General features: G+C 29.3%; 1 protein-coding gene and 1 pseudogene across 2 annotated transcripts; both read left to right on the forward strand.

Moving 5' to 3' along the window:
* Window positions 1-37,631: 37,631 nt before the first annotated feature.
* On the forward strand, window positions 37,632-39,066 carry LOC149516527 (uncharacterized; annotated as a pseudogene). Its single transcript, XR_016345475.1, has 4 exons — window positions 37,632-37,864; window positions 37,953-38,090; window positions 38,244-38,322; window positions 38,882-39,066. The product of XR_016345475.1 is annotated as an uncharacterized LOC149516527 (transcript).
* Window positions 39,067-64,983: 25,917 nt separating this feature from the next.
* Window positions 64,984-66,853, forward strand: LOC149516528 (senescence-specific cysteine protease SAG39-like). The gene is made up of 3 exons (XM_089766886.1): window positions 64,984-65,257; window positions 65,351-65,793; window positions 65,883-66,853. Exons 2-3 carry the CDS (start codon window positions 65,361-65,363, stop codon window positions 66,473-66,475), a joined length of 1,026 nt encoding a protein of 341 aa, XP_089623012.1. The 5' UTR covers window positions 64,984-65,257; window positions 65,351-65,360; the 3' UTR covers window positions 66,476-66,853.
* The last annotated feature ends 5,236 nt before the right edge of the window (window positions 66,854-72,089 follow it).

The raw sequence follows: 72,089 nt of genomic DNA on the forward strand, positions 1-72,089 counted from the left end.
TTTATCTCATTCAGATTGGAGATTTGGATGGGTTCAACTACCTTTTCAGTGAAGATGAGATTAGTGTAATCTGAACATTCCCTTAACTAGGTGCACAAGGCATTCTCAAGTAACTATAACTTGGCAACGTGGTCTATTATGGCTGAAGATTTGAAGTGATTTAGGTTTGATGCAAATCAAACCCTGGAGGATACAATGACTTAGTAATTTCATGCGAAATATCTCTTTACACTACTTTCCCTTTGTTTATCTTTTCTAGAGCTTTAAAGATCCTACTTAGCTTCCCCTTAATTATCTCTTGAGCTTTTTCCAACCTTTCAAAATGGTTTAGGTTATCCTGTTCCATCTTTTTGGCTATAGCCTAGGGTAATATTAGTGTTGAGCTATGCTTAAACCTTGATTTCTCAGAATGTGTAAATTTACAATGATGTCTATGGAACCCTCAGATTGTGAATGAACATAAATGCAAAAATAAAATGCATGAATGCAATAAGGAGAATTTACCACATAACCCTCAGATGGTGCATGAAAATGAATGTAAAAACAAAATGTATGAATGTAATAAGGAGAATTTACCACATAACAATTGTTATCAAAGAAAATCTTTATTGAATTACAAATCATTTTTAACCAAATCCAACATTACATCCATGAAAAGTCTAACTACTCGAAAAAAAAACCCATAATTCGTCGATATTGGCTTCGCACTTCATTAAAGAAATCTATCAATTTTTGACCATGTGCTCCCATTGGTGGCACCCTTGCCTTCCATTTTTCAATCTTTTCTATCATGTCTTTGGCTTTGTAAATAGCCACAGTGATTCGATCAAATAGAGACTTCAACTGGTTATGTTTTTTTACATATGCTTCATACATTTGCTCACATTTTTTAGTCACAGCCCTTATTTGTCCTCTAATTCCCACCATTACTCCATTTAGCATCTGGATGTGCTTTTCTGCTTTAAAAAGCATTTTATCCCTTTCTTGTAGCTTTGCTTGCAATTATTTGTTTTGTGTAAAAATTGGGCCAATTCTAAATTAGTGGATGATCATGTTGTGTTAAGGTTAGTGAACAAACTCTTCCATGCATCGTTTCTTTGTTCAAATGCTAAACTTCCCCTTTTAGCCTCTTGTTTGCAAGTTTCAACTCTTTAGACTCCCTTTTTAGAATAGTAAAAGACTTTGCTAGGTTGTCCATAGATGCAACTGAGATTTTCCTTGTTAAAATTATTTTATGGCAAATATTCCTTATGATAAATCTAATGATATGAATGCATGATAAAAGAAAAAGGTTAGTAAAAAATAATATTCAAAAACCATTATATAGGATACAAAATGCTTACAAGTAAAATAAACTTCTAATCATATGTCCTATTCAGGATTTTCTAACACAAGGGAAGGCATGGTTCTATCTATTATTAGGCTTTTAAAGTTAACTATATGCGGTTCGGATTACTTTTAAAAGGTTCTCAAATTGTTCATTACATCATTGTCCATCATAGACTAGTAAGGCACCCTAATCTTCACCCATCATAAGCTACAAATGAAAATGGTTCAATTTCAATGAGAGTATTTTGTAGGCCTAAGTGGAGACATGAAATCTCACAACGACATAGGTAGTTGACTCCCTCCTAAAGGTAAAGCTCAGGTGGAGAGCTTATGTTATGCACCATGCAAGTGAGTGATATATATATATATAAATGAATAACTAAATAAAATATAAGTAATGAAAAGACATAAATAAGAAAATAATTTCAATTTTTTAAGCAAGGCTTGAATAATAAGAAATCATTTACTAGCTTGACTTTTGATGTCCCTAGTGGAATCGTCAAACTGTCATAATATATAAATTTGTGGACCTATCGCTAGACATGGTTTTCAGGAGTTGCCATTAATCTTTTTTGTTTAGGTGTGATTAGCCACCTGATCGAATCTATCCCATTTAAAAATGAGTCCCAATATTGACTTAGTTATCTTTAAATAGTAGATTCTGATCTATGAAACTAGATTTTAGGTTTGGGAATACGATTACATGTGAGGAAGATTATAGCACCCCTTAACACCTATCCAAAAGATGGTACCAATTTGATTTCAAATTATCTAAGCCTTAAATATGTTTATAGTTTACCAAAATATTTATATATTGAAAATTAATCTTAAAATTACCCCAATAGTTTGGCAGCAATTTAAGATAATTCTCTCACCTCATGAGTATTCATGGAAACTAGTGTCCCACTTTAAAAAGGCTCCACTGTCAAATTTATTAATGTATTTTATTCATTAAAATTAGTAAAGTCCTCCAACAGCTTGGTAGGATTTACTTTGAGGCAGATTTACTAATAGTTTGGTGAGATTTTATTTGAAAATGGTTATAAAAATTTTATTCTTTCAAGAAAACTCATTAAATCTCTTAATAATTTGTTAAGATTTAACTTGAAATACAATCCTCCAATAGTTTGATAAGATAAAAAAATTATTATTTTTCATTTCTTTTAATTTTATTTATGGAATTTTCCAATAGTTTGGTGGATTCTATAAAATTTAAATCCATGTAAATTTTCTAATAGTTTGGTACGATTCATGAATTTATTTAAAATATTTTTTCCTTTATTTTTTTATTTATTATTTATTTTTTTAAATAAAAATAAAATTTTATAAAATATTTAACAAATAATAAATTGCTGAGTAAAAATAAATAAATAATAAAAGTCAATAAAATAAATATAAAATTGAATATAAAATAATATAAATTTTTTAAAATATAAAATAAATATAAATATAAATATAAATAAAATGAAAAAAAAAATCAGTGATTGAGTTGGGTTGAAGTGCGGGTCAGCACATGGGTCAACGGGTCATGTGTGAATCTGGGACCTTCAAAACGTTGTCATTTTGGATTACTATAAAAACCAAGTTCCCTATTTTCTCTTCAGAAGCCTCAGTCTCCTCTCTCTCTCTCTAGCCTTAAATGCTCTGACCTCTCTTTAGAAAAACCAAGAATGTTTAATTGAAAATTGGAAATTTTTACCAATTTCTAGAAAAATAGCCGGAATCCCATCGAAAAACTTAAACATTGCCAAAAAATTCAACTAAAAAATTCAAAATTTCATTCCAAACCTAGAGTTTTCCAAATCTTTCCCAAAATTTTCCATAAATCTAATCTTCAATCAAGAAACTCATAATCTTAACCCCCACACTCCAAAATAGAATTTTAAAATCCAAACCCTTCCTAGAACCTCTAATTCTAAACTTCCAAAACCAAAATCTCAAAACCTGACCACCCAAAAAACTTTCTACAATTTTAAACACCAAACCTGTTATCCTCTCAAAAATCAATCGTCTTGTTCCTTTAGTCCTTTATTCAATTTATAGCCATACTTAGTAGAGATTTTAGGGATCGGTTAGAACCAATCCAGGCTTGAATCCTGGGATTGGCTTTTGCCCAAACCTAATTTTAAAACTAATTCTTTGCTGATTTGTCTGGACTAAATAAAAATCCTTTAATTTGGTTCTGATTGACTCTTTGATCGGGTAGATTGAATCCTTTGATTTGATCAATTCCAAAATTTAGTTTCCTAATTCTACAATCGAAATTGAAAGAAAGAAAGGAAAGAAAAATGATAAAATAATAATAATAATAATACTATAATATAATAATAAGATACTATAATATAATATAATAATATAATAATATAATAATAACAATAATAATATAATATATACAATATGATATAATATAATATAATACGATAATAATATAATATGATAATATAATAATAATAATAAAATATACCACACTATTCTATACTAGTAACAATAATAAAATAATACTAATACTAATAGTATTAACCCCGACACAGATGGGTGTCTACAGACACCTATAGACACCTATCTAAAGAATGGTTCCTTCCATAATTATCATAAGAAACAAAAGGACTTTGAATGGCATTAATAGGACTACAGAAAGGTTAGATCCTAAGTTTTCAATCTTTTTGGCTAAGGTTGAAATTTGTTAAGTGAAAGTATTAAGTGCATCAAGTTCATATACCTTAGTCGGTTTCTTAGGCACAAACCTGTCATTGGCTCATTCATACTTATTCATGGCCATTTCTCTATTCAAATCATAAGTTTCATTAATGAACTTACCCATTAAAGTGCCACTAGTAGCAGCATTATGGTGGTCCTAGTTGGACCTACTAACCCATTATAAAAAATTTGAACTTACAACCATTTAGGTAGGCCATGGTGATGACACCTCCTTAATAGCTTTTTGTACCTCTCCTATGCATCAAAAAGAGATTCGGCCTCAAATTGCTTAAAAGTTGTAATGTCATCACACATCTTAGCTATCTTAAATGGAGGAAAGAAACGGGTCAAGAATTTTTTAACTAAGCCATCCAAGTAATAATTGAACCAAGAGGTAGAGATATGAGCCTACTTTTTGCTTTATTCTTGAAAGAAAATGGAAAAAGTCTCAGTTTAGTGGCATCATTAGTAACATTTTGTTTAAAAGTATCACAAATCTCAAGAAAATTAGTAAGATGAATATTGGGGTCATCACTAGGTAACCCACAAAACCAAATAGAGTTTGGAACCATATTGATAATAGATGGTTTTAATTCAAAATTGTTAGCCTAAATGACTAGCCTACTAATGCTCGACTGAAAACCATCTAGCTGAGGGATAGCATAGTCCTTAACTATTTTATGATTTTCTTGTATTTAATCAATCATAGATGAAACGAGAGTTGTTTGCTTCTTACCTTTTTTATCTTTCCAAGTGTTTTCTCAATTTCTTTATCTAAGGGTACTAAACTAGCGCTCTTAATCCTTGGCATACAAAATAAGAATAACCAAATAGATTAAAAACAAGAAAAATAAAATTTGAGCTACAAATAGAGAAATTAGTATTGATATTGCACATACTCCTTCAACAATCCCTGACAATGGTACCAAAAACTTGATAGGTAATTTGTAAGTGCACTAAATCGTTCAAGTAATATAATGATAAGAATAAGAGTACCATCCCACAGATATTGTGTATATGAGATCATAAGTACCAAAATTGTATATTTCACATTTATACTTAGATATATCAAATCGAAGATAATATAAACTAATGAAATAAAACCTAAAACATGCACTGCTAATATAAACCATACTAAATCAAACTAAAAAAATAACTAAAAATAGATTAAATCGAAACCGAATAAACAAGTATAACAAAACCCAAACTAACTAAGCAATAACAAACCAACTAACATACAATAAACCATAAACTGAAATCAACTAATCAACTAAACATGCAATATAAATCAAAAGCAGTGAAAACTGAAACTATAAAGATCCAATAAGCAAAACTAAATATAAACCCTAAAACAATTAACATGCAATTTCAATAAAATCAACTTAAACCAAAACCTTACTTATCTTTAAAATCATGCAATAAACGTAAATTAATCTTTAAACATGCAATTAAACCAAATTAAATCAAAATAGAAATCAAATTAAGCCAATATATGAAAACCGAAAATAACAAAATTGTAATCTCAGGCAATTTCCTAAAACCCTAATATAAAAATCCTAAACAAATTAAATGAACCCTAAATATGCAATAATAAATTAAAATCAATTAAAATATCTAAAACAGAACTTAATTAAATTCAAAAACTCTTAAACCAAATAGAATAAGCAAGAACTTAAACAAATAAATCAAGATTTCATCCTAAACATGCAATCTAAACAAATTAAGCTAAAATAGAATTAAATCCAACCTTAAACTTGATAACCAAAACCTTTAGTATAAATTAAAGTTGCAATTCAATAAATTGAATTGGAACAAAAAATTAACCAAAAAGATTAAACCAAAAAAAAAAACTTGTAAACATAAAGAACCAAAATCAAAAAGAAAGATTCAATCTTTAAACTAATAACACTAAACCATTTGAAAAAAAACTTTAAACCAGAATTTGATTGCTTGAAAATTTAAAAACAATATGTATAAATAATATTGAATACCAGAAAAGCAAAAGACCATAAAATCTTTAAAATAAAAACTTGAAAACTAAAGACAACTTAAAGAAAACTTAGAAACAAGAACCCTAAAAATCACTAATAAGTTGGTTTGTCACCCCAACCCCTTACACCCTTTATTCTCAAACTTAATGATGTATATATAGGCTAAAAAAACCCTAGATAGGTTTGACCAAGAGATCTTGAAAAGAGCTTACACAATTTCTGTTGGAATTGAACTTTTAAATCCAAGAATGCCTCTTGTAGTTGAATCCAACAAGAACTCTTTAAAAAGAAAGCTTATAAATCAATCTTGACTTTTAAATCATATTCATCCTCATTCTAATCATGTAGCAACTCATATCATGCATAAAACAATACTATAGCTGAATCTTGAATACCCAAAGAATTGCATCCGAACAAAATACATAATCTTCTTAAATGTTGCTTCAAATTGCCTTGATCTTATATTTATCACGTAGTCCATGCTTGCTTGACTTCTTGCTTGAAAAATTAGAGTTTTAAACCATGTAGAATATTTCGTTAATGTCGCCCATAAAGAATGGAATTAAATACTTCATGCAATACTACTCCAAGTAGGAATAAGAATACCAACTCATAATCCATATAGGAAATCCAAATCCAAGTAGGATAAGCAATTAGAATTGCCATCTCATTATGCCACATCATCTTTCTTAACCAATAAGGAAACTCTTTATACCATATCATCCAATAGTAATCCTATGCATGTGCACCTATATAAACTACCATAGACTTGTATTCACTTGAAATTACAATTCTAACCTTCTTTATAGCCTAAATTACCAACTTGAATCTTGCATGAATTTTTTTCCTTTTTCTTCAAGATTGCATCATTCTAACTCCATTAAACTTCACAAAATAAATCTTGAACTTCTTTCCTGTTCTTTAGCTTCAAGATTTTCAAGAAAATTAAGAACTTCTAAGAACATCACAAGATTCCTTCTTATACATAAAAATCATCAAGATTGATCAAGAATTATCAAGAATCTCTCAAATTTACCCTTTTCTTCCAAAAAACCTACAAAACAGAAAATTATGCCATTTAGGAGTAAAAAGGATATTATTTGCTAAGAATCAAGCAAAAACCAATCATTTAAGCACTAAAAACAAGCCTAAATAAATCTATTTTACAGAGTTATTAGTGGGAATGTTTTACTAGCCATTACGGATGTTTACATTTCATGAGAGCATAGCTATTTTACTTATTTTTAGAAAGGATTAGAGCCCACATATAGAGCTCATGCATGTAATACAGATGTGAGTGTGTGCGAAAGAACATACAAAGCTTTCACATTTTCCTAAAATACCCTTATCCTAAATACCTCACAATTATTAAAAGTAAAATAAACAACAACAATTTAAAATAAAGGACATGATTAAAATATGCGTGAAATGTAAAACACACATATAGTTTCTTTTGGATTTTATGCTCTTTAAAGACAAAAAATTAAAGTTAAAACATTTTTTGATTTTTTTACTTTTTTGGAAAATAAGAAAATTAAAATTAAGAAATTAAGATTAAATATTAACTAAGACCATTAATCCAAAATTTAGGATAAATTGTAATCATTCTTTGGCTTGACTATCAAAAAATGCATTCCCTAAAGAAGTCTCAAGCTATCGTAACATACGGGTCCAAGAACCAAGTCATTGGACATAGGGAAAAAGGCAAGCAAAAAGTATTTTCAATAAAATCAAAATCAATGAGTCACCACTAATTTTTTTTAAGATGTGATTGGTCACCTAAAAAAACTTATCCTTTTAATCAAACATTTAAAATAAGTTTAAAGTTTATTAAAATAATATTTGTGGTCTGCAAAATCAAAGTTGGGTCATGGAGTTGGTTACGCATAAGGAAGGATTAGCACCCCACAGTGCTCATTGAAAATGATACCAATTAATTGCATGTCATCCTTGAATTTTGGTAAAAAGGATCTTATTAAATGTTTAAAAATTAATTCCTTTCTTTTACTTGTTTATTCAAAAAATTGAATCTTTTTTTTTAATTTTCTTTTGAAGGGAAATATTTTTTTAATCTTTTTTTGAAAAATAAAACAATTTATTTTTGGATCAAGATAAAAAATCACAAGTATCAAGATACTTTCTTCACTTCCCTATATTGTGATAGAGTTTGAAAAGTGCCTCTAACTTTAGGAGTTTTTAAATTGTTCTATGAAAACTAATGTAACACTTCGCATGAGTGATAACCGTTGAAAATCCATCTATCTTTAGCCCTGATCTCGAAGGTTATTTTTACATGAAATATTACTTTATTTTAAAACACTTTACTTAAAAAGACTTTTTTTTTATAAAATATATGCATGCTATGCATGAATACAACAATGCATAATATATGCATGATAGTTGAAAATGAATGATAAAATGTAAATGTATGACAATTCAAGAATGCATTAACAATAAAGTAAAATGATATGCAAATTAGGGGTGGCTTGTAATGCAAAGCCCCCCAAAAATTTTGAAACCCTTTTAATATATATATATATATTTGTCTTCGATACATTTAAACTGGTCCTCCAATAAAAAATGTTATTTTTATTGTTTTTGTATTTTATTAATTAAATTTATGTATTGTAATTTAAGAGATGTTTAAATTATATTTATATTTGTTTATTTATTATATCTAACAATTATTACTTGTAAATTCTCACATTTATATTTGTTAACAACTTTTTTCCTTCGTATATTTTTTACTTTTATTTTTACTTTAGATCTCTTTTACATGTTGTAATTCTTTTTTTAACAAAAAGATCATATTTGAACTACTTTATAAAAGGATAGAAAAATACCAAACTTCTACTCTTAAGTTTTCATTTTTATTCTTTTAAAAGTATATATTAGTTTTCTTGTTTTGATGAAATGTTTAATGATTGATTTATTGATACTTTTTTATTTCACTTTTATATAGTAAAAAAAACTATTTTTTCTAATTAGTAATTCAACAGTTAATTATAAATCATGTTATTATTAAAAGTATAATATTGTCATAGTAATATTTTTTATTTCATAATTTTATATTTTTGTCATGTTTTTATTAGTATATTGTTTGCCTATATATTTATTAATAAGTATAATAAAATATGCCTTAGAAAAAAATATTATATATTATTAGTTAGCCCTTCTAAATTATATGTCAAGATCTGTCATTGATGCAAATGCATGAATGGGATCAAGTGTTGGTTTAAGGGTTTGGGAATTGGTTTGGTTTTTAGGGTAAGTTTGATTCAATTTTTGGGTTGGTTTGGTTCGGTTTTGGGGTTGGTTCTATTCGATTTAAAGTTTAGGGTTTCTTTAAGGTTTGGTTTAGGGTTTAGAATTGGTTGAGGGTCATGGTTATAGTTTAGGCTTTAGTATAGGTTTAGAGTTTTGGTTTAGGGTACAAGGTTTAGGATTTAGGGTTTTAGGGTTTAAGGTAAGAGTTTTGGTTTAGGATTTGGGATTTAGGATTTTAGTTTAGGATTCAAGGTTTTGGTTTAGTGTTTGGGGTTTAGGTTTGATTAAAGGTTTTAGATTTTGGTTTAGAGTTTAGGGTTTAAGGTTTTGGCTTAGGGTTTTGGCTTAGGGTGTAGGGTTTAGAGTTTGGTTTTAGGGTTTAGGTTTAGGGTTTAGGGTTTGCATGTAAAAAAATTCAACAAAAATGCAGCTTTTAATGCATGAAAAATGGATGAATGTGAAGACCAAGACCTTGGCATATTTACAAACATACCACAAACTAAACATGCATGTAACAACATAGTAAAAATGGATCAAACACCAAGGATTTAAAGATAAGAGAGGTTTGACCAAACTATGATTAAAGGCATAATTGAAACTTTAAGGCCATTTTTCATGCTCCATTATTGGCTAAAAAAAATAGAAATGGCTCTACCATTTTTGTTTTAAACCAACCACATGCAAACAAAATAAAATCTCCAAAAAAGTTTACTAATTCAACATTTTTATTCATTAAGGATTTCATCTAACACATAGCTAACATAGAGGAATAACTAAAGATATAATAAAACAAGCATGGAAAGAGCAACATTTAGCCATCAAACATATGTGGCAGGTTTGGCCAAGCATTAGGAAATACTTGGCCAAAACATGGCCGTTCCCAAACACACATCTTTCATTTAGCTTGAACCACTAAAACAATCAACAATCATGCAAATAACATATAGTAGAACATTCAAATCATCCAAATTCATTATTCAAAGCAAGAAAAACATGAAATAAACCAATAAAAGGTTCGACCATATCATAATGGTTTTAGAGCCACCCGACGAATTTGAAAACGAAAATCAAAAAATGGAAAACGAAGTCACCATCAATCTTTTTTTGGCTAGGTTTAATTGGCCACCTATTAGAATTTATCTTTTTAAGAAAATCTTAAAATTAATTAAAAAGATGATTTTAGGGTCGGCAAAATAGTCTAGGTCTGGAAGTCGATTATATATAAAGAAGGATTAGTACCCCCATAGCACCTATTTAAAACAATTCTAATTAATTGCATGTTATCCATTAATCCTGACAAAAACAGTCTTAGTTTCAGTGTTTAAAAAGTAATTTCTTAACTTTTTTTATTAAAATTTTGATTTTTGTTATTTTTTTCAATATTTATTGTTCCATTTTTATTTGAGAAAAATAAATTAGAACCCTTTTATTGAAATAATTCTTAAAGTGTTCCAGTACATTAGTAACATTAAAAGAATTGTTTCTTACCTAGAGATTTCTTAGAAATAGCTTCTCAAAATACCTTAGAATCCTATCTGCAAAGATTCATATTTACTTTTCATAAAATTAATATCAAGCATGCAATGCGAATGACAATATATTGAAGCACACATTTTATTTTACTTTTAGAAATTTTATTTGGTTTTTTATTAAAATTTTTGAAGAAAAGAATTTTTATCATATTAAAGATTTTCTATAAATACTCTAATACATTGGTAATATTTAAAAAAAAAACCTTTATCACCTAAGGATTTCATAAAGCATTACTACTCGAAATACTTTTAGAATCCCATCATCAAATAAAATTTCCTTTTTCCTCATTTTTTATTATTTTTAACAAATTAGTTATTCTTATTTACTATTTTATAGCAAAAAATTTTTTTTAATTGTATTCAAAACGTTTTTTAAATACTCTAATACGTTGGCTGTATTTTAAAAAAATATTTTTTCCTAAAAATTTCATAGGTATCGCTACTCAAAGTACTTTTAAATCTTATCGTTGGATAAACATTTCCTTTTCTTACATTTTTACTAATTTTTTATTATTTTTATTGTTCTAATTAATAATTTTTACTATTTTTTATTTTTAATTTTAAAAATTTATCAAAAGTTTGAAACCATTTTTTATTATTGGTATCATTGTCATAAATTATTAATTATTATTTTTATCATTATTTTATAAGGTTTATTCCAAATTTTAACAAAATTATCAAAAAATTTAACTATATATTTTATTATTTATTTATTTTTATTTATTTATTTATATTACTATAAAAATAACAAAAAATTATTCTAGCAAATTTAAACAGTTTAGCATCCATAAATATTAATAATACAATTTTAAATAATAATAATAATATTTAAAAATTAATTCAAAAATTTTTAAAAATTTTATCTAAATCGGATCGATCAATGCCAGTCTGATTGGGCTAGTCAATGGTGATTCAATGGTTCAAAACTGGTTCAATTGGATCGGTGGGTGTTGAGGGGTGTCGGGTCACTGGGTTAGGTGCATGGACCCCGAGTAGGGTCGCGGGTCCACACGTTGATCCTAGGGGTTCAAAATGATATCGTTTTGACCCCTAACTGCCTATATAAAAGCTTAATTTTTTTTTTTGCTCATTCTCTCCTTTATTTCAAAAAATATATATATTTCCCTTTCTCTATACCAAAATCCTAGAAGGGGCTAGTTCATCGCTGTTGTCGTCATGCCATCGATCATTAGCTACAGTCGTTGGTGACTGAAAAACTTCAAAAACCCACCAAAAAAATCCTCCTGGCCTCTTAAATCTCAATCTGACCTCTTTTTTGAAAGAAAATGGCATGAATAGTCTAGATCAAGGCTAAAAGTTTTGACCAAAACTTTTTATTTTATTATGGATCTTGATTTTTGAATCTAGCATTGAGGTTTCCTCATCGAAAAGACTATTTTTTTGTGTTTCTGTGTTTGATTTTTTTTTAGTTTTTTTATTTAATCTGGAAGAACCTTTTTTTTTTTAATTTGAGTTTTTTCATTTTCAACAAGGTTTTCCTTTTTTATTTTAGAATTTCAAAGGTTCTTTTAAGTAGAGACTTAACAACTTCTTTTTTTTTTGCTAAATTTGACAAGCTCCCCTAAGTAGAGGTTTAACAACTTTTTAAAATTTAAAAAAACTCCTCTAAACAGAGGCTCAACAACTTTTTAAAAATTTAAAAAGCCCTTCTGAATAGAGGCTTCACAACTTTAAAATTCTTCTCTAAAAAACTGCTCCACAACTTTTTGTCAATATAAAATATTCTACCCTCAAGACTTATGAATCTTGATAATGAAAGCTCCTCAATACAAAGGCTCAACAACTTTAAAAATTTCATCTTGGAAAAGCTCCTCTAAGTAAAGGTTCAACAACTTTCATTGACATTAAAAATTTCATCTAAAAAAAGGTCTTTTAAGTAGAGGCTTAACAACTTTAAAAAATTTATCATGCAAAAGGCTCATTTAAGTAAAGGCTCAATGACTTTAAAAATTTTATCTTGAAAAGTTTCCTCTAAGCAGAGGTTCAACAACTTTAAAAATTTTATTTTAAAAAACTCTTCAAGTAGAGGCTTAACAATTTTAAAAAATTCATCTTGAAAAAGGCTTATCTAAGCAAAGACTTAACAGCTTTAAAAATTTCATCTCAAAAAGGTTCCTCTAAACAGAGGCTTAACAACTTAAAAAAAAAATTCATCTTTTCTCGAAACTAAGATCTCATCTTTGAAAAAGCAAATTTCTTTTTTTTTTTTTAGGATTGAACTCTTATATTGGATTGTTATCCTTTTACAAAGGCCAAAAATCTGGTTTTTCATTAGGGAATAAAAAATCTTTACAACTTGTGATATTAACCTTTGATGAATGCATGTACCAAATGCATTAAATGCAATGCATGTAATGCAATCAAATTATTCACTTCCAATTATGGTAAAAGGTTCTTAGAATCTCTTACCTTTTATGCTTCAATCATAAAAATTCTCAACAATTGTCATATAACCAACTTATCCTTGACATATGATCATTTTATTTTCTTCAACAATATCCTTTCCTCTTTTTGCAACATCAATGTCTTGTCATGCTTTTCTTGTCATTTTTTACCTGCTTTTATCAACTTTTAAAAAGTAATGCTAGGATATTCCATGTTATTGGTTAGTTTTTCATCATTTTAAGTTCAAGACAAATAAAATGCATCATACATTTCTCTTATTCATTTATAGGATGGGATAGGGAATGAGATAAAAGAATGGATATATTATCTTTATTTCAATGAGAAGAGGGAACACATTTCATCAAACAGATAACAAAATCTTAAAATGTTTGGGTGGGAACAAAAGCATCTAAATAATGATTATAAGATAATCACGAACAAGTTATTCCTAGATTCTTTTTCTAAAACTCAACTAGATGACATCCTTGATCTTTTAGAACTCATCAAACCACATTTGCCCTTGTATTTTAAGGTCATCTCATGATGCTACCTCTCTTTTATATCTAAGCCACATTTCATGTTTGCAATTAAGATATATCTTTTTTTTTTCTTTTTCTCTCTTTTTTTTTGTTTTCAAGTAAAGTATTTTTTTACAACATCTGAGTTTATCGAATTAGGTAAATCATTTTCGTCCATTTTTTCCTAAATCAATGCTCCACTAGAAAAAAGCTTTTTTCACCTCAAATGAACCTTTTCAATTTCATATTGATTTATAAACATCCTTTTTAGCACTAAATCCCCTTCTCGAAAGTGATGAAGGTGAATTTTCTTATCATGTGCTCTCATCATCTTTTTCTGATACAGTTGGCCATGGAAAGTGCTATAAGTCTTTTCTATTTAATGAGGTTTAACTATTTGTACTAATTTTAAACCCTTTCCTCTAGCTCTACTTCCATTAAAATTCTCAATGAGAAAATTTTCACTTCAACTGGCAATACAACTTTCATTCTGTAAACCAACAAAAATAGAGTGGCCCCAATAGAGATTTTGATTAATGTTATGTAAGCATGCAAAGCAAAAAGTAATTTCTTATGCCAATCTTTGTAAGTATCAGTCATATTTTCTAGGAACTCTTAATATTTTTATTTACAACTTTTACTACTCCATTCATCTTCAAACAATATGGTGCTGAATTATGATGATGAATCTTGAACTAAGTGCACACTTCTTTCATCACTTTTCTATTCAAGTTTTTGGCATTATCAAAAATAATCATCTTTAAAAGCCTATGTCTACATATTGTCTCTTTTTTTATGAACTTGTATACCATCAATTGGGTCATGCTAGCATACAATGTAGCTTTTACCCATTTTGTGAAATAATCAATTATCACAAAGATAATTCTATACCTATTCGAAGCTTTCAGGGTCATGGGACCAATGACATCTATGCCCTACATAGAAAATAGCCATAAAGGTGCTAAAACATGTAAAGCTAATGGAGGAGCATAAATCTCATCAACATAAATCTAACACTTATGACATCTTTTGGTATAATCAATACAATCACTTTTCATTGTCAAGCAATATAGCCAACCCTTATAATTTGTCTAGCCATTATGTGACAATTTGCATGTGCCCTCACAAACCCCATCATGTATTTTTTCAGTAACTTTTTTTTACTTCAATTGCATCTACACATCTTAGAAGTACCTAATCTTGACTTCTTTTGTAAAAAAATCTCCATCAAGAAATAAACTCATAGCCAACCTTTTGATGATCTTTTTATCATTTTCTATTGCATGCTCTAAGTATTGTTGACTTTTGATAAATTGAAGAATATTATGATATCATAGCTTCCCATCCTTTTCTTCTTTCATACCTGAGCAATGTGTTGGTACATCTTTGACGTCTAACTTGATGGGTTGGATCTTAGTATTTGCATCTATTTTGATCATTGCAACCTAAGTAGATAGTGCATCAACAATTTGGTTCTCTTTTTTAAACAGATGTTCGAATTGAACTTCATTAAATTACTTGACTAACTTGAAGATGTATTTATGGTATCATATCAATTTTGAATCTCTTATTTCCTATTCACTTCGTAACTAATAGATGACTAGTGCTGAATCTCCAAACACATCCAACTTTTTGATTTTTCTTTCAGTTGCTGCTTGCAAATCCATAACACAAGCCTCGTATTTAGTCACATTATTTATAATAGTATTCATTGGGAGATGTTAAAATTGCTCCAATACCATGAGCTAAAGCATTAATAGCTCCATTAAAATACATCATCCAAGACTTCTTGACAAGTTCATTTTCTTCAATGACTATCATATCTTCATCAGAAAAATCAAGCTTCATTGGTTTATAATCTTCAGCCGCACGATCAGTAAAGAACTCGACTATTGTACTCCTTTTACTAACCTTTTAAGTTATATAGACAATATCATACTCTGAAAGTATACCTTGCTATCATGCTATTCTCCCTATTAATGAAGGCTTTTTAAAGATATACTTGATAGGATCTAACTTTGCTATAAGCTATATAGTGTGATAAAGTATATATTGCTTGAGCCTTTGAGCTATCCAAGCTAGTGTATAACATAGCTTCTCTACTGGCAAATACTTAGACTCATAATTAGTGAACATTTTGCTCAAGTAGTAGATTGCTCATTCTTTCCTGTTGGTTTCATCTTTTTGCCCCAATACACATCTTATTGAATTTTAATGAACGGTTAAGTATAAAATCAAAGGTTTTTCTAGAACTAATGGCACCAACACGAATGGATTTGACAAGTATTCCTTGACTTTGTCAAAAGCTTTTTGGCATTCATCATTCCATTCGCTTGGATCATGTTTTCTAAGAAGCTTGAAAATAGGATCACACTTGTCGGTGGGTTGAAAGATGAAACAAGCAATATAGTTCAATCTTCCCATAAAGCCTCACATTTTTTTTAAGTTAAGAGGAGGGGATAAGCTTTGAATAGCACATATTTTACTTGAATCCACTTGTATTCCCTTTTCACTAACCATAAAGGCCAACAATTTTTTTGATTTAGCATCAAATGTAGATTTTACAAGATTTAACTTCAGTTGGAATCTCCTCAATCTATCAAACAACTTTTTGAGATTGACTACATGATCTTCTCCTTTATGAAATTTTGCAATCATATCATCCACATACACTTTTATCACTTTATGCATCATGTCATAAAAGAGAGTCACCATCATTTTTTGATAAGTAGCACTAATATTTTTCAATCCAAAAGGCATGACTTTGTAACAGAATGTCCCTCACAAGGTCATAAATGTTATTTTCCCCATATCCTTTTGAACTAGCTTAATCTGATTATAGCCCGAGAAGCCACCCATAAAGGAAAATGTAGAATGCCCAGCAGTGTTATCCACTAGGGTATCGATATAGGGTAGAGAAAAATTATCCTTAGGACTTGCCCTATTTAGATCACGATAATCGACACACATTCTAACCTTTTCATACTTCCTGGGAATAGGCACTATATCGACTACCCATTCAGATTTAGGATAATTTTCCACCTCCAAAAATCCAGCATCATAGCATTTTTTCACCTTTTTTTTAATCTTCAATAGTATCTCTAGCTTCATTCACCTTAACTTTTGTTGTACTAGCTTACAATCTAATTTCAAAGGTAATTTATGCTATACAATATCAGTACTGAGTCTTAGCATATCCTGGTAAGACCATATGAACACATCTACATATTCTCAGAATAGTTCTTCTAGCTTTTGCTTATCAGTTGGTGAAAAAGACATACCAATTTTAACCTCTCTTCTATTTTTATCATCCCCTAAATTCAATAATTTGGTAGTTTTTTGGTAGGGCTCAATTGGCTTATCTTCATATTCTATTAATTTCAACAAATCAAGAGGTAATGTGTAATTATCTGATTTTTTTTCATTATCAAGTTCATCAACATGAATTGTGTTTTCAAAATTGAATCTGAGATTATTATAATGGTTATTTTCATGTTCATTATTCGAGACACTACAAGGGGTGAATGAAGAGAATATTGGCATACAAAAGTGGAATGGTAAGAAAATGATTAAGGCAAAATGAAAAGAGAAATGGATCAAATAAATGAAAATAAAAACAAATAGAAAAAATGCAAAATGCATCTTCTAAGTCTTTTATTAAAACGACAAACATAAATACACCACAAAAGATCTCATAATGCTCATAGAGAGCAATTAAGGATTTAAAGTTTCACAATAAATTACCTTTTAAAAGTTTTAAAGACAATAGGCAGCTCCATGACTTTCCAATTATCTAGTTCAAAATTCAAAGGGCAAAGACGCACAAATAGCTTTTCAACCTAACTCTTCTTTTTTTCCCCATCTATCATCTAAATGGCTAGCTTAGTAAAAGTTTCAATCAACTCCACATTCGGGGTTTCAAATGAATCTAGGTAAATACAACCTCATAAATAAAAAGAATCATAAAGATAAAGAATGACCATCAACTTCGACTTTGGCTCATATCCCCTAAGATTAGCCATTGTTTTTTTTTTCTCATTCATGATTTTCATTTTGTTTCCTTTTGTCAATTTATAACCCAAGCTGAGTCTATCTTTCTTATCATGTATTGTTGAAAGCTTTGTGATTTCTTTCAGATTCTTCCTAAGTTTGGCTCCAGATTGCCATTCCATCTTGATAAGCTGCTTAACAATCATTTTAGTAGTCATAGATAGGTGTGATAAATATAATTTAGATCTTTCAGCTACATATGTTGCTTTGGCGAACTCAAAAAATCTATAAAAGCATTTTGGGGCTTCATCTACCCTTTCTACATAAAAAGTATTTACTGATTAGGTTACCAATAATTTTTTTTTGCCACACATATAAGCTTTTCATTAATAATGAATATGACTTTTGATGCAATGAAGATGAAACAACACCTACCATATGAATCCATGGCCTACCCAACAAGTAACTGTATGAGGGAGAGATATCCATAACTTGGAATTTCATATTGAAAATGCAAGAGCCAATTTGCAACAGCATTTCTATATCCCTTAGCACCTCTCTTTAGGTCCTATCAAAGGCTAAAATTATTATATAACTAGGCTTTATGTAAGATTCATCAACAAGTAATTTTGCCAAAGTAGTCATGGGCATAACATTGATTGATGTGCCATTATTGATTAGAACCTTAGTCATTATATAACTCTTACATTTTACAATAATGTAGAGAGCCTTGGTACTTTTTTGACCTTCAAAAGGAATCTCTTCATCACTGAAAGAGATGTAGTTTGAAATTGCTAGATTACCAACAAGCTATTCCATATACTCAATAGATACATTATAAGACACATATACTTGATTGAACACCTTCAATAGAGTGTTAAAGTGCGACTTTGAGCTTAGTAACAATGACAATAGCAAAATTCTAACTAGCAACTCGTTCAACTATTCTACCATGCTATACTCACTATGTTTTATTAGTTTTAAAAATTCACAAGCTTCATTTTCAAAGATTGGCTTCTGACAATCTTTATCAGGGATTATCACAAGATTCTTTTATTTCCTTTTCTTCCTCAACCTTTGTTTTTTCTTTCCTAGCTTTTTCTAGTGTTTCTAGGGAATAACATCACCCATTTCGGGTCATACCTCCTATACCTGTTATGTTTGCAACATCTAGATTGACTACAATGTCATAATTGTACTTTTATGGTACTGCTTTGTCATTTTGGTATGAAAAAAGGTCAAAAATTTTAATTGTCACTACTAGTCGAGAGATGAGCTTTTTTGGCTTTAAGATCGGCTTCTCATCATAATAGATAGTTATCGATTTACATATAAACTTATTCTTCGAATCAATAGTAGACACTTCAACTTTTATCAAATCTTTTTTTTCTTCATAAAACCCATATCTATCAATGTTTGTAGCTCTTGACAAAACTGGTCAGAATTCTCAAAAGAATGCCCCAAAGCACCTTTGTGATAGTCACGGCTCTTGGTTGAGTTAATCACTCTAGAACAATTTTGAGGCTTTATTGACTTTAACATATCAACCTTAACTAAAGCTTTAAACATCTTAGTCATCAGAGTTTTAACTTCATCTATCCCTTTATTCATGTAACTCACTTATCCATTAATCAAAGCATTTATTGATGGTCTAGTATAGTTCAATAGAGGGTTCTAATTAACATTTGGAGTCCCCATTGGTTGGTATCAAAGTTTAACACCTTTTCATTGATTAACGTTTGCATTTTATGCTTCAAAGTAGTGTAGTTTTTCGTAGAATGGCTTGGGTTTCCCTAATGATAATCACAACGCACATTGTGATCATACCATTTGAAAAATGGAGGTTTCAAAAGTTTAACAATAACAAAGGCTCGTAAATGTTTTCAATAAGTTAAGGGTCCAAATTTGTATATCTCACGGGCATAGGGTTGAAAGTGATTTTTTTCTTAGGTATTTCTTGAGGCTCTCAAACCACTACTTAGATTGGGTTTCCATTCTGGACTAGTAGGTGTAGCAGGATGATTGTGAAAATAGATGGGTGTTTGAAAGGATGGCTAAAAGTGGGGGAGATAAGTTGGTTATTGTAGCAACTGAAACAATTAATACGGATGAGGGATTGATGTAACATTGTTAATGGGAGGGTAATGGATTTGGTACACTAGTGTGGGGTATGGCATGAAACTTCTGAACTATTACCTTATATAGTTCACTATTTAAACTTCATTTTCTTTCTTCTTGAGAGCTCTACATTTCATTGCTTCGCTTGTCTCTTTTACATTAAGCTTGCTATTTTTATGACGTTTTCAATAATCTCACTTGATATCACCATATCTGCAAAGTTCTTAGTTGCATTGCCTATTAGTCTTTTATAATAAGGTGCTTTTCAAGGTGTTTACAAATAGGATAATTGTCTCTTTCTCAGTGAAAGAAGGTTATACTTGTACGACCACATCTCTCTATCTCTATACGTACTCTTTAAAGTTTTATGTTGCTTTCTTTTCAATGCTCTATAAAGATAGATGATCTAGTGCTAGATTTATAACATGTCGATATTGTGTAAAGAATGCTTTCATGAGTTTTTTCCAGAAATGAATATGAGTCCTGTCTAGTTAAACATACCAGCTGGTTGCAGAACCCATAAGGTTATCTTGAAATACATGCAGCAATAGCTTTTCGTCATGAGCATGTGCCATCATTTTATGAAAATACATGGTGACATGAGTCATTGGGTATTTTGTACCATTATATTTTTTAAATTTAGGTGAAATGACCACGTTTGGAACCAAACAAAGCTTGACTTTGTCTGTGGGGCCATAAAAATCAATTCCCTCTACAGCCCTAAGTCTTTCTTCTAATAATTTCATCTTCTACGTGGCACTAGTATCTTTCACTTTCTTAAATGTCTCATCCCTAGCTTTTCTCTCTCTTTGGGATCATCCAAGTTACGAATCAAGATTGGCTCAAGTGGTTTTTCTACCATGATGAGATTAGTGAAATTTTAAAACTATCTTAGAATAGGTATAGATGTCATTCTTAGATAAGGATAGAAATATCCTCCAAGAGTAAGGATTTGCATTCTAGCTCCTTGATATGGTTAGGTTAGTCGTGGATCAAATCTTGAAGGGTATACAGGACCCACTATGTCTGGCATTTGCTCTTGAAAGCTGGGATTTTTTTCCATTACTTTTCCTTTGTCAAGATTCTTGAGCATGTCCGTTATTTTACTAAGATCCTCTTTTAGTTCCTTTTAAACCGTCTCAATCATCTCAAATCGACTGGCTTGTTCTTGTTCTATGATTTTTGTTTAAGCCCTAGTGTTATATGAATGATGAGTAGGTTGAGTTAAAATTTTTGATGTACGAGCTATTCTTGAACATTTTTTATCATAAATTTTCAAAAATAAGAATGTCATGTGTTGAAAATTTTATTTTTCACTTTTTTTGTGATTTTTAAAAAATATGGTAATTAAAATAAAAATAATGCACATGATACATGAATGCAAGTGATAGATATTTGCTCTTGGACGAATTTCATCACTAGAAATTTTTATTGATTCCATACAACTTTTGTTACATGAGATTTATCATCTCAGAATTATACCTATAAAAGCATTTGACTTGCTCATAATTATCCTTGGCTTTGTCTAGAAAGTTTACTAGGCTATCTATATTCTTTTACTAGATTGACTTCTCTTTTTAATGCATCTACCTTTTAAACCATTTCTCATGCCTTTTTCACTACCTTGCAAACCTGAATGGTCAGGTGCTATATTTACAGTTGCCTCCTTAAGCTTTATGCTCTCCATCTTATGCAAACAACTATTTCCAAATCACATGTGCAGATCTAATCTTTTTCCCTTCTCTACCATTCATTTATTATTGCTGAAATATGGTTTTCATGGTCTTACAATTGTAGCTCCAACCCTTAGATCACCTAGTAAAGTGATTTTTTTTCATTTAGTATTTCATAGTGCTTTTTACTTTCTTTGGCAAGCATAGCCTTTAACCTTTTCTTTTTGGCATTCAACCAATCTTGTTGAAACTATAGAGTATAATCTTTCCCAATTCTGACATTCTTAAGAAATTTTAGTGACCTTTTTCTTGCTTTTCTTGAGCTTTGCCTTTTTATTGGTTTATTTCATCTCAGAGCTTATCCATTTCATGTTGCTAACTAAGATAAGTCTTTATGACTTTTTCAGTCTTGAATTGGACTTGTAATCTCTTATTTTCTTGGTATAGATCTTTTAAATCATTGTTGGCCACATGCCATTCTTTTATGACTTTATCTAATCTATTCCCTTGTACTTTTATTTTGTACTTAATTGTCCCATCTTCTCACAAAATTTCAAATTTTCTCATTTTATTTCCTCTGTTTTAGCTTTTAATTCTTTCCTGACAAGCTCAACTTCTGATAATTGCTTTTTTGTCAAAATGTTAGCTGATTGATGTGAGTCATCATTAGGAAGGAGCACTATGTATTTGAGTCGCTTCGCTTTCCAAACCTGGTAATCAAGAGTGAGTTTGTTGATTAAAGGCTCTAATTTCATTCTTTGCATTTTCTTCCATGCTTAGATTAACCACTCCTAATGTTCTTGGTGGATTGGACTCCCCATAAGTGAACTCTACTTGAACCAGGTCATAAGTGATAAGAACAAACTGCTTTGCACTGAATTGCCTCAATACCATCAATAAAGCATAACTTACCACACCCCATAATCCTAACAGTGCTATCCATGATTCATTTCCTTCTTAATACAACATGGGCACATAGGGCATCCATGGTCCTATCCATTTTATTTCATCCCTGATAAGGCTTTGCAAGAATAGAACCCATTCTTCTTTAGTCTTTAATGTCAACCATTAGCTTTTATAGAATTCTTTGATTGGTGCCTTGTTTTAAAGATATGGCTTTGAGAATGCATTCTTTCTACACTTGAAATGACTTTTAATCCACATATGTAATAGTAGTGCAAACCCTATGAATCTTCCTTTTTCATTCTGTCGACAAAAATTCAATGACCTGATGGTTTCAACTAGGACCACTAGTGAAGGATTAATTGCTTGGGTTTCAATTTGCTCAAAAAAGTTCACCACCATTATCTCAATGTAGCCCAAGATCTTTGGAAAGATCATCATGCCATACAATGCTAAAGCAAACATAGCCATGCCTTGATCATCATCTAAATGCTCTTAAACAAAATTATAGAGAAAGTTCCAATGAATACCGAGATGTTCACCTTTAGGCTTTACGAAAGAATCTATGGTATTCCTTAATGGTTGGTGTAGACATCGAATTTTGTTCAAGTCTTTTTTTTCAACATGATTGACACAGGGCTTATTTATAGACATGGGCCAAGGCCATTTAGGAGGACCATTTATGACCCATAAAGAGCTCACAAATTCACCTATTTAGAAACCCAAAGTCAACTTGGATCAAATCCGATCAAACAAAGTCAAAATTGCACAAAACTTGATCAAAATGGATGAGAGCCCAGATCAGTTCTAAAAATTTAAAATCTAATTGAAATCAATATGGTTTAAAATTGAATCTAAGATTTTTTTCAAAACACTCAAATTTTCATAGTGCCCCGAAAAAGACAAAATTACCAAAATACCCTTGTGGGGGTATTTTCAAAATTTGACTTTATCAAGCTTGAATTTTTGTGAAACTTCTCAAATCTTAATTTTATAATATTTCATAAATTTTGGTGTATTTAAAATCATGATGGTACCCCGAAAAGGATGAAATTACCAAAATACCCTTATTAAGGTATTTTCATAAATTTACTTTTTTGAACTCAAATTTTTGTGAAACTTTTCAAATTTCAAATTTATAATATTTCATGATTTTTGGTGAGTTCAAAGCCACAGTAGTACCCGAAAAGTGTGATATTACGAAAATACCCTTATAAGGGTATTTTCGTAATTTGGCTTTATCGAGCTTGGAATTTTACAAAAATTTTCAGAACTTAATTCCATAATATTTTATGATTTTTGGTGCTTGAAAATCCCAAAAATGACCATGGGAACATTGATTTCTAAGAAAATGATCATAATACCAAAAATTTATACTATGGGTGAAATGGTCTTTTTCATATGTTTGGGAGCATAAAAATTCAACCTTTGCAGTGTTCAATGTAGGCCATTGGATCTTTTGCTACCTCTTGATCCAAGGGCCAAAGGTGGTTCCTTGAAAAAATAGAAAAGGAAAAACTTTGGCCCTTTGATGAGATTCATCTAAGGGCCCTCATTGATCAAGATTAGGATCTTGATCTTGGAGGCTTGGCCGATTATGTATTGGCTAAAGGGAAACAGATAGAACGGGGGGATGGAAAGAGAGGCATCTAAAAAAAAGAAGAGGAAACATCTGAAAAAATAAAAAGAAAAAGAGAGAGCATAAAAAAAAGAAAGTTGTAAACAAAAAAATTCAAGAGGTGAGACAGCCCATACCAAGGTTCAGTTTTGCCAATTATATCATGTGTTTTACACTATTTTTGCACCTGCTATGATCTTTTTTGCAAGTGTTTTTATTTATTCCTTTCATGCCTAGTGTTTGGTGTATTTATTGATAAAATTTCAAGCCTTATTTGTTATATGTTTTTGTTTCATTTTTTTTTCAAACTGGTTGGAACATCATTGTCTATTCTAGTGTTGTCGAACAGTTGCTACTTCTCTTTCTGGTAGTAACTGTTCGGTCCATGCCATAAATCCTCTCACTTTTTTTTTCCATCATTCATATCTAGCCTATAGCTAGCTTAAGCTAAGACAAATGAAGATAGGGAAATTAGCTTGGAGTAGCCAAACTGTGCTGCCTAATTTTCCATAGGCAATCATGGGTTGGATTATTTTTTTATATAAATATAGCCATTCATTTGACTGGGAAGAATGCTTCAACAGAAAATGATTTTGAAGTTAAAGAGATAAACTGTTAGAAGGGAAAACAAAGGTTTAAAAGTTTTAGTTTCCTTTCACTTCTAGTCCCTAGTTTCACATAGTGGGGTCTTATACACATTAAAGCTGCAAGTTTTTTTTATCTTCTGGTCTTTTTCTTTACATGGGGTCCTGCCTTTGGTCCATTATTATATTAGACTATATGAGAAATAAAAAGTTGAAATGGTCCATATATAGAGCAAGCTTCATGTGAATGTTCCCTCTTTATTTTTGTTTTGCATGACTTTCTTTGTATGACTTTGCTTACTTAACCAGTGCATGAACAATAAATTCTAGATGTAGGAAAACACAAGGAATAAAAGCTAAAAATAGGCCATAGGTAGTGCATGCTTCACGTGAACTAGGTTGTCACATCTTTAACTTTGTTTTGCTTGGTTATTTATATTTTTATCTACTTCATCAGTGCATGAATCAGTTTTGGATGAGGGAAAATATTACACTTACCACATAATCCCATCATTATCTTGATGCTTAGCTCTCTTATGGTTCTTTTTGTTATGATGGTTGTAAGGGTGGGTCAATCTTTAGCATAATGGTTATTAGATGTTCTAAAGAATATAATAAAAAATGTTTTGATTAAGGGATTAGAACCTTTAAGCAATAATATTCATTTTAGCATGATAATCATGTTTATTTTTGGATTATGCCAAGGTTTTGAATGTCGAATTCCTTTGTGCATTTATTAGCTTTTAAACTGATTGGTTTATGTTCTTTGAATACATTTTATGTATCTTAATTGTTATTTTCATTTCAAAGATTTTTACTAATACTGATAATTTTGTGCTAGAAAGTATAATTAGTTATATAAAGAATTTTAATTAATTTTTTGAATAACTATAAAAAATAAACTTGCTCCAAAAGTCTGTCCAAAAGTTTGCTAGATATTAGAGACTTTTAGAGAGGTTCATAAATTCTTAAAATTTGAATCCAAATCTACCTATTCACAATCTCAAACTCTTTTCAAAATTTGTGTAAAAGCCTTTGATGGAGTAATTTGTTCCCGAATGCCGCATAGATATGAAGGTATTTAGGAAATTTTATTTCATTAAGAATTTTCATACATTTCTACAACTTAAACAAGTTTTATTTTTTATGTATCTGGTTTTAATTATACCCATGCAATTTGTCTATGATTGTTTAAATTTAATTGCAAGCTTAATCTTATGCATTGTTAATTTCTTCCTTGTTCGGATTCCCAATGCTTGTTTAAATTTAATCTTTCATACCTAAATCTATGTTTGATATATTTTATTCATTTTAAAAATATATAAAAAATGAGCTTGCTCCAAAAGTCTACTTAGATATTATAGACTTTTAAAGAGGCTCATAAATTCTTAAATTTTAAACCCAAACTTACCTAAAAACTCAAACTCATTTTAAATTTATAAGAATTTGCATGAAAACCTTTTGTAAAGTAATTTACTCCCGAATGCTGCCTAGACATTAGGGTATTTAGGAAATTTTATTTCATTAAGGATTTTTATAAATTTCCATGGCTTAAAAAAAAAAAATTTGTTTTGCTAAAATTTTGGTTATGAAAATACCTATTAACTAATAATAATTGGATGAGATTTTTAAATATTCACATCCAAACTCTGCCTAGATGTTGGAGAGTCCAGGTAATTTCTTTGTATTTGAAATCTTGGTTTTTAAATTCACACTTGATCATCATTTTGCATATGTATTGTCTTTAAATTAATGTCTTCATCTATGATGCATACATATGTGTTTGCTTTAGTTATGGTTGTTAACATTCCATTTTTTTTGCCATATAAAAAGTTTTCTTAAAATTTAAAAAAAAAAAGTAAAATAGCATTTTATGAAATATAATTGATTGGTATTTTTCCTAGATGTTAGAAAGTTGTCAATAATTATCATTTACAAAGAATGTTATTTTACTATTTTTAGAAGGAATGTTATGATAAATCTTAAATAGAATGACTATTTTTTAATTTTGCCTTTATAACGGGGAATTCAAGGGTATTTCTTTAATTTGAAGATTTTCTTAATATTCCTTAATAAAAGATTTTAAAAAAAACTAATTTTATTTCTTATAAACAAAGGGAATTATAATTAAATTTCATATTAAAAATAATTTTTATCTAAAATTACAAATAACGCATAATTAATTGGTACTGATTTTATTGGTGTTATAGGGGTGCTAATCCTTCCCTACATTAATCGATTCCTGAACTTGATCTTATTTTTGTAGACCAAAATCATCTTTTTAATAAAGTTCTCAACCTGATTTATTGTTTTATTAAAAAGATAAAATTTTTGGGTGGCCAATCACACCCTTAAAAAATGATTAGTGGCGACTCCTCGTGTTTTTCACGATAACTTTTAAATTGTTATGTCTTGCAATCAAGTCTTTGAACTGATACATTACAATAGTTTGGCAAATCTACTAGGTTTTGAGAGTTAGGGCAAAAGTTTTAATTATACGCTATGAATAATTGTTGGATTTAATTGATTTTATTTTATATTTAATTTAATTTCTTTTATTTAAAATTTTCAAAATAAATATATATACATATATATATACATAAGTTAATAAATAAAATAAATTGCATGTTAGTTATTTTGTTTTGATTTTGTGCTTATAATTTGTTTATGATATTGATTTATTTATGATATTTTGATTAATATGTCATTTTGCACACACTCTGCATATGCACTTATATGTATAAGCTGTAGACCCAAGCTCTATCCTTTTAGAAGAAAGTGAAGTAGTTACACTCTCTTGAAGTGATAACTTCTACATTTGCTAGTGAAACACTTCCACTCAAATTGAACCCTTTCCATTAGTAGCTTGTAATGGGTAAGGATCGGGGAGCCTTACTAGTCTATAATAGATAATGATGTAAGGAAATAGTCTAGGAACCTTTACACATGTAAATCTTAATCTAGCATATCATGAACCCTAAAGATCTAGCCTAGGATAGAGCCGTGCCATCCTTGTCAAGAAAATTATCAAAACTTAGGACATTATATGCATTCTATTGTTTTGTTGTAGGATTGTTATATTGTTTGTTTGTTTTGAATTATTGAATCATTTTATTTTCTTTGATTTTGTTGCTTGCATCATATAGGCATTATAAGTTAGTCATCAATAAAAAAGAAGGAAAAAAATAATTTTAAATTTGAATCTTTCACTTTTTCGTTTGATCTTTTACATATATTTTTAACATGTTTAAAAAAAAAAAAAGAAGAAATAATGAGATAGTATATACACCCCATCCCATACATCCCCATAGATAGTACATGCACCCTATCTAATGCACATCATAATAAGATAATACATGCATTGCATCTAATTCTCATCAGTAAATAGTACATGCATCTCATTTCATGCACATATTGATAAATGCACATGCCTCCTATGCGCATCTTAATAGGTAGTGCACACACTTAATTTCATTATATATTTTAAGGTAGTATCAGTTTAATTAGGTTGATATAACATAAGTATTGCATTTCATGTAGAAATATCACATGCATTTGATAGTCTAGCACATTTTAGCCTTTGTCATAGGATTGTTCTTAATGTATAAACTTGAAACTTTTAGGAATGATGGAAAACTTTTGAATTTTCTAGGAATGGACATCTTTATTTACATGGTGTGCCTAAAAGAGTTTGTGAGAAAGAATGATGGTTGTAAATAATATTTTCACCATACTTTTAAGGTGGAAAAAATGTCTTTAAATAACCCGACTTGAATATATGAGGGAATTTGAGCTTATCCTCAATAATAATAAATTTTGACTTGTATATCATGCATCATTTGTTTGAATTCATTATTTTTCATACTAGCTAAGGACAAAGAATGATGATTGTATAAATATTTTTGTTAAACCTTTAAAGCAAAAAAATGATTCATAATAAAGTCCCACATAAATAGTTTTCAATATCAAAAAATAAAAAATAAGTCTTTTCAAAATGAAATATACAATTTTTCTAGTGAGAATCTCAAAGTAATTGGTGATTACTATAAAACAAATCCTCATCCAATACCACTAAACTTTTCCTTGACCACTCTTATGTTGCAATCTTTTTGAATAATTTTACTCACCAATCATAATGCTTTAAGGGATATGAATTTCCACTTGTGAACCTTGTTGTCATTTGATATATTGAAACCATAGTCTTTTCTTGGGAGATGAACAAAAGAAAACTCATTTTGAATTTTGAAAACCAAGCAAGATACTCTTTCAAATTTTTAATTGCTAATTCAATGTGTATCAAATCTTGCCAATATGATTTGAAAAATGCCTGAACTTTCTTTCTCAAGTAACCATTATTTCATATCTTAAGGTACATTAACTAAAAGAAACAAACTTCTTTCCTGCCTAAGACAATTTGTTCCATGCTTTAATACCTTTTTTCCTCATTTTACCAAAATGATAGACAATTTGGAACCAAAATGAGTCTTTTTATGAACTATGCAACCAAATTTAGGACATCCCATATGACCTTATAAAAACCTTGAGTAGAAAGACAAGATGGGGCTTCTATCTATTTCTTCAAATACATTGCTCTTTTAACCAAGTGATCATGTTTGAAATGATGAACAACCATCTTTCTTTATCCTTCATTTATAAAAAAAATTATCCACTTACTACCCTTTTGAGCTTATTAAATTTATTGTTCTCAAAATGAACCCTAGTCAATGATCACTTTAGGGGGAAAAATAAGAATATCCTCAAAAGCCCAACTTCAAGGAAAGTGTCTGATATTGAGAATATCTAACAAGAACTTCAAAAATGAGGGTTCGAAGTAAAAAAAAGTGAATGACATTTTAGGAAAATAGAATTCAAGAAGTTGATTGCTAAACATAAAGTCAAATGTCACAAAAAAAAAAAAGAGATAAAGATGAAAAAAAAGGAATGAAAAAAAAATGGTTATGACATCATGCATTTAGGAAATTTAAACAAATCTTGACAAATTCAAAGCTTTGGAAAAGGGACAAAAAAGCCTAAAATAAAAAAATAATAAACAAAAAAAACTGTTGAAATGAAAAAAAATTTTTGAGATCATTTTTCTAAAGAGAACTACTCTTCAATTTAAGTTTTATACCTAAAATGATAAATGACCATCTTTCATTATCCTTTCACAAACGTATAAATTTATCCATTGTTACCCATTTGAGCCTGATTGAATTTTTTCAAAATAAACCCTAATTTACCCTCCACACTATGGGACAAAAAAGAAACACGTTTAGGGTTTAAAAATGGGGATGTTCAAATGGAATCCCATGTGATAAGGGAAAAATTCCAATATAAAAGTTCACAAAAGTTCTAAACCATTTAATGAAAGAATGCAAAAAAACAAAAAACAAAAAAAACAAAATATGAAAGAAAAAAGGAAAAAAATGAATGGGTAAAAAGCAAAAAAAGGAATAGAGCTCAGAGTGCTTCCTTTGAATGGAAAAATGGTCCGCGGTTTTAAATACCCTTTAACACTTTTTTTTAGGCCCTTCTATCATTTTCTTTGATAACCTTGAACTTTAACCTATGTTATAACCTTTGGAAAGTCCATATTGAATCAAGTATGAAGGCTTAAAATTGAAGAGTTTCTCTTAGAAAAATGATCATGAATCTTTTGAGTCCCCATTTATTACACAATTTCTTGTTTAGACCATTAACCCCATTTGAAAAATTATTTTCCTTTTTTGGATTCGTTTTGAATTTTTTATGTGCATGGTGTGTTAATCAAAAAAGAAAAAGTAAAAAAAAAAAAGTAAAGAAAGATAGATGCATGGCTTTCCATCTAAAGAATTCTTCGATTGGTGCCTTGTTTCGAAGATACGGCTTTGAGAATGCATTCTTTCCACACTTGAATTGACTTTTAATCCACACATGTAATAGTAGTGTACACCCTATGAATCATCCTTTTTTATTCTATCGATAGAAATTCAATGACCTAATGGTTTCAACTAAGACTACTGGCACAGGATTAATTGTTTGGGTTTTACTTTACTCAAAAAAGTTTGCCACCATTATCTCGATGTAGCCCATGATTTTTTGGAAGATCACCATGCCATACAATGCCAAAGCAAACACAACCATGCCTTGATCATCATCTACATGCTCTTAAACAAAATTACAGATAAAGTTTCAATGAATACTAAGATGTTTGCTTTTAGGCTTTATGAAAGAATCTATGGTTCCACTTTAACCCCTATAAGCTTAGCCAACTTTTTGTGATAACCTGATTTTAGCTTTCTAGTAAACATTTTTATCTAGACCCTATAGTTTTATCCCAAGCAAAATCAAGTATTCCTCAATGGTTAGCACTAAATATTCCTAATTAAAAATGAAGCATCATAGCGAGGGTCCCAAAACTGTATATTTTTTTGGACCAATTATTCTTTGATCACTACCGAAATGAGGGGATGTAATCTACCTATACTTCTTGTAAAAGCTTTCTTTTCTTTCTTCACTTAACTGACCCTAGATGATAGCTAAATCTTTTAAATTACTCTGTGTGAGATCCAAATGCATCTTCTTGAGTAACTCATACACATAACTAGTAGGCAAACAATTTCCATTCTGTTACTAGGCTTTCTTTAATCAGACATGTACTTCATTATATGATTCATATGGGACATTGATGAAGAATGAGCAAATCTGTAGTTTTACAGGATCCTTGAAGAACTTCTCATAAGAAAGATGTCCTTGAATAAATATCTCGATGCAAAACTGATGTCATAGGAATCCTAGATTTTTTTAGCTTCCAATTTCAAATTTTCAATCGATCTGGTGGACTTTGGTGGCTGAAATCCACACTACCAAGTTAAGCAAAGGTGTTAGGCGACTGTGGTAGTGGTGCTTTCGGTGCATTTAATGCACAGTGACTTTTGGCCAAAATGACCTAAAAAGGGAAAAGAAAGAAAAATAACGACAATAATAATAATAAATAAGAAAAATTGGATGTTTATAGGCCATGGCATGGAGAAGCTTAGCCAAACCTCCTAAGATTACATCAATGGTGGATTTTGTTATGGCTTGATCTCTATTGCTTCAAAACACAACTATTGATTAGTTGGTTGAATTTTTGGATCAAGCTTGCTATTAAGGAGGCAAACATCTTTGGAGGAAGCTATTTTCTCTTGAAACATATTACTTAACCCAAAACAATAAGGAAACATGGCAAGGAAATTATGGAAATAATCATAGAAATGTATGGAGGATAGGGTAGAAATATACCTCCCAAAAGCTTCCCAAAATTTTTCTTTTTTTCCCTCTCTTTACTTCTCTTTTTCATGCTACTTCCTTCGCTACCTCACCCTCTTTTCTTAGCCCAAAATGATGAATATAAAGGCTATGCAAATGCATGATAGCCTTTGATAAAAAATACATCCAAAGGCCACTAGCTCTCTCTAAGTTTCCAAACAATCACCTTCACCTTTAGATCAAGGTCTTTGAAAGATTAATGGTTCATGATGAATCTAGCACAAAATGAGGCTTTTGGTATAGCTAGAATAACGTAAAAGTCCATTTTACCCTTTTTTAAAGCTTTTTCCTTTTTATGAGATTTTCTTAAAAAGACATGATCCCTTTCCTTATTTTTGTGATTTTAATGTGCCAAAAAGTTATCAAATAATATGAAAACATGATCTAAATGTTTTCGTGAAAAAATCAACCTCAAGAAAGTTAAATTATGAAAATAACCCTAAAGAGCACTTTAGTAATTTCACACATTTTGAGATACGATATAGGTTTTTAATGCATCAAAAATCATAAAATAATTTCAAAACATAATCTAGAGTGTTTCGTGAAAAACCAACCTCTGAAGGTCAAATGACAAAAATATTCCTACAGGGCATTTTAGTAATTTTAAAGCTTCCGAGGTGTGATCAAGGCTTTTAATATATCAAAAATCATAAAATGATATCAAATTATGATCTAGAGCATTTCACAAAAAACCAACCTCGAAAAGGTAAAATTATGAAAATAACCCTAAAGGGCATTGTAGTAATTTCACACCTCTTGAGGTACGAACAAAGTTTTTAATGTACCAATAATCATCAAATAACATTTAAATATAATTTGATAGTTTTCACTAAAAATTAACTTCAAGAAGATCAAATTACAAAAATATCCTTAGAAGGTATTTTGGTCATTTTACCCTTCTTGAAGCGTGATCAAAATTTTTAGTGCATTAAAATCATAAATTCCAACCAAAAGCCTTGTTAATCCCATTAGTTATGAATTTTGAAGAATGACCCAAGTTTGATCTGGTTCGATGGATTTTGATCGAGTTTGACCAAATTTGACAAAATTTGATTAAATTTGACCAAGTTTGACCCGAAAGCATTTAGGTCAAATTGGTTTCAAAATTGACTTTGAAAACTATCAATATTAAAAAAATGTTGGATTTGAATTGAGTTGGATTTTAAAAGCCTCACAACTAGCTACATTTTGATAAAATAAAACTAAATGTCTACAAAAGTCAAAAGGATACTTGTTTTTTGGCAACAGACAATATGGCTTTATCATCCATTTCAGCATAAAGCACATTTTGATGAATGAAATTAAATTATGGAGCCACTTTTCGTGTAATGTGAAAAGTAACGTATTCATGAATGAACATTTTGTACTCTTTTATAAGAAAATTAAATACTATATTAAATGATATAATTTAAATACCCTAATTTATAAATGGTTTAAGACTTTCCAATTTATATTTCATGCAGTTGTGATACTTGCTAAAGTATCAATGAAGGAAAATTTTTAAGCAGTTAAAGTATGACAACTAAGAAAAAAAGAAAAACCAAAACACAAGAATTATTGTAGAAAATAATCTTATACAATTATCTAATGTTCATCTTTCTCCCATCAAGCCATCACAAAGATAATAAAAAATAAATATAAGGGTTAATATATAAACTGACATCTTCTATTAGTTTAGTACTAAAAATAAAAAATTTTTATTTTAGTATTTTAATTTTCACTTAATTAAACATTTTTGATACATCACACTGTTATTATCAGTTAAGTGACTAATGTGATATGAATATCTAATAAAAGCATACCATGTATCATAAATGTTTAGTTATCATCACGTTAACTATTGCCATGTTAGCAAAAAATTTTAAAAATTAAAAAAATAATTTTTTCAAAAAATAAAAAATGAAAAATAAATAAAAAATAAAAGTAAAAGATTAGGGAGAGAGAGGGGGAATGAAAGAAAGGGAAGCAAAAAGAAAGGGGGGGAATGGATAACGTCAATGATCGGCCTAAGGTCGAATTAAGGTTGGTCTACCCCAGGCCCAGCAAAACAACATTGATCCACGATAAATAAGTTGAGTCGGTGGATTCGAAGCAGATCGTCACCGATTGGCCCTAATGTGGCACTAAGCTACCAACGTTGTCACCTTTGCCTTCACATTCCCCCATTTTCTCCTTTTGTTTCCTTTTTTTTTTCTCTCTCCCTGATTCTTTTCCTTTCATTTTTTTTATTTTTTCATTTTTTTAATTCTGAATTAAAACATATACTTTTAAAAAAAATTTTGAATTTTTATTTAAATGCTGATGTTAAAAATTGATGATATAACTATAATTGACATTTATGTTACATGCAATTATTTAGATATTAATATTACGTAAGTAACTTAAATAACGATAATAGTTTGAAGTATTAAAATACTTGACGAATGAAAATTTAAGTATTAAAATGAAAGTTTTATTTCTTTAGATACCCAAATGACAAAAAAATATATAGTACAAGAGTTTTTTTTATTTAACATTAAATATAAAAATAAATATAAATAACAATTATCCAATAAAATCTAGCCTAATGGACAACACTAATCTTTTTAATCCCAAAATCCTTTTCATCATCTTCAAAATTAGCATGAAAACTTGCAAAAAATTCCAAAAATGATCATATTACTTGTTGCAATTTTTTGCATCTAAGATTACTAGAGAATGTTGCTACCTTGGGTTGCTTTTATTGGGCAGTCCTTGGAGATTTTGTTTTGTAATTGTTGAGAGAAACAAAAGAAAAATGGAGTGGAGTGGCAAGTGGAGAGGGGAGCATAAGAGAGATTGAAGGATTGGATCGAGTAATTAGTAAGAGATTAAAGAATTAAATTATGAGTTGGTGATAGATAGAGAAGATGGGAGAAATTGAAGGATCAAGTGGGTTAATAAGAGAAAATGAAAGAAACGTGAAAAAAGTAAAAATGGAAATTAATGAATAATTAAAACTAAATTATGAGTTTTGTTGGATTTTGATAAAACCAACCTATCTACAAGATATGTTTTCTTTTTTGTACAAGTCCTTCAAGGCTTTAGTCGTAAGAATTAATGCTTCTCATGCTATAGTCTAGCACTTGCTTCTTTAAGTTTAAGTTCAATTAAACTAAGGAGATATATAGCAAGCCATTTTCATTTAAAGTTTCACAGTTGCAAAAACTCCAATATATATATATATACACGAGAAATTATTAAATATATTAACAATATAAATTTTTAACTCTATAAGTGAGATTAAGATGATAATACATATCATTTATACATTTAAAAAAATTAATTTAAAAAGAATAAAATATGTATAATTATCTTAATCTCGCTTGTGAAATTAAAAATTTTTACTATTAGAATACCAAATAATTATATATATATAGTAAAAAGAGAAATAGGTTTAATGAAAAATAAGTTTTAGTAAAACTCAATATTTTAACAAAAATAATAAAAAAAGTGATGTGGACTAAATTTAACCATTGGATAGTGTTTTTAAAATCAATGGAGATAGTGTTTTTAATGTTGGATAGGATCAAATTTTATTTTATTTTATGGTTTTTGCTTATTGAAAGATGATTTTGTACTTCCCCTTATGGTTGTTCTATAGGTTTTTTTTTTTTTGGGATACTTTTTTTTTATTTAATCAAAAAAACTTCAAGGTTTCATCAAAACAAAATATTTGAAAAATTGGATCCAATTTTGATTTTCCTTTTATTTTTTTTGCCTTCAAGCCTTTCCAAAGTTGATTATTTTTCTTGATTCCAAATTCACGAACTTTTTAAAATGTTCAAAAATTTTGGCACATTTTTAAGGCATTTTTTCCTTTTTTTTAAAAGATTTTTCAGATTGATATTAAAAATTAATCAAAAGAATAATGAAACAAAAATTAAAAGAAATAAAAAAAATGGGTAATCCAATTTTTCTTGGGTTTAAAGCTAAATTTGAGATTGAAACTTAATTATTAATAAGTGATTGATTCAATTGATTAAGTTCATTCATCTTGACGAAAAAATCTTAGGTTCGAGTCTTTGTCAATGGTCACTTATTAGAGTCATCTCGAATGCACGACTTGCAGTCACCTATCTTAAGCTGTCAAGTATGACACATCTTGTTTTGACCTGAAGAACTGAACAATCTATATACTCCAAAAATTTTTTTTACCAAAAAAAATTAAAACTTAATTTGTTAATTTCAAATCCAACCAATAATTTTTAAACTCAAAATAAATTCCAAGCGTGAAAGTAAACCTTGAGGTACCATAAAAAAAACTCGAAAGCAAATCTGATAACCAATCGGTCTTGCAAGACTTAAAAGCAAATATTGACTCTAACTCAACTTGATTAAGGTTCAATCATGAATATGAAAATAAATGCATCTTACTTTAAGTCTTTAAAAAATTATTCAACTCGAATTTTTTTAAAACACTTTTAAAATTCTCGAAAAAAATAGGATGTTTATACTTATTCTTTTTATTGTTTTAAATTAAAAAACGATGTTAACTTAAAACATGTATTAATACCATTATTTTTTTATTTGAAACTTTTTTAATATATGATCAATGAATCAAATTATGATAATTAATTAAAAAATAAATATAATTCTTACAAAACTCTTAAAACAAATACACAAAATTTTTTTAATTTTTTATTAAAAAAATCATAATTTGATTTGCTATCAATATTTAATATTTGATAATTGACATACATTAAATATAAATTTTAAAAAAAAGTTATATGAAATAATTATGTCACGTTAATATATGTTCTTTCTATTCAAATCATGTTATATAATTATATTATATTATTAAATTATTAATTTATTATAAATTAATAAATGAATCTATTAAAATAAATATTTATCAATTAATTATCACAAATAATATATAATAAATTATTAATTTTTTAATAATATAATTATGTGATATAATTTAAATAAAAAAATATCCTAACCTAAAATATATCTTTCAAAAAATATATAAACTCTTGTTTGTTTTTACGTTAGACGATAAAAAAAAAAGGCAAGCCGTGCACCCTAGCGCACGATAGCGAAGATGATCTTGGAAATAAATGAATTTTGGTAGAACAGCCTGCCTAGACATGATAAGTCGGCGCATGTTAGCATAGAACCGGAATCTCTTTTCATCTGGGCATAAAGAAAGTTTACTTCGTCTGAACTGAGATTAGCATCAAAATCCATTGATCGATCACTTCTCCGACTTTCGATTCATTGAATCCCTTTTTCCTTCGAAATCAATCGATCAACTCTCTTTTCCTTAAATTTTAATCCAATTTATTATTTAATTGATGCTATGAACTTTTTTTATTAATTTTAATTCCTTTTTCAATGATTTCAATATGGTGTCATATAGTTGTTCAGGTTTTCAATTTTGTTTAGATTAATTATTTGTTATGTTATATAATGTATTTTTTTATGGATAAAGAAAAAGGGGAAACAATTTTCTTTCTTCTTTAAAAAAAAATCTTTTAAATGTTGAAAGATAGAATATTGCAGTTTTAAATAATGTTAGACTCGGTTGATTATTCCTGGATGAACTAAATGAGCTAATTGTTGAATTTTTTTTATACAACTAATAAGATCATAATTTTAATTGATTGATTTTTATCTGCAAATCCAAGACTAACCATTTGTAACAACTAAAAATTAATAGAACTATGACATAACAATAGAAATTAACTATATTGCATTCTTTTTTTTTTTTTTGGTTTTTCCTAGAGCAATATGTATTTGGAGAAGAGATGGAGGAACATAGCGAATATGAGGAAACCTCCTTCACTGGTAGACCTTTGTGTTAGGACGGTGATAGTAACGTAAGATACCTTAGGGATGTCAGTGAGACAGATTCACATCTTCTTGAGCGTATTTTACCCCATTGTACAGTGGATCAATTATTGCACGTGAAAAAGAGTACAAAAGTAAGTTAATTTGCATAGTTTGGGCAAGAATTGGCATTTGGCTCTGATTATATGTATAATTTTAAAAGGGATTGATTGATTGTTCTAGGGAAAGGATCTTACTCCAGTAACTGATAAACTTTAGAAGAATTTCTATGAGCTGCAGTTTGGTCATCAGAATATGACTCTTGTAATTGAGAGGATGAAGCTCAAGAAAGTTTCATTTAGATGGAGACAGTTGTATGAGGTAGGTAATCTTTTAACTTTCTTTACTTTCATGCCGTCCTCTTACCTAATAGCTAGGTTGTTAGTGGAATGTTGAGGAACCAGCAATGTACCTTTACTTAAGGTGTGCACAGTTTTATGGATTTCCTTACTAAAGTTGGATGATTTATTGTAGGCAAAATTGAAGGATTTTCAGGAGGCTGAGAACAAAGCAAGTGATTGGCTTAAGCAGCTATACAAGTAAGAAGATGCTCGTATGCTCCTTGTTTTTTGAATTCTTAATGACATAAGCCATGATTTTGACTTGTTGCTTGCTTACTACATGTATGCTTCTGTTTCTTGAACTTTTTTATCACTGGTTTGATTTGCATTTATAGTTACCAGTGCAATATTGCCCCAAGCTTTCTCTTGCAAGCACAAAAGTCTTACCGAAGAGGCCATTTCATTCAAAAAGTGCTGAAAATTGGAACTGTTTCTTAATTACCATTACCAACAACCTAAATCAGGCCAAACTTGCACTTAGAAGCAGCCTTTAATTGCATGTTTATGTACTTGGATTAATATATTGAAGAGAACTAGAGAGTGCTTTGTGGTAGTTGCCAGCATATTTGTTGTAAAATATTAAAGTATTTACTGACTTATGTACCCTTTACCCTATGACTGATTGGAGAGGACTAAAGAGTTTTTCTTGTGGTACTCTCATATGTATTTAGTGTAAAATATTATAGTGATGCATATACCCTTTAACTTAATTACTAAAGAGAAATGTTCTTTTATGATCATAATTTCGTACCATTATTTCTATTTTATTAGGAAAACAAAGTCGGCGAGTTCAGCTTTGCACTAAGGTTCCACCTTCAACCAAAAGAAGCTTTTATGCTAGTAACATTCTTTGTACCTCAAAAGCTTGGTTGTTTGATCTAGTCCATTGGTCTCGTATATTGGAATATTTGCAACTTTGGTCTTTGTGCTTGATAATTAAAGAGGGCATTTCATGAATTGTTGGTTTTATTTATAAAGTCTTAATAATCCTTTTTAGAAATAATCCTTTTGAGAATCTTATATCTGTATATTATCTCTTTTATGAACTTGCATACCACCGATTGGGTCATGCTAGCATAAGATGCAACTTTTACCTATTTTGTGAAATAATCAATTATCTCAAAGATAAATCTATGCCCATTTGAAGCTTTCAAGGTAACGGGACCAATGACATCCATGTCTTACATAGAAAACAGCCATAGAGGTGTTAAAACTTACAAAATTGATGGAAGAGCATAAATTTGTCAGCATAAATCTGACACTTATGACATCTTCTGACATAATCAATATGGTCACTTTTCATTGTCAACTAATAATAGCCAGCATCTATAATTTATCTAGCCATTATGTGACCATTTGCATGTGCCCCCCTAAACCCTATCATGTATTTTTCAATAATATTTTTTGCTTCAACTACATTTACACATCTTAAAAGTACCTTATCTTGGCTTCTTTCATAAAAAACATCTCCATAAAGAAAGAAACTCATAGCCAAACTTCTAATGATCCTTTTATCATTTTTTATTGCATGCTCTTGGTATTGTTGACTTTTGATATATTGAAAAATATCATGATACCATGGTTTCCCATGAACTTCTTCTTTGACACCTAAGTAATGTGCTAGTACATCTTTCATGTCCAGCTTGATGGGTTGGATCTTGATATTTGCATCTATTTTAATCATTGCAGCCAAAATGACCAGTGCATCAGTAATTTGGTTCTCCTCTTTAAGTAGATACTCAAATTAAATTTCTTCAAACTGCTTGACTAACTCAGAGATGTATTTATGGTAGCAGATCAACTTTGAATCTCTTGTTTCTCATTCACCTCGTAAGTTATAAACAACTAGTGCTAAATCTCCAAACATATCCAACATTTTGATCTTTCTTTCAATTGTTTCTTGTAAATCTATAACAAAAATCTCGTATTCAGCCATATTATTTGAATAGTTGAAATTCAATCTAGTTATGATGGGATAATAATGTCCATTAGGAAATATTAAAATTACCCTAATACCATGACCTAAAGCATTAGCAGCTCTATCAAAATACATCATTAAAAACTTCTTAACAATTTCATTTTCTTAAGTGACTATCACATCTTCATCAGAAAAATCAAACTTTATTGGTTCATAATCTTTAGCCACATGATCGGCAATGAACTTAGTTATTGTACGCTTTTTAATAACCTTTTGAGTTACATGGACAATATCATATTTTGAAAGCATAACTTGCCATCGTACTATTCTTCCTATCAATGAAAATTTTCGAAGATATACTTGATAAGGTCTAACTTTGCTATAAGCTAAATAGTATGATAAAGCATATATTGCTTGAGCCTTCAAGCTATCTAAGCTAGTGCACAACATATCTTTTCTAATGAAAAATACTTGGATTCATAATTAGTGAATTTTTTACTCAAGTAGTAGATTGCTTGCTCTTTTTTGTTAGTTTCATCTCTTTGCCCTAACACACATCCCATTGAATTTTCATTCATGGTTAACTATAAAATCAAAGGTTTTCTTGGAACTGATGGCACCAACATAAGTGGATTTGATTGACAAGTATTCTTTGACTTTGTCAAAAGCTTCTTGGCATTCATCATTTCATTCTCCTAGATCGTGTTTTCTAAAAAGCTTGAAAATCGAATTGCACTTGTAGGTAAGTTGCGAGATGAAACAAGCAATATAGTTCAATCTTCCCATAAAGCCTCGCATTTTTTTTAGGTATGAAGATGGGATAAGTTTTGAATAGCACATATTTTGTTTGGATCCACTTATATTTCTTTTTCACTAACCATAAAGCCCAACAGGTTTTTGATTTAGCATCGAATGTACATTTGGTAGGATTTAACTTCAGTTGGAATCTCTTAAACCTATCAAACAACTTTTTGAGATTGACTACATGATCTTCTCCTTCATGAGATTTTACAATCATATCATCCATATACATTTCTATTGCTTTATGCGTCAGTGATGAAAAAGAGTCACCATCACTCTTTGATAAGTAGCACCAGTATTTTTCAATCCAAAAGGTATGACTTTGTAACAAAATATCCCTCACACGGTCACAAACATTATTTTTTTCCATATATTCTCCAACCATCTTAATCTGATTATAGCTTGATAAGCCATCCATAAAGGAAAATATCAAATACCTAGCAATATTATCCATTAGGGTATCGATATGGGGTAGAGGAAAATTATCGTTAGGATTTGCCCTATTCAGATCTCGATAATCGATATATATTCTCACTTTTTCATCTTTCTTGGAAATAGGCACTATATTGGCTACCCATTCAAGATATTTTGCCACCTCTAAAAATTCAGCGTCAAATTACTTTTTCATCTCTTCCTTAATTTTCAGTAGCATCTTTAGCTTCATTCACCTTAGCTTTTGTTGTACTGACTTGCAATCTAATTTTAAAGGCAATTTATGTTCTGTAATATCAGTATTGCGTTTAGGCATATCCTGGTAAGACCATATGAACACATCTACGTATTTTTAGAGTAGTTTTTCTAGCCTTTGCCTATCAACTAATGAAATAAACATACCAATTTTAACCTATTTTCTATTTTTATCATCCCTTAAATTCACTAATTTGGTAATTTCTTGGTAGGGCTCAATTAGCTTATCTTCATGTTCTATTAATTTCAACAAATCAAGAGGTTATGTGTAATTATCTAAATCTTTTTCATTATCAAGTTTGTCAACATGAATTGTGTTTTCAAAATCAAATTTGAGATTATTATCACGGTTATCTTCGTATTCATTATTTGAGACCCTATAAAGGATGAGATGAAGAGAATATTGGTACTCGAAAGTGGAATGGCAAGAAAATTATTAAGGCATAATGAAAAAAAAAAAAGGAATTGTGTAAATGAAAATGAAAATAAATAGAAATGCAGACGCATCTTCTAAGTCTTTTATTAAAATGAAAAACATAAATACACCACAAAAGATTTTTTAATGCTTATAAAGAGCAATTCAGGATTTAAAGTTTCATAATAAATTATTTTTTAAAAGTTTTAAAGACAACATACAGCTTTATAACTTTCCAATTATCTAGCTCAAAATTTGAAGGGCAAGCACGCACGAACAACTCTTCATCCTAACTTTTTTTCCCCTATATATCATTTGAATGGCTAGCTCAGAAAAAGTTTCAATCAACTCTGCATTTAGGGCTTCAAATGAATCTAGGTAAATATAACCTCATAAATGAAAAGAATCATAGAGATAATGACCATCAACTCAAACTCTGGCTCATATCCCCCAAGATTAGCCATTCTTTTTTCTTTTTTCTCATTCATGATTTTCATTCTATTTCCTTTTATTGGTTTATAACCCAAGCTGAATTTATTTTTTTATCATATATTGTTGGAGGCATCGTGATTCCTTGTAAATTCTTTCTAAGTCTAGCTCCAGGTTGCCACCCCATTTTGATAAGTTGCTTAACAATCATTTTAATAGTTGTAGATAGGTGTGATGAATATAATTTAGATCTTTCATCCATATATATTACATTGGCAATCTCGAAAGATCTAAAAAAGTCCTTCGAGGCTTCATCTAGCATTTTTACATAAGAAGTATTTATCGATTGGGTTACCAGTAAATCTTATTTTTTTTGCCACACATGTAAGCTTTCCATCAATAATGAATTTGCCTTTCTAGTGCAATGAAAATGGAATAGCACTTGTCATATGAATCCATGGCCTAGCCACCAAGCAACTGTATGAGAGGGAGATATCCGTAACTTGAAATTTCATATTAAAAGTGTAAGGGCCAATTTGCAATGAAATTTTTATATCTTTTAGCACCTCTTTTTAGGTCCTATTAAAGGCTTGAACTACCATATGATTAGGTTTTATGTAAGATCCATCAGCAGGTAGTTTTGCCAAAGTAGTTATGGGCATAACTTTGATTGATAAGCCATTGTCAATCAGAACCTTAGCCATTATGTGACTTTTACATTTTACAGTAATATGGAGAGCCTTAGTACTTCTTCGACCTTCAAGAGGAATCTTTTCATCACTAAAAGAGATATAATTTGAAATTACTAGATTGCCAACAAGCTATTTCACGTACTCAACAAATATATTGTAGGACACATATATTTGATTGAACACCTTTAATAGAGTGTTACAATGCAACTTTGAGCTTAGTAACAATGACAATAGCAAAATTCTAGCTAACATCTTGTTCAACTGTTCTACTATGTTATACTCACTATATTTTAGTAGTTTTAAAAATTCACAAGCTTCATTCCTAAAGATTGGCTTTTGACATTCTTTATTAAGGACTGTCATAAGATTACTCTAATTTCCCTTTTCTTCCTTGACCTTTGCTTTTTTTCTTAGCTTTTTCTAGCATTTCTAGAGTGTAACATCGCCCACTTCGGGTTATACCTCCTATACCTATTATGTTTGTAGCATCTAGATTGACTACAATGTCATAATTGTACTTTCATAGCACTGCTTTGTCATTTTGGTATGAAAAAAGGCTAGAGACTTTAATTGTCAATACTAATCGAGAGATAGGCTTTTTTGGTCTTGAGGTCGGTTTCTTATCATAATATATAGTTATCAATTTATGCACAAACTTATTCTTTGAATTAATGGTAGACACTTTAGCTTTCATCAATTTTTTTCTTTCTTTGTAAAACTTTATCTAACCTATATCCATCAACTTTTGCACCTCATGATGAAATTGGTCACAATTCTTGAAAGAATATCTCGAAACATTTTTTTGATAATTGTAGCTCTCGGTTGAGATAATTGTTTTGAAGTAGTTTTGAAGCTCTATTAACTTCAACACATCAACCTTGACTAAGGCTTCAAACACCTTAGTCATTGAAGTTTTGGCTTCATCTATCCCTTTTTTTACATAACTTGCTTGCCCATTAATCAAAGTATTTATTGATAGTCTAGTATGATTTGGTAGAGGGTTTTCATTAATATTTGGAGTCCCTCGTTTGCTAGTATCAAAGTTTAACACCCTCTCATTGATTAACCCTTACACTTTACGCTTCAAAGTAGTGCAATTTTTCATAGAATGACCAAGGTTTTCATAATGATAATCACAATGCACATTGGGATCATACCATTTGAAAAATGGAGGTTTCAAAGGTTCAACAATAATAAGGGCTAGTAAATGTTTCTCAATAAGTTGAGGGTACAAATTTGTATATATCATAGAGATAGGGTCAAAAGTGATTTTTTCTTAAGTATTTCTTAGGGTTCTCGGACTACTACTTGGATTGGGTCTTCATTATGATCTAGTAGGTATAGTAGGATGATTATATAAATAGGTGTGTGTTTGAAAAGATGGTTGAAAATAAAGTGAATAAGTTGGTTATTGTAGTAGCTAACACAATTGATACGGATGAGGGCTGGATGTAACATTGTTTATAGGAGGGTAATGGATTTGGCACATTAGTGTAGGGTATGACGTGAAACCTTTGAACTATTGATCTACGTAGTTCACTGCTTAGCTTCATTTTTTTTTCTTGAGAGCTCTGCCTTTCTTTACTTCGCTTGTCTATCCTATATCGAGCTTGTTATTTTTATGACGTTTTCAATAATCTCACTTGATATCACCATATCTGTAAAGTTTTTAGTTGCATTACCTATCATTCTTTTATAGTAAGGTGCTTTCAAGATGTTTACAAATAGGACAGTTGTCTCTTTCTCAGTGATGAGAGGTTGTACTTGCATGACCATATCTCTCCATCTTTGTGCGTACTCTTAAAATTTTTCTATTATATTCTTTTCCATGCTCTTGAGAGATAGATCATCTAAAGCTAGATATATAACATGCCGGTATTATGTAAAGAATGCCCTTGTAAGTTTTTGTCAGATATGAATATGAGTCCTATCTAGTTAAATATACTATCTGACTGTAAAACTTATAAGGCTATCCTAATATACGTGCAATAATATCTTCTAGTCACGAGCATGTGCCCCCATCTTATGATAATAAATGGTGACATAAATCATTAGGTATTTTGTACCATTATATTTTTCAAATTTAGAAACCTTGAATTTAAGTGAAATGACCACGTCTAGGACTAAACAAAGCTCAACTGCATCTGTAGAGCCATAAAAATTCATTCCCTTTATAACCTCAAGTTTTTTTTCTAATAATTTTATTTTATGTTAGGTACTGGTATGTTTTACTTTCTTAGGTGTCTTCATTTCTAGCTTTTCTCTCTTATTGGGATCATCCAAGTTAGGAATCAAGATTGGCTCCAGTGGTTTTTATACCGTGATGGGATTAGCAAAATTTTAGGACTATCTTAGAGTGAATATAAATGTCAATCCTAGATAAGAATAAGAATATTCTCCGAGAGTAGGGATTTACACTCTAGCTCCTTGAGAAGGTTGGGTTGGTCGTGGCTCAAACCTTGGAGGGTATACAGGATTTATCATGTATGGCAATTGCTTTTAGAAACTGGGATTTCCTTCCATCGCTTTTTTTTTTTGTCAAGATTCTTAAGTATGTCCATTATCTTACTAAGATCTCCTTTTAGTTCTTCTTGAGTTTTCTCAATTCTTTCAAATCAACTGGACTGTTCTTGTTCTATGATTCTTATTTGAACCTTGGTGCTGTATGAATGATGAGTAGGTTTAGTTAAAATTTTTAGTGGATAAGCTATTATTGAACCTTTATTATCACAAATTTTCAAAAATCAAAATGTCATGTGTTGAAAATTTTATTTTTCACTTTTTTTTTATTTCGTTAAAAGAATATGGTTATTAAAACAAAAAATGGTGCACATGATGCATGAATGCAAATTAGAGATATTTGCTCTTGGACAAATTTCAACACTAGAAATTTTCATTAATTTCATACAATTTTTATTACATGAGATTTATTATCCTAAAATTATATTTATAAAAGCATTTGACTTGTTCATAATGATCCTTGGCTTCGCTTAGAAAGTTCATTAGGCATTGTCTATATTCTCCTACTAGATTGACTTTTCTTCTTAATGCCTATACCTTTTAACCATCTCCCATGCCTTTTTCACTACCTTGCAAACTTGACTGGTCAGGTGCTGTATGTACTATTGCCTCCTTGAGCTTTCTGCTCTTCATCTCATACGGACAGCTCTTTCTAATTCACATATGCAGATCCAATCTTTTTCTCTTTTTTGTCACTCATTTATTATTGCTGAAATATAGTTCTTGTGATCTTGCAGTTGTAGCTTCAACCCTTGGATCACCTGGTGAAATGATTCCTTTTTGTTTAGTATTTTAAAGTGCTTTCTTATCTTTATTGCAAGCATAACTTTCAACCTTTCTTTTTCTTTTTGGCATTCAACCAATCTTACTAAAGCTGTAGAGTATAATCTTTTCCAATTTTAACATTCTTGAAAAATTTTGGTGACCCTTTTTTACTTTTCTTGAACTCTGCCTTTTCATTGGTTCATTTTCTCTCAGAGCTCATCTATTTCATGTTACCAACTAAAATAAGACTTGATGTCATTTTCAAACTTGAATTAGACTCGTAATCTTTTGTTTTCTTAGTGCAGATTTTTCAAGTCATTATTAGCTATATCCCGTTCTTTTATAACCTTATCCAGTTGCTCCATTCTACTTCTACTTTATATTTCAATTGTCCCATCTTTTCACGAAGTCTTAAAATTGCTTTCTTATTTCTTCTTTTTCAGCTTTTAATTCTTTCCTGACAAGCTTGACTTTTGATAATTGCACTTTTATCAAAATGTTAGCTGATTGATGTGAGCCATTATCAAGAAGGAGCACTATGTCTCTCAATTGCTTCGCTTTGCAAATCTGGTAATCAAGAGTGACTTTGTTGATGAGTGGCCCTAATCTTATTTTTTGCATTTTCTTCTATGCTTGGATTAACCATTCTGGTGTTCTTAGTGAATTGGACTCTTTGTAGGTGAATTCTACTTAAACCAAGTAATGAATGGTAAGAATGAATTGCTTTGCATTGAATTACCTCAATAACATCAACAAAGCATAACTTACCACATCCTATAGTCCTAACAATGGTATCCATGATTCATTTCCTCCTCGATACAACATGGGCACTTGAGGCATTCATGGTGCCATTCATTTTATTTCATCCTCAATAAGCCTTTGCAAGAATAGAACCTATTTTTCCTTAGCCTTCAATGTCAGGCATTGGCTTTTACAAAATTCTTCGATTGGTGCCTTGTTTCAAGGATATGGCTTTGGGAATGCACTCTTTTCACACTTAAAATAACTTTTAACCCACAGATGTAACAGTGATGCACACCCTATAAATAGTCATTTTTCATTCTGTCGATAGAAATTCAATGACTTAATGGTTTCAGCTAGAAATGCTAATGTAGGATTAATTGTTTGGGTTTTAATTTGCTCAAAAAAATCCACCACCATTATCTCGATGCAGCCCAAAGTCTTTAAGAAGATCACCATGCTATACAATGTTAAGGCAAACATAGCCATGCCTTGACCATTATCTAGATGCCTTTAAACAAAATTACGGAAGAAATCCCAATGGATACCAAGATGTTCACCTTTAGGCTTTGTGAAAGAATCTATGGTTTTTACTTTAACCTTTATAAGCTTAGCCAACTTGTTGCAATAACCTGATTTTGGCTTTCAAGTAAACGTTTTATCCAGACATTATAGTTTTATCCCAAGCAAAATCGAGTATTCCTTAATGGTTAGCACCAAATTTTCTTGATTAAAAATGAAGCATCTGTAGAAAAGGTCCCAAATTTGTATAGTTGTCTCAATCAACTGTTCATTGATCACTATCGAAATGAGGGATGTAATCTATATATACTTTTTACAAAAGCTTTCTTTTTTTTCTTTATATAACTGACCTCAAATGATGGCTAAGTCTTTTAAATTATTCTATGTGAGAGCCAAATGCATCTTTTCAGGTAACTAAGACACATAACTAGTGGGCAAACAATCTTCATTATGTTACTAGGCTTCCTTTGACTAGACATGTACTTCATTATATAATTCACATTAGACAATGATAGAGAGTAAGCAAATTCGTAGTTCTACAATATCCATGAAGAACTTCTCGGAAGAAAGATGTCGTAGAGCAAATACCTCGATATAGAACTGTATGATATGATTTAAATTTCAAATTATCTCAGCAGAAAGATGTCTTAAGAATCCCAGACTTTTTTAGATTTAAATTTCAAATTTTCAACCAGTCTAGCAAACTTTAGTGGCTGAAATCCATGCTGCCAAGTTAGACAAGGGTGTCAGGCAGTTGTGGCACTGGTGCTTTCGGTGTATTTAATGCACAATGACTTTTGGCCAAAATGACCTAAAAAGGGAAGAAAGAAAGAAAAAAAAATAATAATAATAACAAATAAGAAAAATTGAATCTTTACAGGCCATGGCATGTAGAAGGTTAGCCAAACCTCCCAAGGTTACATCAATGGTGGATTTTGTTATGGCTTGATATCTGTTGCTCCAAAACACAACTATTGACTAGTTGGTTGAATTTTTGGATCAAACTTGGTGTTAAAGAGGCAAAAAACTTTGGAGGAAGCTATTTTCTCTTGAAAAGTATTACTCAAAATTCAAACAATAAGGAAACATGGCAAGAAAATTCATGGAAATGATGATGGAAATGTATGGAAAATAAGGTAGAAATATACCTCCCAAAAGCTTCTCAAAATTTTTCTTTTTTTTTTTTTCCTTTTTTTACTTCTCTTTTTCACACTACTTCTTTAGCTGCCTCCCTTTCTTTTCTTAGCCTTAAATGATGAACATAAAGGCCACGCAAATGCATGATGGCCGTTGATAAAAAATGCATCCAAAGACCACTAGCTCTCTTCCAAGTTTCCAAACAATCACCTTTCACCCTTAGATCAAGGTCTTTGAAAAATCAATGGTTTATGATGAATCCAACATGAAATAAGGTTTTTTGTATAACTAGAATAATGTAAAAAGACCATTTTACCTTTTTAAAAAGTTTTCACCTTTTTATGAGATTTTCTTGGAAAAACATGATCCCTTCTTTATTTTTGTGATTTCAATGTGCCAAAAGATCATAAAAAATATGAAAACATGATCTAAAAGTTTTCGTGAAAAAATCGACCTCGAGAAAGTGAAATCATAAAAATACCCCTAAAAGACATTTTAATAATTTCACACCCCATGAAGTACGAACAAGGTTTTTAATGCACCAATAATCATCCAATAATGTTTAAACATAATCTGAAAGTTTTCACTAAAAATTAACTACTAGAAGATCAAATTACAAAAATACCTTTATAGGACATTTTGGTTATTTTACCCTTCTTGAAGCACGACCAAAGTTTTTAATGCATTAAAATCATAAATTTCAACCAAAAACCTTGTTAATCCCATTTATTTGTAAATTTTGAAGAATGACCTGATTTTGATATAGTTCGATGGATTTTGATCGAGTTTGACCAAATTTAACAAAATTTGATCAAATTTGTTTAAGTTTGACTTTAAGGCATTTTGGTCAAATTGGTTTCAAATTTGACTTTAAAAACTCATCGATATTAAAGAAATGTTGTATTGAAATTGAGTTGAATTTTAAAAACCTCACAACCAGCTAAATTTTGATTTGAACAAAATTAAATATCTATAAAAGTCAAAAGGATACTTGTTTTCTGGAAATAGACGGGATGGCTTTATCATCCATTTCAACATAAAAGCACATTTTGATGAATGAACTTAAATTATGGACCAACTCCGTGTAATGCAAAAAATAATGTATGCAAGAATAAACATTTTATACTCATTTATAACAAAATTGAATACTATATTAAAAGATATAATTTAAATACCCTAATTTAGAAGTGGTTTAAGACTTTTAAATTTATATTTCATGCAGTTGTGATACTTGCTAAGTGTGATATTATTTAAACATTAAAAAATGATAATTTCATCTAATATTATTTTATATATATATATATTTGAACGAGTTCAGGTTCTTGTTAATGTAATTAATTAATTAATTTCTAGAATTCTTTGCAACCAAATATATTATTGTTGTGTACTTAATTGAATATGAATATCCTGTTAATTACCAATGCTTATTAATTGTCTTTGGGACTCGTATTTGTGAATAATTCAAATATTAGTAAGTTTACTATAATGCATCTTTCTACGTTTTTCTTAATGTATTTTTATCATAATTATATCTTGTATGTCAATGAAAGATTGGTTTAGTGGTAAGAAAGAGATTTTACAACCTTGAAGTTCTAAATTCAAGTGTCGCTATATGCATTTGATTCAATTTTATATTCTAATTTATTTTAGTTATACTATAATTTTTTTATTGATTATTCAATATTTCTTATTTATGACTATTGAACTTGACTATGATTGTAATTTTAATTTCTTAAAAAAAGTCATATATTTCATTTGATTGATTTTTAATTTTTTTTAAGGGGATAATTTGAAAATGAGTTTTAATCCACGCATGTAATAGCAGTGTACACCCTATAAATCGTCTTTTTTTATTATAACGATAGAAATTCAATGACCTGATGGTTTCAACTAGGACTACTAGCACAGGATTAATTGCTTGGGTTTTACTTTGCTTGAAAAAATCTACCACCATTATCTCGATGTAGCCCAAGATCTTTTGGAATATCACCATGCCATACAATGTCAAAGCAAACACAGCCATGCCTTGATCATCATCTAAATGCTCTTAAACAAAATTATGAAGGAAGTTCCAACGAATACCAAGATGTTCACCTTTAGGCTTTACGAAAGAATCTATGGTTTCCACTTCAACCTCCATAAGCTTGGCCAACTTTTTGTCATAACTTGATTTCAACTATCGGATAAACACTTTTATCCAGACACTATAGTTCTATCCCAAGCAAAATTGAGTATTCCTTAATGGTTGGTGTAGACATCAAATTTTGTTTGAGACTTTTTTTTCAACATAATTGACATAGGGCTTATTTACAAACATGGGCCAAGACCATTTAGGAAGACCATTTATAACCCATAAAGAGCTCACAAATTCAACTATTTAGAAACCCAAAGTCAACTTGGATCAAATCTAATCAAACAAAGTCAAAATTGCACAAAATTTGATCAAAATGGATGAGAGCTCGGATCAATTCTAAAAATTTAAAATCTAATTGAAATCAACATGGTTTAAAATTGAATCTAAGATTTTTTTCAAAACACTAAAATTTTCATAGTGTCTCAAAAATGGCAAAATTACCAAAATACCTTTATATGTGTATTTTCATAATTTAACCTTCTCGAACTTGAATTTTTGTGCCAAGTTGCATCACATTATAAGAAATGATCTTTTGGTTTGAACTTTTTAAACATATATTTTGAGCCAATTTTATCCATTTCTTTTATGATTCCTCATTATAGCCTATACTACAACACTTAAAAGTCTATTTTGATCAAATATGAATGCTCGAATTGAATGATCATATGTTTGGCTAAGGCATGTTTATGATGAAGTAATGGAATCGTGTTATGTTCTTCTATTTTAAAGATTGGTATGTGGGAGATATCAATAATGATGAAGAAAAAATGAAATATTAAAATATTAAAAAAATGAAAAAAATGAAAAAAAAATGAAAAAAGTGAAAAAATGAAAAATGAAAAATGTGAAAAAAATGAAGAAAAAGGAAAGAAAAGAAAGACTCAAATTGAAAACCTGAAAAGGTAATTTAGGTAAAAAAAAGTCTAAGCTGAGAGTTGGATAAATAGTTCAACACATGGAAGATGACATCTAAAGATTCTCCAAAGCTGGGGAAAAGTTTGATGAGCTCTAAAATTATTTTGAAAGTCAATGGAATAAGTTTTTGAAAAAGAATTCTAGATTAATGCTAAGAATTGTCTAAATATTCATTGTTTGGACAATTGCATCCCTAGTGATATGCTTTGAATTTGTTCCTTCACCTATTTATTTTTGTACCCGACTCATTTTTGTATTGACTACCTTTTTTCCAATTCACCTTGTACTTTCTTATTTTTTTCATCCCCAGAATAAATTGATTAAATGTATGATTGCATTATATTTGTCATTATTTGAAATGATAATTAATGAATGATAATGTTCATAAAAGATTCCTATATTCCATTAAAAAGAAATCGACGATGATAAAGGTAAAAAAAAAAAAGAAAAGATGGAAAAAGCTTGAAAAGATGATTTGAAAGGACACATTGGGTGACCAAGTGATGAATATGGTGATGGATCTATGATCAAATTATGAAAATAATGGGGATTAGTGGACAAAATTTGTTATGAAATTGTTAGTGCTGAGAAACTAAAAATGAAAAATGTGAGGTGGTGGAGACATTAAGAACCATATTACCACAATTAATTAGAATTTCATGTTAGTGACATTTGCATTACATGCATTATGTTTTGCATTACATGCATTACACTTGCGTTGTAGTTTGAACGATACATGTATATAATTTGTTGAATATTTAAAACTTTGGTTTGGCTATGCACTTGCATCATGCAGTGAACATTTGAATCATGGTCTAAAGTATGGCATCTATATTATTATGAGTATCTAGATTGTTGCATTTGAATTTTTAAGAAAGTATTTGCATCATGATCATGACATTCATTACATACAAAATTTTGACTTTGATGAAAAATTGAGAATTTTTATGACAAACAATTTTGAACTTTTTGAGGAAAGCTTTTTAAGATAAGGTTGGGAATCCTTGAATGAAAAAATGTTTTGTAAGGAAAACATTTAGAATTCCAAAGTTGTGGAGCCTTTTAAAGGAGGATTTTTAATGTTAAAAATGATAAGAATTTTTGTCTTTAAGTTTAAATAAGAATCTTTAAGAAATTTTAAATGAAAATCTTTGTCTTTGAGTTTTAAATGAGAATCTTTGAATGAGAATCTTTATCTTTGACTTTTAAATAGGAATATTAAGAATTTATGTGAATCTCCAAAGTTTTTTGAATCCGAATCTTGGAAGAATCAAATGTGAATCTTTGAATTTGAATGAGAAACTTTGATATTTTAGAAGTGAATCCCTAAAGTTTTTCAAATAAAAATCTTTAACTTTTTGGTGTGAATCTCTAGAATTTTAGAGTGTAACTCTTTAAATGTTAGATGTGAGCCTTGCAATTGTGATATAAATCCCTAAATTAAAATTTTGGATGTGAATCTTTCAAATGGGAGTCTGAATTCTTGCAAAATTGAAACTTTGATAACCTTAAATCCTTGCGAACCTTAAATTCTCACGAATCTAAAGGCTTGCAAACCTTAAACTCTTGCGAATTTGAAAAATCTTGTGAATCTTAAAATCATATGAATCTGAGTTCTTGCAAATAAAATTTTGTGAATCTTCGTGTCTGCAAATCTTAAAATTCTTAAGAATCTGAATTTTATGAATCGTTGTGTGTTGTGAACCTAAAAAATCTTATGAATCTGAAATCTTGCAAATCTAAAAGTCTTATGAATCTTTGAATTACAAACCTTTGATTTTTAAAATAGTGATTTTTTAAACTCAAATTGTGAATCTTTGAGTTGCAACTTGCATTACTAATTGACGAATTACAAAGTTTTTGAATATTTCAAATTGTGAATCTTTGGAGTTTTGAAATTTTGTAATTGTTGTTAAGCTATACCCAGACGTAATGGATATTTATATCTTTGCATAATTCATGTTTCATAGAAAATGCGTGAAAAGGGATAGCTGTAGACACTCCATTTTGTCCTGGGTTTAAAATTTATTTTTATTTTATTTATCTTTTCAATTTAATAATAATATAATAATAATAACAAGTTTTGTCATGAATCAATGTGAGCAAGAGCTAGAATTGGACTTGATTTGTAAAAGGCTAAATTTTAGTTTTATGATAATACAATAATTTTATTAAAGTAGAATCACAATCAAGCAAAAATTCTTCTGATTGTTCCTTATAAATAAACTTGTTATCAACAGAGAAAGGGGGGATATGGAGTAAGCATGGTTTTTAAGAGAAAAAAAAAAGAATTCAGTGAGCAAATAATTTTTTTAAAAGAAAATAAGGCTTCTGTCAATGATTTTTAAGTTGATTGTGAGTTTAATTAAAAGTGGTTTAGAAAGATTCTTGAAGATTAAAGGGTCAAAATCATAGAAATTTTTCTAAAATTTTTTTTGGAAAATTTTGGGAATTCCAGAATTTGTTTGAATTTTTTAGTAAAATTCAAGTTTTTAGACAAGATTCCAGTGAGAAACCCATTTTTTAATGACTAACCCAGATTCTGATGATCCAACCCAGAATCTGGTTGAAGTCTTTCTAGCACATTCCCAGTTCTCGATGCTGTTTTCTAGAATCTGGTGAAGGATCCAACTGGCGTTCATATGTTTTAGAGAGAGAGAAAAAAAGAAAAGGCTAAAGAGAAAAAAGGGAAAAAGAAATCTATAAAAAAAAAGATTTTTTAGGCTTTTATATTACATAACAAATGATGCCATTTTGATCATAAAACCTTTAGGATTCGTGTGCTGCCCCAAACACTCGACCTGATCCGCAACACTTTGACCTGAGATCCTTTCTTTTTAAGCTGCTATGGAGTTGAGCTATTACTCAGCCAAGCCGTATCTCTGAAGTTGTCTTTTATGTCTGGAGCCAAGTCAGTGCCATAACCAAGCCGAGTCAGTCCTTTTGTTTTGGTTTTTTTTTATGGTTTTTATTTTTTTTTATGTTATTATTTCTTTTATTCACTTTTTGTGAAATATTTTTGCATGATTAAAATTTTAGGAAAACTATAAAAAAATATTAAAATAAAAAATTAATAAAATTTGAAAAATAAATGATAATTATCCAATGATGGAATTTTTAGAAATTACAAATGAATAATTTTTATAAAATTTCTAGGTGAAAATTTTTCTTCTAAATTTAACCTAAATGGTGGAAGAAATGAGATGAAAATTAAGAAATAGTTGTCATATTATTTTCTTAAGGATTAAGAAGCAAATGATGAATAAATAGAATAGAGATATTTCTAAATAGACCCAAATGGTGAAAAATTTAGAAATAAAACTTGTAAAATAAAAATAAATTTCGATGATGAAATTCTTAGTAATCACAAATGGATGATTATCTAAGAGATTTTCAGGCGAGAAGATATTCTAATTTTGGCCCAAATGGTGGAAGAATTAGATATATTTTCAATAAAAATAAAAATAAAAAAATGATTAAATCATTTTTTGATGATGAAGCCTCTTTAAAAAAACAAATGGGATTCATATATACTTTCGATGTGAGAAAGTATTTTTAAGAATTTTACTAGATTGATAGAGAATTTTAAAAGTTATTCAATATTTAAATGTTAATAGAAGACCATTAGAATCAAAATCTTAGGATAATTTAAAATAAAACGGTATCATCATTTGGATGGGCATGTAGGGGTGTTATAACCTTCTGCATATGTAATCAAAATCCCGAACCTTATTCTGATTAGTAGACCAAAACTTAATCTTTAAAGATCCTTAGTCAAGCTTAGAAGCTTTTTAAAAGAATAGATTTACTAGATGACCAATCACACCTAGCAAAAAGATTGGTGATGGCTCCTTAAAGTCAAGTCCAGCTATATGTTAATGGATTTATATGTTATGACAATAAGTTTTAAGCCTAATTTAGCTGACATCCAAGTTTTAAACCCAGCTTAGCTAGCATCAATCAAAATTTAAGCCCAGATTAGCTAGCACATAAGCTTAGTTTAGCTAGCATGTAAGCCCAGATTAGTTGAAAAAGTACACACCTTTTTTTTTCCCTTTAAGTGGTGAGATCTTTTTGAATCAATAGAAATATCTGTAAACAAAATCATTCAATCCATTAAGAGAAATAATTTTCACCTTTTTCATTTCTAATAAGGATTGTCAATTCTCCTAAAAATTTAAGTTTATCTAGGTTTTAAGCCTGGTTTAGTTGACACCTAATGAAAATTTAAGCCCAGTGTAGCTGACACTCAATCAAAATATAAGCCCAATTTAGTTAGCACCAATGAAATTTTAAACCTAGTTTATCTAGCACTAATGAAAATTTAAGCCTAGCTTAGTTGCCACTCTGTGAAAATTTAAGCCTAGTATAACTGGCACCTAGGTTTTAGGCCCACCTTAGCTGGCACCTATGTTTTAAGCCCACTTTAGCTGGCACCCAATGAAGATTTAAGCCTAGCTTAGCTAGCATTCAATGAAATTTAAGCCTAGATTATCAGACACTCAATGAAGTTTTAAGCCTAGTTTAGTTGGCACCTAATGAAATTTTAAACCCAATTTAGTTGGCACTAATCAACAAAGTTTTAAGCCTAACTTAGTTGACACCCAATGAAATTTAAGCCCGGTTTAACTGATCTCTAATGAAAATTTAAGCCTAATGTAGTTGGCACCAATAAAGTTTTAAGCCCAGTTTATTTGGCATCAATGAAAATTTAAGCCAAACTTAGTTGGCACCCAGTAAAAATTTAAGCCTAATTTAGCTGGCACCTAGGTTTTATGCCAAGCTTAACTGGCACCTAATGAAGATTTAAACCTAGCTTAGTTGGCACTTAATGAAATTTAAACCAAGATTATCTGGCACTTAATGAAGTTTTAAGCCCAATTTAGTTGGCACCCAATGAAATTTAAGCCTAGTTTCATTGACATCCAATTAAAATTTAAGCCTAGTATAGTTGGTACCAATAAAAATTTAAGCTTAGTTTAGTTAGCATAATAGTCCAGTTTAGTTGGCATATAAATCCAAATCAGTGGTCACCCATATTCGACTTGCAGTTTATCCTGGTCATCCTTATCATTTGACCCGTAGTTTAATCTCGGTCACTTCACTTGACTTACGGTTTAATCCCAATCATCCTTACCTTTCAACTCATGATTTAATCCTAATCATCATAAAAAATAAAAAATTAAAAAGAGAAAAAAAATTAAAAAAACAAAGAATAATAATCTTCAAAGCCCACTAATGGCCTATTGCTAACCATTAAACAAAAAAAAATAAATAATAAAAATATAAAAATCATTAAATAAAAAATATATAATAATAAATAAGTAATATAAATATAAAAAAATAAAAACAAATAAAAATGTTATACAAATTCAAATATATATACAAATAAAATATAAAAAATATTAAAAATATTAAAAGATATATATCAAAATTATAAAGGGATTTTGACCCATAATAAAGTCCTAAGAGCCCATAAAATATGGCTCTAACCTAAAGATTAAAGAAGCCCATTTGGCTCAAAAGAGGAAAATTGTATGAAAAGCCAAAATACATGCATGAAATTGGGTGGCCAACATGGGAAGCTGCTGGAAAAAAAATACAAAGAGAAGAAAACTATAAAGGGTAACATGTACATGAGAGCAAAAGGGCATAAACGTGAGAAATGGGCATGGTTTGAGGGCCTCGCAACGTAAAAACTAAAGAAAACTAAAAAAAACTAGCATTGGAATTGAAAAAATTATAGAGAAAACAAAAAAAATGAAAAACCAAAAAAGCAAAAAACCTGAAAAGAAAATGTGGTGGAGGCAGAAAAGTGGATGCTTTTCAAAACAGGCATCCAAGGCATGAGGAAAAACTAAAAGTGGAAACTTGAAGAAAGGAAAAGGGAAAAGAGGAGCATTTAGGCAAGAGGAAAACCAAGGGAGAATTTTTGGTAAAAAATAAGAGAAGAAGCCAAGAGAAAATGAAGCATTTGGGTGGAGGAAATAAAAAAAATTAAGAAAAAAAATAGGGAAAAGAAAGAGAGGAGAAAAACCAATGAGGAAAAAGGTAAAAAAGGCACAAAAAAGGGCAGAAAAGCCAGTTGCAAGAAGTGTCAAGCAAGCAGAAAAAGAAAAAGGCAGACATTTGGACAAAAGAATAAAAAGAAAAAAAAATTGAGCAAACTAGTAGCAAATAGAAAGGAGGAAAAAGAAAAAAAACACCAGCAAGTAGGCGACGCAGGCCAGTAGAAAAAGGAAAAACAATAAGGAAGCTGCAAAAAAAGCTGGTAGCAGAATTAAAAAAAAAAGAGGTAACACAAATAGTAGCAACATGAGAAACCAATTGCCAAAGGAAACAAGAAAGGAAGATGAAGAACTAGGGTACTCATTTTTTACATGAACTGGTTTGGTATGAACTGAAAGCTCCATTACGTTCTGTTTGCATGAAATTCATGCTTTGTATTAAATGTCTTGCTTTTCCTTTTCATTTCCTTTGCATTTGTTTAATATATCAAGGTTACATGGAGTCAAGGTTCACTTGTTTCTATTTGTTTTTTTGTCATTTTTCATTTTGTTTGGTTCGACATACTTTGTTTGCAAGAGCACAAGCCTTCATTTCGTGCACTGCATGGGGTATACTTTCTCTTGTAGCTTATATTCATTTGGGAATTAATTGAAAAAAAAGCTTTGATTCAAAAGAAAATGCATTTAGGAAACCATATGAGGAGTAAACCAATTTTTTTTTTTGGTTATATATACATTTCATTATATTTTGTTAATAAACAAATACTTAAAACATGAGACTGATAATTTATTTTTAAAGATTATTTTCATTTATATTTCATATTATTCATATTCATGCACATTTTTTATGTTGGTTAAGCCTGGTTATTATTTAAGTTTCATGAATTTTATTTTCCTTGTTGATCACATTTCAATGTATATTTTAATTTTTATGCAATTTAATTCTTCATGCTTAAATTCCATACTTTGAATATAATTTACTTCCTATATATTTTTAGATTTATGCAAAAACTAATAATGATAATTTTTTTAAAAATATATAAAACAAAATTTTGAAATCCTTGCCTACATATTGGAAGGAATAAAAATGCATTTTAAAAATAATAATAATAGTTTTGCTTAGATGTAGGGAAATTATTAAATAAATAATAAAATAATAAAAGATTAAATAATAATAATATTTTAATAAAAAGAAAATATATAAAATATAAAAATTCATTTTTTAGAGAAATCGAAAAAATGAACTTGATCTGAAAGTTTACCTAGAAGTTGGAGATTGCGTAAAGTTTTGAACTATTAAAACAAAACTCTAAATGAAATCTTAAATGAAACCCTAAACCTTAGGTAAACCCAAAAACCCTAAACGAAACCCTAAAATCCTAGGTGAATCCTTGAACCCTAAATGAAACCCTAAATCATAAGCAAACCCTAAAACCCTAAGGTCAAACCCTAAATTCATTCCAAACCTTAAAATCATCCCAAGATTCAAGAGTTAATATGAAAACTTTTTGTGAAATAATCTATTCTTGAATGTTGCCTAGATGATAAGGTATTTAAGAAATTTTATTTCATTAAGAATTTTTATACATTTTCGTAACTTAAAATAAATTTGTTTTGTTAAAATAACAAATATATAAATATAAAATAATAAAGAATAGAATGAGATTTTAAATATAAATAGTTATACCTAAATTCTATCTAGAGATTGGAGAGTCTAAGTGATCTTTTTATATTTGAAAACCTGATTCCTAAATTCACATTTTATCATCATTTGCATGCATCTCCTTTTTTTATATTAATGTGTACATGTATAATGCTTATATATGTTTATTCTAATTATTGATGTTTAAAATTAATTCTATTATATTTCATTTTTTTATTGCATAAAAGGTTCTTAAAAAAATTTAGTGGAGGTAGAAAAAGGGATGTTTTTCAAAACAGGCATCCAAGGCATGGGGAAAAACTAAAAGTGGAAACTTGAAGAAAGGAAAATGGAAAGGAGGAGCATTTAGGTAAAAGGAAAACCAAGGGAGAATTTTTGGCAAAAAATAAGAGAAGAAGCCAAGAGACAAGGAAGCATTTGGGTGGAGGAAATAAAAAAAAATTTAAAAAAATAGGGAAAAGAAAGAGAGGAGAAAAACCAATGAAAGAAGAGGTAAAAAAGGCACAAAAAATGGTAGAAAAGCCAGGTACAAGAAGTGACAAGCAAATAGAAAAATAAAGAGGCAGGCATTTGGATAAAAAAATAAAAAGAAAAAAAATTGAGTAAACTAGTAGCAAATAGAAGAGAGGAAAGAGAAAAAAAAACACCAGCAAGTAGGCGACGCAGGCCAGTAGAAAAGGCAAAAACAATAAGGAAGCTACAAAAAAAAGATGGTAGCAGAATTAAAAAAAAAAGGTAACATAAATAGTAGCAACATGAGAAACCAATTGCCAAAGGAAACAGGAAAGGAAGATGAAGAACTGGGGTACTTGTTTTTTGCATGAAGTGGTTTGGTATGAACTTAAAGCTCCATTAGGTTCTGTTTGCATGAAATTCATGCTTTGCATTGAACTTTTCTTGTTTCTCCTTTTCATTTCCTTTGCATATGTTTAATATATCAAGGTTGCATGGAGTCAAGGTTCATTTGTTTCTATTTGTTTTTTTGTCATTTTTCATTTTTCTGGTTTAGCATACTTTGTTTGTAGGAGCATAAGCCTTCATTTCGTGCACTGCATGGGGTATACTCTTCTCTTGTAGCTTATATTCATTTGGGAATTAATTGAAAAAAAGCTTTGATTCAAAAGAAAATGCATTTAGGAAACCATATGAAGAGTAAACCATTTTTTTTTTTGGTTATATATACATTTCATTATTATTTTGTTAATAAAAAAAGACTTAAAACATGAGGCTGATAATTTATTTTTAAAGATTATTTTCATTTATATTTCATATTATTCATATTCATGCATATTTTTTATGTTGGTTAAGCCTGGTTATTATTTAAGTTTCATGAATTTCATTTTCCTTGTTGATCACATTTCAATGCATATTTTAATTTTTATGCAATTTAATTCTTCATGCTTAAATTCCATACTTTGAATATAATTTACTTCCTATATATTTTTAGATTTATGCAAAAACTAATAATGATAATTTTTTTAAAAATATATAAAACAAAATTCTGAAATCCTTGCCTACATGTTGGAAGGAATAAAAACGTGTTTTAAAAATAATAATAATAGTTCTACTTAGATGTAGGGAAATTATTAAATAAAAAATAAAATAATAAAAGATTAAATAATAATAATAATATTTTAATAAAAAAATATAAAATATAAAAATTCACTTTTTAGAGAAATCGAAAAAATGAACTTAATCTGAAAGTTTACCTAGAAGTTGGAGATTTCTAAAGAGGTGCGTAAAGTTTTGAAATATTAAAACAAAATTCTAAACGAAATCTTAAATGAAACCCTAAACCTTAGGTAAACCCAAAAACCCTAAACGAAACCCTAAAATCCTAGGTGAATCCTTGAACCCTAAATGAAACCCTAAATCATAAACAAACCCTAAAACCCTAAGGTCAAACCCTAAGGTCAAACCCTAAATTCATTCCAAACCTTAAAATCATCCCAAGATTCAAGAGTTAATATGAAAACTTTTTGTGAAATAATCTATTCCTGAATGTTGCCTAGATGATAAGGTATTTAAGAAATTTTATTTCATTAAGAATTTTTATACATTTTTGCAACTTAAAATAAATTCGTTTTGTTAAAATAACAAATATATAGATATAAAATAATAAAGAATAGAATGAGATTTTACATATAAATAGTTATACCTAAACTCTATCTAGAGATTGGAAAGTCTAAGTGATCTTTTTATATTTGAAAATCTGATTCCTAAATTCGCATTTTATCATCATTTGCATGCATCTCCTTTTTTTATATTAATGTGTACATGTATAATGCTTATATATGTTTATTCTAATTATTGATGTTTAAAATTAATTCTATTATATTTCATTTTTTTATTGCATACAAAGTTCTTAAAAAAATTTAGTTTCAAACAAATAAAACTAAAATAGCTTTTCATGAAATATAAGTGTTGGCACTCTATCTCGATGTTGGAAAGTAACCAATAATTATCATTTATAAAGAATGTTATTTTATTATTTTATAAGGAATGTTGTGATAAATTTTAGTTGAAAAGATTATTTTTGAATTATGCTTTTATGTTAAAGAATTTGAAGGTATTCTTCAATATAAAATTTTCATAATATTTTTTAATAAAGATTTTTTAAAATTAAATTTCTTTCTAAAAGATGAAAAAAATTATAAGTAAATTTTATATAGAAACCATTTTTGTCCAAAGTTATAAATAGCACATGATTAATTAATATTAATTTTATTGGTTTTGTGGGGATGTTGATCTTTCCTTATGCATAACCGACTCCCGAACTTAATCTTATTTCATAGATCAAAATTATCTTTATAATAAATTTTAAACATGTTTTATTATTTTATTAAAAAGATAAAATTTTTGGATGATTAATCACACCCTAAAAAACATATTAGTGGTACCTCCCTGTATTTTTTCATGAATTTTAATTTTTACGTCCAGCAATCGCGTTTTCAAACTGATACATTATGAAAAGTATATTCTAATTACTTTGAAATTTCAGTTGTATCCTCTGACAATATATGTTTTTATTTTTTTCCTTCTATTTTCTTAATTTTAACCAATCTCTTTTAATAGTAGTACGTAGTTGTTCAAATTACAAATTAGAACCTTATTAGAAAAAAAAAAACAATTATTATTGGGATAAAAAATCAAGATACCAGAGTTTCTTTCTAGAGAGAAAAGAAGGTTGCTTTGCCTGAAGCTAGGTGGTGACCAGGTATTCATCCACGTCAGCATAGTTGTTGTTAATTAGAAGCATTTGCAACAAGCTTATCACGTTCAGACTCTTGTATTGGAATTTTGTTGATTTAGCAGTTGGAGACTAATGTAATCAATAGATGGAATTGGAGAGTTGCTGTTGAAAGCTCCTAATGTAAGAATCTTAAAAAGTTTGAAATCATATGAAATGTAAAATTTGTTACTTTTACTTTGTTTACAGTTTAATATCATAATGCCTATATTACATTATGTTCTAATCCTATTTTACTTGTTACTTTATACTATAATTAGATTATAATATGTGTTATGCACATGAATATATATATATATATATAAATTAATTTTTTTTCAAAATTATATTCAAATCTTTAAATTTATAACATATATAAAATTTATATATATTGACTTGTTATTAAAAAATAATTTTTTTAAAAATAGTAAAAAAATTATGTTTTTCTTTTGGATATTTTTGTTTACAATAATATTTATACACTTGTAAAATTATATCAAATAAAAATAAATTATGTCTTTTTTTAAAAAATAAAAATATATATCATTAAATGATAAATTAAATAATAAAAGAATTATTAACACACTTTCACTTTAGTAATCTTGACTAAATTATTATACAAAATATGAAAAATGTTAGAAAATATGTGAAAAAAATTGAAAAAAATTATTTTTTTTATAAAAATGAAACTATAATAACAATAAAATATATCGTAAAAAAATTTATAAACAAAAAAAATTACAATAGTAATAAAATATACCTTAAAAAATGTTACTAAAAAAATAAAAAAAAATTGATGTATAACACATTACATTTATAGTCTTAAATATGTAGAAGAATTTTTTAGTGACAATTAGGATTAAATAGATAATTTTTAAAATTAAAATGGATGTAATAAGTGATAAAGATAATATTAAATTTTTTGCATTTATTTGAAATATAAATTTAATAATTAAAGTTCAAATAGATATAATCATTTTGATAATCTTATTATTTAAAAATTTAAAATGAAATTTTTTTTAATTTTCAAAATCTTAAATACAATTACTTGAATTTTTAATGTCTTACGTAAATTTTTTAAAAGATAATTTTTTAAAACAAGATATAAAAATTATTGAAATATTTGGATAAACTTAATCTTTATAATTTTTAAACATGTTTGAAAGATTTTGGTAATTAAATAATTTGTTAAATAAAGTTATTTGGTAAAAAATTAAAATTATTTATTAAAAACTAAAATCCATATTTCATATTTTTAATTTTAGAATATATATATCTCTAAATTGATTTGATTTTCAATTCTAATTTAAATAATTTTGAAATTTAAAATTTTTTAATTTGTAATTAAAAGAAACTATTTTATTTTTTAAAAAACTATCTTACGTATTATTTAAGAGACTTGTTCACATAGATGCTTGTGTGACAAATTTATTTATGTATTTTGTTACATAATATATATATAAGATAAAAGTAATTTTTAAACTTTAGAAATTAGATAATACTTTTGGGATTTTTGGAAGGAAAGACCTTTTAATTTTATTGCACTTTTGGGTAGCCATCGAAAAAGATTTTATTGTACTTTAAATGTTTTAATAGTAGAACAATTATTTAATCCGTAAATGTAGAGAAGTGGCGCGCCATGTAAATTATTGTGCATTTTGGTTTGGTTGATTTATCTGTGTGTTTTTCCGTTGTTTCTTGGACAAATTTTCAACCGAAGAGCAAAAGTCTAGGCTTAGGCAAAGCTTCAGAGCAAAAGAAGTTAAAACAAGGCCTTCTGTTATTTATAAAAAATTATATTAATATATATTAATAATGAGTTAAATGATTAACAAATGACAGATTGAAAAATTGGAAATATCAACTGTTTTGACGATAAGTGATCTTGCATGAAGATAATTCCCAACATCTGCTCCCATACCTTGAGGCAAAAACAATTGATCTCCTCCCAAATTTTTTATATATTTAAAAGAAAAGTTACCGATCAATTGTTTGACAGTTAGTTAATCTTTTCTTCCATACAAAAAATGTTTGGGTTGATGACCTTGAGAAGGGGTCTGTAATTTCCTTGAAAATATTTTCTAATTGTTATTTCTTCATTCGTTGAAATGAGAAAAAACAGAATGATGATTTTAGGATGGATGCCTTAAGTTAAAATATTTTAGAAAAGAAAACCTCAAGCATTTAATCAATTTACACACAAAAATAACTGGATGCGATAAGCTACTTTTTTGGTGTATCCACCAAAAGATATTGCTTTGAGTAATATTAAACTATTAATGAACAGCTTTCCTTAATTGTCACATGACTGAAACGGCACGATGACACCAATTTTGTTCGGTTTAATATATATAAGGTTAGCTATTTTGAATACAAAATCCAACTCCTTCCAAACCACTATCACTAACGATAAAACTGTCTATAAACTACACCTGTACATGGATTTAAGTTTGACCATTAACTCCATTCATTCTACCATATTTATCAGACCAATTCTGATAATAGTCTTCATCAGAATATCTTCAAGGGCACGAAGATAAGCAAGAAGTGATCTCAAAGTTCCTAAAACAAGTATGTTATTCAGGAAATTTTTTACTATATAAGTGAAAGGATTCATCAAATTTTAGTGTGCCTTATCAATTTTCAACTCTTCAATCCTAGCAGCTACCCCGCCATGGCATACAAAAGCCAGTACCAATGCATTTGTTTGGCCTTAATCTTCACAGTTGGTGCTTTAGTTTGTCAAGCCACATCACGCTCTCTTCAAGATGCATCGATGTATGAAAGGCATGAGCAATGGATGGCCCGTTATGGACGAGTGTACCAGGACAACAATGAGAGGGAGGGACGTTTCAATATTTTCAAACAAAATGTGGCTCGCATAGAATCTTTCAATAGTGCCAATGACAAACCTTACAAGCTCGGTGTCAATCAATTTGCAGATCTTACAAACGAAGAGTTCATTGCTTCTCGAAATAGGTTCAAGGGCCATATGTGTTCCAACAAGGCTACGACTTTCAAATATGAAAATTTCACTGCATTACCTTCTACCGTGGACTGGAGAAATAAAGGAGCTGTAACACCTATTAAGGACCAAGGCCAATGTGGTATGTTCAAAGTTTTTATAAGAAATAATGGTTTTTGGTTCTTCTAGCTAATTATTAGTTCTAACTGTCGATGTATGATTGAAATACAGGAAGTTGTTGGGCATTTTCGGCTGTGGCAGCCATGGAAGGGGTTACTAAACTAGCAACAGGTAAGCTAGTTTCCTTGTCTGAGCAGGAGTTGGTTGACTGTGATACCAAAGGTGAAGATCAAGGCTGTCAGGGTGGTTTGATGGACGATGCTTTCCAATTCATCCAGAAAAACAAAGGCCTCACAACTGAATCGAATTACCCTTACAAGGGAGTTGATGGCACATGCAATACCAACAGGGAAGCCAACCATGCAGCCAATATTAATGGACATGAAGACGTGCCAGCCAATAATGAAGAGGCATTACAGAAGGCAGTTGCAAACCAGCCGGTTTCTGTTGCTATTGATGCTGGGGGGTTTGAATTCCAGTTCTACTCAAGTGGTGTATTTACAGGAGATTGTGGCACTGACCTAGATCACGGTGTTGCTGCTGTTGGTTATGGAGTGGATGCTGATGGGACTAAGTATTGGTTAGTAAAGAACTCTTGGGGCACTAGCTGGGGTGAAGAAGGGTACATTAGGATGCAGAGGGATGTTGGCGCAAAGGAAGGCCTTTGTGGCATAGCAATGCAAGCTTCTTACCCTACTGCTTGAACTTCATTACCATAGCCTATATATATATTCTGCTCTCGATGTAATATAAACATATTTAAAACAAACATGAGACCAATAGGAACTATGATGCCTGCTTTCAATATCCTATATGTGCTTGTATTTTCTAAGAAAAAGGAATGACTTGTGTATTATATATTACACATTAAATTATTTATCTACTATCGTCTCACTTGCACATCTCAGCTCTTTTATTTTTTAAACCACAATTTTATGACTATTCCAGTGCCTATATATGGAATACTAGTGCCATTTTTTAAAATAGAAGGACCATTAATTCATCTTGATTCTGTGTGCTAACGGAAGTTCCTTTTGTGAGTTTAAGAGGGAGAGTGCGAAGGAAGTATCAATATTTGAGAGAGTTGAGAAAACCGCCATAACTAAAAAAAATAGTGATGAGCACATCATGTGGAAAAAAAAAATGAAGACTTACAGCAGCATCAGCTTGAATTCTTGACAAATGAACAGTAGAAATGGAGTACTTGATAATTAGACTAAAAGGTCTGAAGAGTGAGTATAATCATCTATTTTCTTACGAATATCAAGCAAGAAAAATGATCCGCCAACTATTCTTCTTCCTGAGTAATCCTAAAATTTTTTATTCTTTGTTAAATAATTATTTATTTATGTATATCGAAAAAATATATATTTAATAATATTAATAATGATATAATTATATTTTTTTCTTTAGACATGAGGATAATTGTAATAATATAGAGTTATATTATTTCAAATTTTATTTACAAATTTTTTACATATATTATAAATTGACACCCTAAATATAATTTGGGTCCGTTGTTGGTCTCATGTGAGCCAAATTCCCATTGTTGAGGAATCACTCAACTCCAACTCCTTTATGGCTCCACCAGATCATATTGGACCTCCAACAAAAGTTAGAACACAACGCATTGCGACATTTTAGCTTCAGTATTTGTGGGTGCTAGATAGGGCTTTGTAATCACTAGCGGGTTTGGGAACCCAATAGTTGAACGTAGGGAAAAAGGCAGATAAAAAGTATTTTTAATAAACTCAAAATTGAGGAATCGTCATCAATTTTTTTAGAATATGATTGGTTATCCAAGAAATTTTATTTTTTTAATAAAACATTTAAAGCAAGTTTAAAGTTTATTAAAAAAATTTTATCATATACGAAATCAAAATTAAGTTCGAGAGTCAATTACACTTGGGGAAATATTAGTATCCCCATATTATCCGTTGAAAACGATACCAATTGATTACATGTTATTCTTAAATTTTGATAAGTAATCCCATGCATGTGCATGTACATAAATTACCATAGACTTGCAATCACTTGAAATTACAATTCTGACCTTCTTAATAGCCGAAATTACCAACTTAAATCTTACATGAATTTCTTTTATTTTTCTTCAATATTACGTCATTCTATCTCCATTGAACTTCACAAAACCAATCTTGAACTTCTTTTTCATTCTTTAACTTCAAGATTTCCAAAAAAATTAATAACTTCTAAAAACATCACAAGATTCCTTTTTATGCACAAAAAATATCAAGATTGATCAAGAATCATCAAGAATCTTCCAGATTTACTTTTTTCCTCAAGAAAACCTACAAAATAGAAAATTATTCCATTTAGTTATAAAAAGAACATTATTTTGTTAAGAATCAAGTAAAAATTAATCATTTAAGCACTAAAAATAAGCCTAAACAACTCTATTTTATAGAGTTATCAAACCCCTCAACTTAAACTTTTGTTTGTCTTTAAGCAAAAATAAAACCAAACTAGATAGCATGTTAGACATCATCACACACTCCCAATATTAGATTCTTATGATTCCTCAAAAATTGCATAATAACTTTATCTTAAAAGAAAATCATAAGCATAGATCCAACATAAAGTTCATTTAAGAATAAGCTTGCATTCCACTCACAAATTTTCATGTGTGTGTAAATAATCTATCTCTAATTAATTCAAGATATTTAACTAAAGCTAAGCAAATATGAAATTAACAAATCACCTCAAAGCATGCACAAATCTCATAAGTTTGCTTTTCACATACTCTTTCCACTAATATAGCCATAACTTAACCAAAGATCAATAGGTTTTTATTAAGCTTGTAATGCCAAGTTACGGTTAAGGTATGATAAAGGAAAATTTAGGCTCATAAACCCCAAACATGCATTACATAGGATCTACACTTTTATGAGAGAACTTCCAAGAAAATATAATACCCCCAAACTTAAATTCTTTTTTCTTTTTCTTTTCAAACAACAACTTTTTATTGATTTACATGAATACCTTACTATTTTTCACTTTTTTTCTTTTCTTTTTTTTTTCTTTTGTTGAAAAGCTACTTTTAGCGTTTGCTTTTTCTATCCTTTGCTTGAAACCAAATTTTGGCCAATAATTTCAACTTTAGACTCTACCCTTCCTTCCCAAATGTAACATAACTCTTATATATTTTTGATTAATCCATATACACATAGGGTAAGGTAGAAAGAAAAAAATAATAAATCAATGGGGTAGCTAATTTATGTAGGTGAAAAACAAAGAAAGGAATATATATTTATTAGGCTCCAACAGGGGTAACTAGGGATAAATATAATAAAGGTTAGCTTGAAAGGCTCAAATGATCCAAAGATGGCCTAAATCATCTCCCTAGTTAAGTGTGGTATAATATTTCACCTCAAAAGATGCTCTAACAAATTCTAAAATCAATACATGACTTCAAAGATCAATGCAACTTCACATCTACACAACTTCAACTAAATATACTTACATCTCAATAATCAAGACTAAGTATGTTTGAAGAATATGAAAATATTGCAAGTAAAAAGAAACTACTTCAAGAATTTATCTCATGCCTTTACTACATTCAAACTTTTTTAAAAAGCTATATTTAAAGTCAATTAAGGTTATTATCATTAGATTATGAGAAAATAATCATAGGAAGTGTAATGATTCTAACATGACAAAATAAGCTCAAAAAGAAATTTTGAAACAAATTTTGAAAAACAATTGGCATAAATTTTCTTTCCCTTTAAGTTAAATGACACATTGTCCCCAATTTGTGAAAATAAAGCATAAAAGCATGAAAGAGAAAAAAGATACTCTTATTCCCCTAAAATGGTAATGGCTGAAACTGCATTGAAGAAATCCACCATTGCTAAACCTTATTCTAGCTTCCTTGCTCTTATTTCCTACAAAAACAAAATAAAGAAAACCAAAGCATTACATGTTCTTAACAAATCAAACTAAAAGTAAATATGCAAACTAAAAATTAAAAACTTGGGTTGTCTCCCAATTAGTGCTAGTTAGAGTTAAGCTTGACTAACTCTTTCTAGAACTCTTCAATCACTTTATCTTTTTAGGAGGGAGTTTACCTTATTGTATTCTCCTTTGTGGTATTACATAGACTGAGTTACGTTTAGGAGGTGTACTCATTTTCCTTGCAAGAATAAATCAAGTTGAACTTGGATTCATTTTTGGCCTAGAAATTTCAAGTTCATGCTTGTAAAAGCTAAGGCTCATGGGTTTTGCCAAATGGTCTTTCAATAACAGACTAGGAGGTTTAGAAATTAAGTTCAACTTCCTAGGTTTATCCTTTTCCTTAACTCTTATTATTGCTTGAACATCCTTCTCATCTCTAAGGATACCATATCCATCAGTTATAAATTACATTTTCTTGTCCTTAAATCTTAGTGCAAGATCACAATTATATACATCAATCAAGGTTTTGGATGTCAAAAACAACAAGGATGCTTCATTATCTTTCATTTCTAGTACCATAAAATCCACAAAAAATTATATTTTTTGACTTTTAGCAACACATTCTCCAATAGTCTTTGCGATTTCTTCGCAGATCTATTAACAAACTTAATAGTGCAATTTGGATATTTCAAAATACCATTTCCTAGTTGCATGAAAACATTCATAGACATCAAATTTATACTAGATTTAAAATCATAAAAAGCTTCATCAAATTTTAAATGACCAGTTCTACAAAAAATAGTAAAACTTCTTAGATCTATTTATTTTTTAAGAAAGAGATGTTGAAGTGCAAGACTACACTCTTTCATAAAAATAGCATTCTCTAACTCCTTGAGTAGCACTTTTAGTATAGATCTAGGTGTTGATGATGCTACTTCTAAAGTTTGTCTTTGATGTTTTTTTTTTTCATTTTTTTCAGTTGGTTCATATTCCTTATCTTTATCTTCTTCTTTAATCTCTTCCTCACTAGGATCCTGTTTTATTTCATCATGCATAGACTTTTCCAAATAAAAAACTCTCCTCAAAACCCTGTTTGACTCATCTTCTTCTAGGGTGAAAATGCTATTAACTTGTTCTTTACCTTGTCTTTTAGGGTTGTGCTTAGTATTGCTAGGTAAAGTTCCCTAAGGGCAATTATTGAGGCCATTTACAAGCTGACCAACTTGCACTTTAAGGTTCTTTATAAAGCCTACTTGGTTTTGTAAAATCTAAGTGAACATTTCTTCTAAGGATGGTTTTTTTTCTTGGGGTTATAGAGGTGGATGGTGTTGTTGTGGTGGTGGTGGTTGGAAACTAGGTGGGTAACATGTCTATTATAGGAATTAAAAACTTGCCCTTAGTTATTACCCTATGAAAAATTAGGATGTTGCTTCCACCTTGGATTGTAGGTATTAGAGTATGGATTGTATTATTGCTTGGGTTGAGCAACATAATGGATTGGCTTTACTCTAATGGGACATTGTCATAACGTATAGATTCATGGACTTATCGCTAGATATGATTTTTCAGGAGTTGCCACCAATCCTTTTTATTTTGGTGTGATTAGCTACCTGATTGAATTTGTCCCATTTAAAAGGGAGTTCCAAGATTAACTTAGGTATCTTTAAATAGTAGATTATGATCCATGAAATCATATTTTAGGTTCAAGAGTACAATTACCTGTAAAGAAGGTTATAACAACCCCACAGACCCATCCAAAATATGATACCAGTTTGATTTCAAATTATGCAAGCCTTAAATATGTTTATAGTTTACCAAAATATTTATTTTTGAAAATTAATCTTAAAATTACCCCAATTGTTTGGTAGTAATTTAATATAATTCTCTTACCTCATGAGTATTCACGGAGACTAGTGTTTTATTTTGAAGAGGCTCCATTTTCGAATTTATTAATGTATTTTATTCAAAAAAAATAGAAAAATCCTCCAATAGTTTGGTAGGATTTACTTTAAGGGCAAATCTTTTAATAGTTTAATGAGATTTTATTTGAAAATGGTTATAAAAATTTTATTCTTTCGAGAAAACTCATTAAATCTCCTAATAGTTTGGTAATATTTAACTTGAGATGCAATTTTCCAAGAGCTTGGTAGGATAAAAAATCATTTTTTTCATTTTTTTGAATTTTATTTATGGAACTTCGTAATAGTTTGGTGGATTCCATAAAATTTAAATTCATAAAAATTCTCTATTAGTTTGGTAGGATTCATGAATTTATTTGAAAAGATTTTTTCCTTTATTTTTTGTTTCTTTTATTTCTTTATTTTTTTAAAAAATAAAAATAGAATTTTATAAAATATTTAACAAATAACAAATTGCTTAATAAAAATAAATAAATAATAAAAGTTA

The sequence above is a fragment of the Durio zibethinus genome, chromosome 10, assembly GCF_047325235.1.
Source record: "Durio zibethinus cultivar Kanyao isolate XHJ-2024 chromosome 10, ASM4732523v1, whole genome shotgun sequence".
Lineage (NCBI taxonomy): Eukaryota > Viridiplantae > Streptophyta > Magnoliopsida > Malvales > Malvaceae > Durio > Durio zibethinus.

Excerpts from the sequence above, each read along its gene's own strand:
- LOC149516528 (XM_089766886.1), top strand. The coding sequence starts at position 65,361 with ATGGCATACAAAAGCCAGTACCAATGCATTTGTTTGGCCTTAATCTTC. Across the intron at positions 65,794-65,882 it reads TAAGGACCAAGGCCAATGTG|GAAGTTGTTGGGCATTTTCG; the intron begins GTATGTTCAAAG and ends ATTGAAATACAG.